Source organism: Astyanax mexicanus, chromosome 5 (genome assembly GCF_023375975.1).
Source record: "Astyanax mexicanus isolate ESR-SI-001 chromosome 5, AstMex3_surface, whole genome shotgun sequence".
NCBI classification, from domain to species: Eukaryota; Metazoa; Chordata; class Actinopteri; order Characiformes; family Acestrorhamphidae; genus Astyanax; species Astyanax mexicanus.
Window position 1 is genome coordinate 53,320,962 of NC_064412.1, and position 67,455 is coordinate 53,388,416.

A 67,455-nucleotide genomic window follows, 5' to 3' on the forward strand; every position below is an offset into this window, starting at 1 on the left:
GACCCTGATAATAATTACTCAGCTTTTAATTAGGCTTGTGTTGTGTTCGCTTTATTAATTTTCCAAATCTCAGAGCATGAATTATTTAATAAACAGAATCAAGGGTATTCAAATTTAATGGTTACACGGGATCAGTGTTTTAAAGGCTTGTTAACAAGCCGTTATTATATTATTATTATTATTATTATTATTATTATTATTATTATTATTATTATTATTATTATTATTATTAGTAGTAGTAGTAGTAGTAGTAGTAGTAGTAGTAGTGTTGCATATTTCACAATGGGTTTTATACAACTGAGTTATATAGTGTTATATGAGTCAGAACGGAGTTAGGTTTTGGTTCATATTAATAACAACTATCTATCTATCTATTTATCTATCTATCTATCTATCTATCTATCTATCTATCTATCTATCTATCTATCTATCTATAATGCTTAATGTAAACTGGTAAAATAAATAATATAAATTGAAAAAACGAGTTATTCTGCAGAATTACAGATGTGTTTAAAAAGATTTAATGCACCACAGTATAACAGATTTTTTTTAAAATACAAATAATGCAGCACTTGGGCTCAACATGTCTCGCTATGTATTAATAATAATAATAATAATAATAATAATAATAAGAAGAAGAAGAAGAAGAAGAAGAAGAAGAAGAAGAAGAAGAAGAAGAAGAAGAAAAGCTTTAGAGTTTGAGGTATCTGTATAACAGGGTGGCGGTAACAGGGTTGTTATAACAGGGTGGTAATAAACAGCAGTAATAAATCTAAGAGCAGTCGTGTGGTGTGTTTTTTCTGCTTTATTAGAAGACCCCAGGCTGTGTCCGCTGGGTTTGGCTTACAGAACAGAGAAGGAAGATGGACAGAGGGACACACACAGGGAGGAAGTGCGCATGCGCGCAGGTGAGACAGACTCCGAGCCGGACAGGTGCACAGGTACGAGTGACGTCACACGATGCACGCGGCGGCTGCATGTAAACATACGTGTGCACAAAATAAATGACTACTTACACAACATCGTTTTTGTAGGATTTTTTTCGTTGTTTTTTTCCGAACAGTAACACGACAAACAGCGCAGTGGGTGAGTGAGTGTGTGCGTGCGTGAGTGAGTGAGTTTGTGTGCGCGTGTGTGATTGTGTGATAGTGGGGTTTAGTAGTGCTCCTCATTGAATGCATAGTGTTTGCACTGCAAACCAAAAAGTACAGAAAAGACGTAAATCTCCGTATAAATCTCTCCGCTCCATTTCTCCTTTCAGACGTTTGATGATCGACGCATGCGCGCTAAAACTCTTGTATATAAACCCAATAACACATTCAATCCTGATTTGCAAAATAACTGGGATTAAATCGATTTATGCACGGTGAGAGCAAAAATGTCATTCGTACTGATATATACATACAAAAGCATTTCAATATATCTAAACAACCTAAATGATAATAATAATAATAATAATAATAATAATAATAATAATAATAATAATAATAATAATAACAGACTTTGAAAAAATTAGATTATTTGTATGGTATAATTGTAACAGACAAACAAATAAATAAAATAAAATATAATAACAATATTAAATAATAGATTTCAGTGCAATTTTAAATCATTTAATCAAATACAGGAGGTGGCTGCCACCTTTAAAATTCTGACTGAAAACAAACGCATTCTCTCTCTCGTTCTCTCTCAAAATTTCACATTCTCTCTCTCTTTCGTTCTCTCTCTCTCTCTCTCTCTCTGTCGTTCTCGCTCTCGCTCGCTGATAAAAACGTTTAAAACACTGCATGAGAACATTTGGTCAGTTCAGACGCTGATGGATGCGATCTGCGCGTGACAGATCAATGAAATCCCCATTACAGACGAAACAAATACACAAATGAATCAATCGAATGCCATAGGTCGATTAATGACGAGGGAGAACAAGACAGGAGAGTTTTAAAGCATGAGGTAATCCTTCAATGGCTATTTCATCACTTCAAAAGGAAAACACAAAAAAAATGTCGTCGGGGAGAAAATTAAATACATAAATAAATAAATAAATAAAATTAAATAAATAAATAATTTCAACCCAACCCTGCATCTGTTCGATTGGGTTTGGAATAAAAGGCATTGCTGAGATGTGAAGGACAGTTTTTTGTATGTTTTTCTTTCTGTCTGTTTTAAGTTCGTTCAGTTAAAGTTCTCCTCCTCCTCGCATCACCTGTAGTGAGTTTACCTGCGGTGGATTTGCATACGTCACATTCACCAGCAAGAGGGGACGTGAAGGACAAAAAAAATCGTCCAGTTCAAAACGCCCTGCGTCCTCCTTTTGGTCCCCAATCAAACTCAGGCAGGCAGGAAGGAAGGATGTGTGTTTTTGTTTTGTGTGTGTTCATGTGTTTACACTGACATAAAGTGAAGTCATTGAACTGACATAATTCAAATGTGTACATCCACGTGTTTCATCCATGTGAAAAGAACAGCTCCTGTATGCAAAGGTGAGCAGATGTGTAGTGGAAGTAAAAATGCCAGCTACACTGAAGAGTGGATTTCAACGAACTTCAAATAATATATTATAATAATGACATATTAATAATAACAGTAAAAACATATTGTAACTAATAATAAAGGTGCAATGAACTGATATATTAAGGCAAAGAGTGTATTTAATTCAAGTGGTAATGGAGTACTCATTTAAATCAACTCAGTTCAAAGCATCACTTCACTCTGTGTTTATTTATGTGTGTTAATGTGAGTGAATGTCAGTGTGTGTGTTTATGTGTGTGTGTGTGTGTGTGTGTTTTGTTCAGTTCATCAGTGAGCAGCTGAAAATTTCAGCCTCTTTTGTTTCTGTCTTTGGTTGCAAAACCAAACCCTCACCACATTCTTTTTCAAGTCTAGCTTTTCTGCAATGGCCGCTATTTTCTCGGATGACGGCCTTGGCTGGACTGCAAAGTACGCCTCCAGTGACCGTTTCTCAGGAGCTGCTATGGACGTCCTCTTCCGTTTTTTCTCCCCACCATTGAAAATCTCAGGTTTGCTCATTTTTTCTCGCTGTGCTCCCTCCGCCTCCTCCAGCCAGGCCTGCAGGATGGGCTTGAGGGCGATCATGTTGTTGTGGGATAGAGTGAGGGACTCAAACCTGCAGATGGTACTCTGGCTCAGTGAGCCCACGCCTGGTATCTTGAGGTTGGCGAGGGCACCTCCCACATCAGCCTGAGTTACCCCTAGCTTGATCCGCCGCTGTTTGAAGCGTTCTGCAAAGGCCTCCAGTTCTCTGGGGTCAGTGTCTGAGTCGGTTATGGTAGGAAGGCCACTGCCAGGAAGTCCAGGGCCACCCTGTGGCACTCCGGTGCCCGCCGAGCCCACAGGGTGATGCCCAGGCAGAAGGCCATGATGCCCAAGAGGTGAGGTCATGCCCATGGCGGCCTGGTGCGAGAGGTGGCTCAGGCCGTGCATGTGGGAGTGCGGGTGAGCCGGAGTAGAAATCAAACTGGCACCTCCTCCACCCCCGCCACCGCCTCCCCCGCCACTACCTGCTCCTTCGTGCCCACTGGGCATCAGGGTCAAACCTGGGGAACCAATGTGCTCCATGAGGTCCGGTGGGTCTAAGCTCTGCGCGTGAGGAAGATGGTGGTGATGGTGGTGGTGGTGATGATGGTGCCCGAGAGGCACGGTGGACGCAGACGAGCATGGCACGCTGTTCATGGTGTGGTATGTGGCGTCCGGCTTGAAGGGGCCATGGGACTTGCCCTGCGACACAGCAATGTCCACTGCGGCCAGGGCCTCGGCACGGGCCAGTAACGTCTCATCTAGACTGGCGAAGATGTTACTCTGCAACTGACCAGATAAAAACACCATAGATAAGAAAAATGCCAAATAAAGTAAAATACTGACTATATAAAAGCATGCACTTACACAAGAGAGAAACAGAGAGAGTGTGATCAATGCTTTTTAAAGCATGTGTACAAAAGGCAACAAGAAAACAAGAAAGAAAAAGAGAAAGACAAGAAGGAAAAATTCTGCTGTTTAGAGGCATACATAAAATGACTGATCTGACAAAAACAGAAGAAAAAATAGGGAGAGAAGAAATTAAGAAATAGGGAGAGGGAAGGAGCAAAAGAGAGAGGCAAAGAACTTGACAGTTTTGAAATTTATCAAGACAAATACATTGGAAATAAAATGGAAATAGTGAAAAATTAAAATATTGTTAAAAAAAGAGAGATTTGGAGCTTAAAAACATGCATAGATAAAAATTTAAAGATGAAGAGAAATAGACTTTGATGCACATCAAAGCTTTAGATTTACTGATACTGATATAAAGAAAGAAGTAAAAAGAAAATTGAGATGGGCAATCAATTAAAATACTTTAAAAAGAGAAAGCTAGAGAAAGAGGGTGACAGATTATGCTGTTTAGTAATGTTTTGAAGGGTAAATACACAGGAAATATATGGGGAAAAGGAAATAAAGAAATAAACTAGAAAAGAGTTTTCCAGTTTACAAACGTGCATGTATAAAATTAAAAATGATTAGATTAAGTAAATACAGTAGAATAGAGAGAGCATGCATAAAATTAAAAGTAAAGAGAAAAAGAGAGAGAAAGAGAGAGAGATGTGTTTCGCAATTAATTATTTAAGATAAATTCACAGAGAAAAAAACGGAAAACAGAAAGGAAAATGAGTTTTACAAACATGCAATCAAAAAATAAATGTAAAAATTCGAAATAAATTTTTAGGCGGCGCCTGCACTCATAGAAATTGAATTAAATTGAATTGGAGAAAAAAAAATAAAGTTGTAGATGCGCGCGTGCGGCCTCGCGCTCGGAAAAGATCACAAGCATGCAGATAAGGATAAGTATGATGGAAAGATGGAGAAAAACATGAAAAAAAAACATTAAAGGAAGAGAGCGCGGTCGCTCGCACGCACGCGCGCACGCTCGAGCGTGAATACAAACGCACTCAGACACATGCGCGCATCCACACACGCGTACACACACGCTCAGCCACGCGCGCTTGGTTACCTGTGGAGTCTGCAGGCACGCTCTCCGGATGGCCTCCGAGCTCGAGTGCAGGGTGGTGTACTTGTGCTCGGGCAGGCTCGCGTGCATGAAGTGCTGCTTACTGTTCATGGACATCATGTTTGCAGTGTGTATGTGTAAATGTGTGTGTGTGTGTGTATGTGTGGTGTGTGTGAGCGCGTGTGTCCCGCTCGAGGATGAGGAATAAAGTGCAGCAGTAGAAGAGCGCGAGGAAAAAAAGAGCGCGAGGAGAAGAAACGGAGCGCGCGCTGTGTGAAGTGGAGCTGCAGCGGCGCGCGCGGACCAGTCCCAGTGCTGCTGCTGCTGCTGCGCTGAGCGCGCGAGACACTCACAGAAACACCTGAACACACAGAGAGAGGGGGAGGAGCCACCGCCTCATCATATCGCGAGAGGAAGAGGAGGAGAGAGAGAGAGAGAGAGAGAGAGAGAGAGAGAGAGAGAGAGAGAGAGAGAGAGAGAGAGAGAGAGAGAGCGCTGGTGTGTGTGTGTGAGTGAGAGAGAGAGAGCAAGAGATAATGGGAGAGCTACAGAAAAAAGAGAGAGAGAATGGGAGGAGAGAACAGACTAAGAGAAAGTGAGAGAGAGAGATAGAAAATAAAGGGGGGAACGAAAATAGATAAAAGGCAGAGAGAGACATACAGAGAGAGAGAGAGAAATGGATAGAGGGAAAGAGATCACACACCCTTCTCGCGAGATTTTAAGCACTGCTTCAGTAATATAAAAAAGAAAAAATATATATGAAGATAGTTATAATAATATATAGTGAATTACTATATATTATAGTGTTATGAATCTGATACAATTTCCCTTTTTTTAATCATTATTAAAAACTGTGCCAAAAAAAAAACTTTTTTTAAATAGTTCTAAACCGTGCAATAGAAAAGTATAGTAATAAAAACACATTGTTTCTTACATATACTGTACCATATAAGAACATTTAAGTACATTTTCTGCATTGCAGATTAATACTAGCCATCCAAGTCTTCAAAACTATGAAGAAAAAAACATGGAATAATTTAGTAAACAAAACAGTGTTATGTTTTATATTTTAGATTCTATTTATATTTTAGATAGCACCTCTTGCTTAGATGACAGTTTTGTACAACTTGGCTTTATTTTCTCAGTCAGCTTTATGAGGTAGAGTCACCTGGAATTCAAGCTTTCAGTTAACAGCTGTGCTGAACTCATCAAGGGTTCAAGAGGGTCCTAATCCTATTGGAAATTCTTCTTTACATGGACTAGACAATTTGTGTGTTTGTATTTGAACATCTCTGTCAGAAATATGTGCAACTTAATAGTAGCTGGATGCATTTATTGGAATAGGAGTCCACAAACATAGTGACGGGTTGGTTTTACAGACAGAGGCAAAATGCTTTGCAAGTTCAAGACTAGGCTTAATCCCCGTGTGTGAAACTGTCCCATATTAAAGTATATTTTCTACTAAATCAAATATAAATCCACATAGAATCATCAGATCATCAAAACATTTTTGTTCTACTTCTGTTCTATCTCTACTTTAGGTTATTTTACCTCCAAGAATCAAACCTCTCTATACCCATGCTTGAAATACTAATAGTAAACATTAGACTTTATGGTTATTATATATGTTAAATAACTATTAATCTACTCAAGCATCCTGTGTACAGAAAGTAAAAACAAAAGCTGGCATGTTCCCCAATGTGCTTCTTTATTTGGTGCAGTTTTACACTTGCAACATAATGTATACATATAATCTGCAAATGAGTAATCACACCAATACAATAAAAAAAAAACATTTAAAAAGTACAAATCTGTCAGTATAAACTAGTTACTAGTTAACTAGTCATGACATAACCCATCATGTCCACAGCTGCCTTTATTATGTACAGAAAAAAAAAAAACTGTCCTACAATTCTAAAAGCTCCAAGAAATGTAAAAATAAAAAATCACTGGATAAAAAACAGGCAAAACAAATTAGGTGTGCTATAAAAGTGAGCATCAAGTTTAATTTAAGTTTGATTTAAAATATCTGCAACAAATTTGGTCATATTTTGAGCTGCATAATTCACTTCCCCAGGCAAACTGAACTGATCAAAAAGGTGTCTGCTATTTAGACTTGGAGAGTTTAAAAAACAAAAAGTAGTAATGTATAAATATTATATAATATTATAATATTATTATATAATACTGGAAACAATTTATCTATATCCCAAATACACTTTTCAGCACAAACCTGCAAGACTCCTGAGTGTTTGTGCGTATGCTAAAAAATATTTTATATTATTTTGCTTTATTAAAAAAGTTTAGCAAAATATTAAAAACATGTAAAGTTTGGAAATGTTTAATTGTAACAGTCATAAACATCATCTGAACATCATTCAATCATGTTTTCTCAAGCCAAACTGAATCATCCAATCATGTGAGAGGAGAAAATTGACATGATTAGACATAAAAATGCACGATAGCTGTGAATAAGGGTTTATGGGTTAATGAGTTAATAAATACTATGAATTGGCCAAATGCAACCACAAGAAGCGGCTGCAGTGTCAAAAGTAAAAAAAAAAATTAAAAAAAACATAAAAAAATTAACTTAATAGAAAAAGGGTTGGCTGTCTGACAGTCAGTTCTAAGGAAATCTCAGTCATAAGCTCAGCTGCAGCCTGAACTTATTCAAAGCTCTTGAGATTCAGACCAGGGTGAAACCGAAAGTTTACGTGAAGCACTGTTTTTCTGTGCATGTGAATCTGTTGAACTATGCAAACTGTTCAAAGGAATGTCAGACATAGATCACATTAAAAAAAATACAAACTGTAAACAGCCAAAAATAAATATCAGATTTGGCCAGAAATTAGGATTTGTGTCACTTCCACCTTCTGCATCACCATGGCCTAGGAAATTTCTGTTTTTTATTTTTATTTTATTTAATCTTGGAGAGTTTGGAAGGACTAGAGGTCACTAAACCAGCAGGACACTTGCGCTTGGAGGATTCTCCAGAACTTTCCGGCAGACTTTTGCTGCTTCCCTGAGCTGATGATGTGCTCTGCCGCACATTTGGCGGAGCCAAATCAGACTCCAGCTTTGGTATCGGTGGGACGTTAAACTCTGGTGCGTGCGATAGCATCGGCGAAAGCTGAGAAGGTTCACCTTCGGCCATCATGGAGTCTAATTCAGAGATCTTGTCGAGGTATGCCAAGTCCATGCTAGCTTCACTAGCTTCAGCTTCTTCTTCAGTTGAGGAAGATGCATCCATACTTATTTTCAGCTTGAAGCTTGCAGGCTTGGCTTTAGCCACTTTAGCATCTTGCCAGCCACTCCATAACACTCCTGTATCAGAATTCAGCATAATTCTGGAATTAAACGATTCATCTTTGTCGATTTGGTTAGCTTTAGAGGTTTGATCAACGGAGGCTGAGGCACTAAAAGTGCTAGAGCTGCTACAGTCATCAAAACTGAGCCTCCTCAGGTACGTGAGGCGCTTAAAGCCTTGTTTTCTCTCAGAACACACAGCTGGACTCTTGAGGCTCAAGGAGCTGAAGACCGAGGATGGTGTGGATGGAGTGGACGGCATAGGCATGGTAATATTTGGGAGTAAATCTTTCTGTGGGCTTGAAGCTTCATCCAAAAATCCAATGCCGTGGCACGTATCAGATGTGGTAAGCAAGAAGCCGTGGTTGTTAGGGAGATTTATGGACTTCCTGTCCAAATCTGTGCAAACAGAAGCCTCCTCCATTTCACTCAGGCTCCTCCGCATCGTAGCTATCCGGCTGCTGTTCACTGTAGCCACTCCCGCAACTGTAGATGAAACACAAAAGTGTGATTATACGGTCATGTGTTATCATTCTCGTTTTTTCTGCTTTCAAAACACCTGATTTAACCAAACATATAGTATCATTAATGTGTAAATTTTATTAAATATTATTTGGGGAAAAATCATATGGCCATCATGTTATTATAATTGCAGCCGCTGGCGAAAATCAATCACATAATTCCTAAGTGTATCTCCACCTTCTTATAATATTGCAGAATAAGGTTTTAAAACTTTAAAATTTCAGGAGGAAAACAAAAAAAATGTGGCCTAACTAGCACAGGAAAATCCAACTGTTGGCAACAGACACTGGAGATGGAAAGACAGTTTAGATTAGATTAGAAATTAGATGTTTCACTCTACAATAAGCCAGAAGAAGTAGTAGACCTGTGGCTGCTTCACTTTGTTACTGGAACAGGTAATAAATTGTTCAGTCCTACCTCCAGCCTGCGTTTCTCCAGAGACGCTGCCGCTGGACTGTGGATCTTCTGAGTTTTTGTCACCCCCCTTCTGGCTTTTTGACGCTTGGGCCTCCAGTTCCTCTATGTATTTGTCGCTGCGCTCCAGGGCCTTCTTCAGCTGAGTCATTTCCCGCTCGTGCTGAACGATCTTCGCCTCTAGAGCGGCGACAGTGTACCTGCCAAACCTGAGTTTAAAAAGTTATACACAGTCATAAACAGCTTGATGTACGTACACAAACTCACGCCCACACATCATTCTACCTAAGAACACCTGAGCATCCACCTAAAATACCACAGCAATCATTCTAGCAACCACACACCAACCGAGTAGCAAATGCCTGCAACTGAAAACCACATAAGCTGTGCAACATCCTGTGATTACTTCTCAAAACGCACGTTTCTAACACTAGTTAAACATTACTAAAATGTATTGTTTAAGAACATTGTAAATAAATATGAATTGAGAAAATAGTAATATCATACAAATTTAGATTTTGTTTTTGTAAGATAACTAAATATCATTGAAACCATTCATTATGTATGTTTTGCTATTTACTGTAATTACTTTTAATTGATTTATAGCAGTTTAAATGCACACATTAAATATGGTGCACTTTATTTTTGTGGTAGCTTTTTGTTGTCAAATTACTTTATTTTTGTAACTTTTTTTTTATTACATTTGAACTACTGAATGTATGAAACTAATTTTTAGACTAAATAAAACGAAGATATTGTTGCAGTAGTATATTCTTGAAATTAATTTTAAAAAATGTCATATTGCCTAGAATATTGTTTTTGCAGAAATACCCTGAAATAACATATTATTTTTAGGGCCATATTGCCCACCCTTAATTGAGACATTTTTTTTTTAAATGTAGGTGGGCAACATATGTTTTAAAGTTTGGTATATTTTGTTATAGTGATGTACAGCATACATATATATATTTATATTTCAGGTTGCATTTTCTAAATATTGCGTATTTCTTGAAATACTGTGATACAATATTTTTACCATATTGCTCCTACCATTGTAATTTTTTTTTTGTTATTAATATTTTTGTAATAATTAAATTAATAATAAAAATAATCTGTCATGGAACTGACACCTTCAACCTGATACTGCTTTTCACACCCCACATATGTAGTTGCTCTGTTCAGGAATAATGAAGGGGGGGAAAGAGTGACGGTAACTGTAATGCTGGAGGATTTGTTAAAAAAAAAAAAAAAAAAAAAAAAAAAAAAAAAAGGAAACACACACAGACGCACACACAGTTATCAGTGCACAATGGTGAAGTTGTGCTTACTTTTGAGGAGACCTGCTCTCCACTTCAGCCTTCAAGCGCATGTTTTCCTGGATTAGGTCGACATTCTGGGACCTCAGGGTCTTGTTAGCCTGAAGGGAGAGAATGCAAGTTTGCCTTCAGACCACCAGCCTTTTGATTAAGTAACTCAGCGGCTCAAAGTCAATAGAACCCGCCGAGGCCGTCATGTAAAAGCAGGCGTTTTCCGCAGAGACAGGGTCAGGAAAAGTTCATACATTGTGAAGAAAAGCCCGCTTGACCAGGACTACACACCGGTACAAGTAGCAGGACATTTCATTACAGCAGGCAGCTGAATAATATAACAGCCAAACACTGAGTTATGAGCTTTCCTGATCTACAGCCTGGCAGGAACAGCGCTCTGGCCAGTGCCAGTTCAATAGAATTTTTAACACATTTGCATTTCAAAAATTACATTTTTAATTTTTAGAAAACGAGTTTTATGATGAATGGACCAACGGAGATGTTCTGAAAGGTCTCGGAAAAAAGGAGGAGTTTGGATTGTTCTTCTACAAATTGGTACAAAGAATTGTTCTGACAGCAACAATACATAGATTAGCCATAACATTAAAAGCACCCCCTTTTGTTTCTATATTCACTGCCTAATTCATCAGCTGCACACTGTAGCTGTATAATTACAGACTGCTGCGACAGTGGAATGATGGTGGTATATGAGGTGTTAGTGCGGGTTGTGCTGGTATGAGAGGCTCAGACACAGCAGTGCTGCTGGAGTTTGTAGACACTGTGTCTGGTTGGTATAACATTCTCAGGGATGTTTAAAAACTCCAGCAGCACTGCTGTGTCTGAGCCTCTCATTCCAGCAGTTCTGAGACTCACCCACCACCCAAATAATAGCTGCTCTCTGGCATTACAGAGCAGGTACAACACAAACTCTTTAGACTCAAATAACATGTGTGTATGGTCATAATGTTTTGGATCCGTGCATCAGCATATTATATGAGCTGTGAAATTCTGGATTCTTCTACACTGAAATAGAGCACTTTGTCCACAGGGGATTTATTGTACACGTGGATAAATCCCAAACGGCTATCTGTTAGACACATTATGCACTGTTTGGGTGCAGAAGCAGTTATTTTAGACCGGTGTAGTAAGGAATAAGGAGCCATCTGAGATTCAGGCTCAGTGTGTGGGGGGAAAAGAATGTACAACCTAGTCAGCTTTGTGTTGAAATAATACAGGGAACCACAGAGATATAAGTGACAATTTGTCGTGTTTGGCAAGAAAAACTGTTCACATGTGCTTGCACCTGTAAATCATTGCATTTTATGTTATACAAAAATTTTGTTTATAAAGGCCAGCATGGCTACAGGTTTTTAAATGTGCTACTGCCATGATAGAATGAAAACCTGCAGTCACAATGGCTCTTTGTGGATAAGAGTGAGGACCCCTTCTCCTTCAGCTGGGCGAGTGGTGTTAAACCAGTCCACATTGGGATGCTGTGTGGCTGCATGTTTTAATTTCAGCCTAGAAGAAGCACAAGTCATCAGCTGGCACACTTAATAAACAGCTGTTTAGAATAAACTGGTTATTTCGAAAGAAATCAAGCAGCATTTTTTTTTTACAATTTAGAAAGAAAAAAAAAAGTATAATTTGGGTATCAGTACCGAATTCAAAGTATTGTATCAATACCTGTATCAATAATTTTAAAATTACACCCAGCACTACCTAAGCTAGGCAATTAATTTAAATCTAATCTAAATGTAAGTACCATTTTCCTTACTAGAAGCATTGTAAAAAAATACATCTTGATAATGCATTTTGCGCAAACAAACAGTCCTTCAAACTTTCTTTGTGCCAAAGAAAAAACTAAAAACTTGTGACATTACAATTAATGTTTAAATAATCAATTAAAATAACTGTTCATTAAAACACTTTTCTAATAATATAATTGTTCATAAATCCTAATTAAGGTAAAATGTTCACTTTGCTCACTTTGCTTTGTAAAGCTTTGCTAACAAAAAGTTTTTAGCAGTGTTACATTGCCAAAATTTCTTGAGGCTTTTTACTTTAATATACCTCTTAATTATTGATTTACACAGCATCAATCTCCGGTCAGTTAAAGACGCTTAAATTGTGTTGTGCTTGTATGGAAACTATATGTTATGTTTTATTTATTTATTTTCTCAAACTGAAGTGAAAAATTTCTTTCCACTGGCACTTCCACATACTTCCAGATTCCCTGACATCACTCCAAAAACCGCTTTCTGAAACCTTTAGGAATGCTTGGCTTTTCTGTATAGCGAATATTAAAACATTAACATCTTACTTCTTTCAGCTTGTCCACATCCTGTCTGACTTTCTGATAGAGCTCATTGGCAGCTTTGAGTTTATTGGCCGATTCCTCCAGAACTCTCGGGTCAACGGCTTCAGTCTCACTTTGAGAAGAGAAGCAGGTGCTGGGTTCCAGAGCAGTCTTCAGTTGCGTCTCGAGGCTCAGGTTTTTGCTCTTCAGCTCCTCGTTCTCTTTCAGTAGGGTTTCAATTTCATCCTGAAAGTTAGACCAGTGATCCAGTGAATCAGACTGGGTGCCTTACATAAGAAACACTTAGCTGGTGTTAAACAGCTAAAAGAAGAACTAAACTCTATGCAGATCAGTATTTAATAACCATTTCAATCAGCAGATCAGAAACTTTCTATAGCTCTTTTGAAGGACAAATAAACACAGAAATAATCAACTATTAAAAAATATATAGCCGATTATGAGACATTTACTTATAAGTATGTAAAATTATACAAATTAAACTGAAGTACCAGGTGCATAAAAAAGCAAAGCATAACTTTCAAACCTCGTATTCTTGCAGTATTAATTCCCCACGGGTTTTTCTGAGATGCTTCTTAACTGAGTGGCTTTCGTTTGATTCGCTGTCATCATTTGTTGCTCCTATTATCACATAAAAAAATAGATAAATAAGACAGTTTCAATGCAGTGGCAATGTAGAGTAAATAAATGTTCAATAAACATAATGTGTATACTCTGGTGTAACTGATGCACAGTAGCATTAGCATGCATGTAGAACTATTTGAATGATGGGATTGCTTAATAATACTGCCATAATACTGAAGATCCACTTATGTAAAGGAGAACAATGCTTACAAAACAAAAACATACAGGGTTCTGAACATATTTAATTTACCATAAAACTTGATTTAATTTAAATTTTTTGCCACTAAAAAGAGCAGGAACTACAAACAGGACTAGACATGGCAGGACTTCAGTGGACTTCCACAGCTTGTTACCTATGATTTCTTTGCATGGGTTTTCAGGGGTGATGGCCACTCTGCAGGTGGGACACTGGCTACATTTCTGAAGCCAGACGTCAATGCAGGTCGAGCAGAACACATGATTGTTGGAGCAAATCTTGGGTTTGCGAACCTGTTGAGAGAAGACAACTGTGTGAGTCCAATAATAGTAGTTATTTAAATTACTTATTCTATTATAAACATACATACATACATACATACATACATACATACATACATACATACATACATACATACGAGAAAAGACACTGCAGCTGGGCAATATAGCCAAAATCACAATTCTTAGATAGCATTTCTATATAATCTGTGATCAGACAACTCTGTGGCTGTTTTAGTATATTAAACCACATTTTATTTCTTATAACTGGTATCAACAGGAACAAAAATAATATAATATTGTTAATAATATTGACTTTATTTTAGAGTACAGGTTAAGTAAACTAGCTAGTGAGCTAAGGTTTTCATATGTTGCTTTTTCGTACACTAAACCATATTAAGTCTTATATATTCCTTTTATATTGGAAATATGTATTTATTTCCAATTAGACCAAAGTTCAACCTTACAGCAGTAGAGAGCAGCAGTGAAGGATACTTACAAGAGCAATAAATAAGTAAGCTAGTTAGCTAAGTCAGGTTTTCCTATGCTACTGTTTTGTACAAATACTAAGTCTTTCCTTTTATATTGGTAATATTTAATAATAATTAGGTTTATCCTGTAATATAGAGCAGCAGTAGAGGAGTGTACTTACTTAAAGTAATAAATAAGTTGGGTTTACTGACTGTTTTAACTATTAAGTTCATTAAGCTAAAGTACTTTAGTAGGTTAAACTGTTTTCAGGTCAGGTATTAGCCTCTCCGCACCACACTAAAATATACACAGAGCATCAGAGCAAGAGGTTTAAAGCACTAGCCAAACTAACCAACGAATAAAAGCAGAAACTAAATATAAAACATGAAAACACTTTAACAGTTTAATAGTATGTTAGTTATCTGTTATCTCTTTTTTTTCCGGAGTTCAGTATATGAGTCTGGGTAAGTGAGGTGAGGTGAAAGCAGGCAGAACAAAAGCAGCTCCTGCTTCATTAATTCAGTAATCTCACTGCATTAGTTACCTTCCCCAGGCAGATCTGGCAGGAGATGGGCAGAGTTAAAGACAGGGTAACGCTCTGGCAGGTCTGCGCCATGTTTCAGTCTCTAAAACAAACACATGCAGATTAAAACCCTGTAAACTCCGCGCGTTAGGAGAAAACACACACTCAAAACAGCGCCGGTAACCGCGCTACGGCGAGCCGGAGGAACCAAACGCGATTCAAAATCTCCACAGGAAGAGAGAAGCCTGAGCTGAGCAGCGCTGGGAAATAAACACACACCCTGCTACGGACTTTTGGGTAAAAAATTAAATGAAAATAATATTAAATATATATATATATATATATATATATATATATATATATATATATATATATATATATATATATATATATATACATATATATAAATATTTTAAACAATTGTGCATAAATATTTATATTTGTATATACACAACAGGCATATAAAATGTTTAGAGAAAACATTGGAAGCTAGATAGCTAACTAACAAATTAGCTAGTGGTTAGCTTAGCAAACAAATATTAAGAACATTTTCAGACGTTCCTTCTATTTTTGTTATGTCAAATATATGTAACTTATATAAAGAGAATTAAGACCTTAAAATTTAGGTTGCTAAGTTGCTAAACTCATAAAAATAAATAATATTAAAAAATAACTAAAATAACCTGTAACCTGAAAGTCATTTCTCACAGAGTCACTCTCACAGTTAAAAGCAAAGCTAACCCAGCTACTGTAGCCAATGCTAGCTAGCTACTTCAGCTAACTCCCAAACACCAGCTAATCACTCAAGGCTAAAAGCTAACCCGGCTACAGCTTGTTAACAGCACTATCCACTAAAAGGACACAGGGAAAGGACAACAAGACTTTCTGGTAAGACTTGGGAATAATTAAACTGTATTTTTGTTACAGTGTGAAGACCAAATGCAGGATTTTTGAGTTATCAAAATAGTGTGAACCAGTCAATATAAGCTAAGCATACACAGTACCAGTACCATTATTTAAAAAAAATCAGCATTTTAAATTAAAATCATTCAAACTATGAGAAAGAAATTTAAAAAACAAAAAAATAATAAACCAACCAGATTTTGTTTTATATTTTAAATACTTTAAAGTAGCACCTCTTGCTTAGATATCTTGGCGTTATGAGGTAGTCACCAAGCTTTCATGGCTTTCAGTTAACAGCTGTGCCCCATCAAGGGTTAATTAGGGTTAGGTTTTCTGGATGTGCTTAGAATATTTTTGTGTTATTGTATTTATTTTTAGTTTTGAGTATTGTTACATTTAACATTTCCATAGCATTAGTGTTCATCTAACTAGAAACGTTATGTGAGAAATAATTTAATAACATTGTGCTGCAGATATTATTATGTTACATTCTCATAACATTCCTGGAACTTTTAAGGTTTAAGGTTCAACAACCTTGCTAAACATTCTTATAGAGCGCTTTTCCACCAAAAGAACTCTGGTTCTTGAACCAGTTCCGTTTGGGCTTGTAAAAACCATTAGGTCTGTTCGGTTCTGAAATTTATTTTGTTGGTGGAAACGTGGCAAACAGTTCAAAATTAGGTTTGGGAACCAGAGTGGTGTCAGTTTTACATCGATGGAAATGCGTTAATATGTTCTTTCTTAGCTGGGAATATCCTGCCTTTTTTAGTCCACCACTGGTGATGTTACAGTCTGTGATTCCACTGTGTTCTTTATCCACCATAATGAATGTGTTCCAACATGGAAAGTTTAGCTGAGTACAAAATTAGTGTTATTAAGCACAGGTGTTTCCAACCCTTATATCAGGAGCCCTGGAGGGCACACCTGATTCAACTCACCTGTTAATTGGAAAGTTTAGCTGGTGTGTAGAGTGAGGAAACCAAACTGAGCTGGACCCCAGCCCTCAGTTCTCTACCCATGTTCAGTACGGTCCCTGTGTCCTAAAAAGCTGTCTGGCTTGTATCCTTATTATACTATGTTCTGCAGCCCACACTAGTGTTTCTTCCTCTCACTCATAGAAAGTCTTGGTACTTCTCAGCGTTTCTTCCTGATTCTCACCGGCAGTTTCTTTCCCTCTCTCCCTCGGCGATGCTCATTAGAAAAGCCACTTTGGGCTTTTGTGTCCTACAAATAAAACTGAGCTGAATTGAATTGAAAAACTCATTGCCAAATGGCAGAAACATGCTGTGGCTTCATTGTCTTGTAGTTTAATGGCAGTGCATCTTAGAGCCCTTGTGACCTAACCTGATTAGAATTGAACCACAGGGAAACTGTGTTGTACATTGATTGCAGCATAACGTTGATGCTGGAACTGCATTACTGCCATTTATTGCAAGTGTTTCATTTCAACACACCATCCACTACTGTCTAACCATAAAACATTGTGTGGTGTATGTCCTACAGACAAGTCTATGTCCAAGCAGATCACTATAGGGCAACCGCAGGACGCCAGTGGCTTTTCTAATGATATTGGCTCGGCTTGCTTTGTTAATAACATGAACTGGACTTGCATTGAAAGGTTGGAGTTTTAATGGTAGTACTGTATACCAAAGTATTAAAACATTTTAACGGATCTCCAAATGAAGATAGTATTTCATACATATTCCATATTCATAAATGTCTCTGTGTCTTTATTAAAAGGCCAATATAGCTTTTTTTCATTTATCTGCTTTTAAGATGACCATAGGATGGGTGCGCCCTCTGCATGACAAGAGTGTCCAAATGTATGCATCTGTCTAATTTGCTTGTTCATCTGCTATATGATACATTTAACCAAAATTGCTGACCCAAACAACCAGTGATTTATAAAGGAAAATCATGAAAATGATAAGGGGTGCCCACACTTTTTCGTACCACTGTAACACCCACAGTATGAGTCTTCTGTGCAAGTGAAAACATGTCAACAGTAACTTCAGACACAAGAAAACTGCACAGAATGTGTCCTCTCTGCTTCAGAAACCCAAACTACACCAGTATATAGTTGTCGTTTTAAAAATGCATGCAGGACATTCAGCAAGATATGAAATAATGTAAACTTGAGCATGAAGAAATTCCTGACCTGTGTTGAGTCAGTATTTCTGCTCTTGAGTGAGTCAGCATTGTGTATAATGCATGAGGATACTCTACTAAATTCCCTGAAATAAGTCATATGCCATTACATATACCTAGGGGTGTAACAGTACACAAAGGTCACAATTTAGTTCACACCATGGTTTGGACTTTACGGTTCGGTACAGGTACAGTACAATGGAAAAAAAAAACATAAAAAAGACAAGACTAACAGAGGATTCTTTGGATTTATTAATATAATTTTAAGAGACAGTTTTGCAAGTTACAGTTTGTTCCATCTTGTGCCATATGCTGCTGCTTATGACACTACTACCGTAGTTACTGTAAACATGGTGGTATCAGAATGACAAACTCAGTTTTCATCTGCTCAATCACACAAAATTTGAATTGAAGAGAGCTGGCAACATAAAAAAGACTTAATAATTTCCATCATGCTCTTTGCAATTACACATTCTCACCAAAACGTATGAACTGTTGTTTAACGCAGTGTAACAATGTAAATATTAGCCTCGACCAATCCACCATGATTTCATTAGTGTAAATAAGACATTAAAGCCGGAATATCAATGAAAAAAGCTAACCAAAAAGCTAACAACAAAATCGACTAATAAATTATGATTGTACATTGCATAGACTTACTTTTTTTATTTTATTCTTATTTGGTCAGACATCATGTCCCACACTTTTCAAAAGTGGTGGTCTTGTTACGGATTAGCAGAACTATGGAAGTCATTTAAGAAAAGCCTCAAACATGCAGTATCTCTGTGTTGTGCTGTTAGTGACATCACAGTAATGGGAATGCACACATGCACACTCATGACAGACACCTAAAAGCATGATGTTCTCGTAATGCCTCAGAACTTTAAAGCAGCAGTGATTTCATACTTTACAGGAACTATGATTCATCCCAGTGAATCATCACCTCAGATGATGCCATGTCTCAGTTGTCTCAGTGTTTAAAAGGAATATTCCGCTGTGTCCTGCCTGACCTCGCCACCTTTAATGGTGATGTTTTGCACTATACTTTACTTTGGACATCCCTCTAGAAATGAGACCATACAAACAACCCATGCACCTTTTTGGAATTAACAAATTTGCATATATTACACTTATTACAAATTTAAAAAATAATGAACGTGGCAATTTTATATCTTGCATAAAATTGTTTACTATCTGAATATTGATATATACTTTACATTGCCCAGACCTAGTTGGAGTATAAAAGTAAGTGTTTCTTTAATAATTTCTGTAATCTTGTGTTTACTTTCGTTACAAAAACCTTATGAACATATTTTTATGTTAAAGTTCTTTACATAAATTCCTTGCACATGTTGGACAAAAAAACTAATTAAAAAAAATTCTAAAAACCTCTAGTGTCTAAATAAAGAATAGTCAACGTTCAAAATATTCCACAATCTTTCCTAAGATCATATTTCACCCCCTACATGCCTCAGTCCAGTGGTTTGTAATCGTTCGCTCATTAATTGGTGACAGTCAATTAATCACAGCTGGTCGAGACTCCAGCGTCTATTGATTTCGTCCTGGGCCTTATTTTTCATCCCCTAAATGACACAGATCGGCAGATTTAGCTTGGCCGGGGTAATGGAGGGTGACCCGAGCGTCCGGCCTGAGCCCCCATTCCACGCGTGCTCTCACACACACACGGCGAAATGGCATCTTTACCATTTAGGCTGGAAAGGTTTAGACTGCCTTAGAGCAGAGCATCGGGGAGAAGCCCGGTTCCACCGCTAGCCTGACCTTTTCTGTTTAAAGCTTAATCACTGACAAATGCTTACATTAATTAGCCTTCTATCCCTCCTTCCTTCCCTCTGTCCTGCCCCCCACCTGTTTCCCTGCACACACACACACACACAGATACACACAGATAGGGACACGCTCCGCTACCTCTAGTCTGGTATGTTTTTCAGTGACTCTGGCTGAACAGGATTAGCTTAGCATGCCGTGGCTGAACTCTTGTGGTGATTTAGACATTTTGCCCCCACCCCCTGCAGGAGGAATGTATTGATTAGTGATGCCCCTGATGGAGATAGCTGTGGAGATGGAGGAGAGTGCCATGGCGACTCGCTGTAGCAGTGGGACGCTCACCTAAGCTCCATCACCTCTCTGCAGGGTAGAGTTCAGGAGAACAGCAGCTGCTGCCCCCCATTATCCTGAGGATCAGCACACTTATCCCTTAGTTATTAACTAAGACTAACTTTTGTGCCAATAAAATTACTTATTTAATCTAATAAAATAGGCAAAAGCTTTAATCTCTTTTAAACAATGCAACCTACACTTAAAAAATAAACAGTTAAACAATTATATAGAACTGGCAGCAGTAAATATAATCAAATTTTTTATTCGGTTTGTAAATGAAAATAATTACTTTTACAGTAAAGTATGAATTAAGAAAAAATGCATTGAAGCAACTTATTTTATTGTTATATCAGAATAAACAGCTTTTGAGGATGGATGCCTCATGGTGAGTGCTTCAGTCCTGCCTTTGCTGTGGAGCGACTAACTGCCCCAAATGCTGATGGGATGGTCTAAGGAGCCATTGTATACGATAATCAGTCACCCCTAGTAGAAATACTATAAGGAACACTAACAGCCAAGTGATGTGTACAGGACATCCTGGGGTCATATTTTTCAGCAGGATAATGCTCACCCACACACAGTAAGGGTTTCACCGGAATGGCTCTGCTAGATTGTAACACTGCCTTGTCCTGCTTGTTTACCAGATTTATTACCAATCAAGCTTTTATAGAAACAGCTTGGGTGCCAGATTCTGCAGCCTACAAGTGTGCGGGACCTGCAGGCCCAACAGCAAGTAATGCTAATGCTGCTCCAGCTGTGCTAACCGGAGTTAGCGGCAGGTTACAGTCCAATATACTCACCTTTGAACGGCAAAAGAGCTAGCGCTTAGTGCAGTTAATGCTCGGCTAATGCTAATACTGCTCCAGCTTCGGTGCTGGAGAAACTTCACTGAAACTTCTGTATAACAATGCTTTACTGCTCCTTACAACCTCAATGGTAGAATTCATAAATTAGGCGAACTGGATTTTAAGAACGCTTACAGTACGAAAAATAATGCGAAAAAAACTTGAAATGGAAGTGAAATAAAAAAATAACTTATCAAAGCAATTTTTGAGCATTTCTATTGACCCATGCATCATGACAATTGAACACAATGTAAAGAATAACATCTAGGTTCCTATTAGGCCAAAAAAAAATTACATTTGTAAAAATAGACAGTAAAAGTAATGTTAGTAAAGTGTTACCATATTTTTGCTTCCTAAAATTAGAATTAAAAGTTAAATCTCTCTCTCTCTCTCTCTCTCTCCCTTTTCTCTCCCTCCCTCCACTCTCTCTATCTCTTTCTCTCTGTTATATATATTCCTCTCTGCAGTAGTGCTGTTGAAGCTGCTGGTTTTATTGCATGGCCTGCAGGCGGGCTCAGACGAGTGAATGCCCCACGCACTCTGTGCCCCTTTACGGAACAGCTGATGCCCTGTGAGTGGATCCAATGCACACAGACACACACACACATACACACACACACGCCTCAGTGTCAGAGGGCCCCTGGGAGCGCAGGGTGGATTATTATGGAAATGCTGTCGTCCACTGGCCCCGTCCTTCCACAGCTGGGGAGAAGCATCATTACAAGTATTGTAGCAATCTGTTCTGGTAAGGGCAGCGAGTGAGAGGGTGTGTAAGAGTGTAAGAGCACAAAGCGGCATGCATAGATCACATAAAACATGATTAAAATGTGTCCAAGAGAGCAGGAATAAAATAAAAAAATAACTTCCTATGAACGCATTATATCATATTGCCAATATGAGGCCTAAGCATAAATCCCCAATTTCACTCCTTTTTTATTAAGGATGACTCATGCTGGCGTAGTCGTTTCATATGAAAGGGACGGGGTACCTGTAAATATGACTATAAATACACTTTCATCTGTATGGTTTCATACCCACACTATTGTCCCTTACACTAGAAGCACAGGAACAAGAACTGTATTTTGATTCAATATTGTGGAGGAGATGAATATCTGTATCTAATTGTGGTTAAATATAATTTAAATTTTATCTTCATGTTTTAAAAAGGTTTACAAAATATGCATTTATTTCCACCCAAAATATATATATATAGATTCAAAAAGTGTCAAAAAGTAAAAAGGGCCATATATATATATATATATATATATATATATATATATATATATATGGCCCTTTTTACTTTTTGACACTTTTTGAATCTGGCAGATCTATAGTTTACACAAATCTTATGAATGAAAATGACTTAAAATTCAATATTTATAAACAGACTTCATTTCAAAGTTAAGATTTTTTTTCCTCCTGTAAACAACAGTATGTGCCACAAAAACATTGTGCACTAAAGCTTTCCCTAATCGATTAGAATCAATTATATTCAACTCATCTGATATGTCAAAAGTATCAGCCAGGAACTAGTATCTAGTGTCCCATGACTTTTGCCATATCCCATGGAAGCTAAAGAACACTGTACTGTCCTGTGTGATGTGTTTGTGGGGTCTCCTGCATTGAATGTGGATGTGATTTCTTTTAGAGTTGTTTGTCTTTTTACATTGACAATTCTAGACAGATGCCACCGTTCACAATCATTACGCTGTCCACTGTGGGTGGTAATGACTTTGAGGAATGGTAAATGCCCTCACAACTTCAGAAACACAATGTACCATCCATTTGCACCCACGATCAAATCTCCAACAGGCCTTGCCATGAACACACTGCCCAGTGTTTACCCTCACTCACAAGATAACACCTCACAACTCACATACAGATCTAACTGAATCAATTGGTCACATTTGGTATCAGTATCTGTACTTGGTGTCGGCAGATAATCTAACATTAGCATCAGTATCAGAAGGGCAGAATGGTATTGGTTCATCCTTAGCTTCTGTGTAACAAGCAGATTTGCATATTCCATCCCAAACAGCTTTTTCTAATCAGATTTCAGTATCTCTGTTGGAGACACATTCTGTAAATTCTGCAAGTGTAAATGCATGAGGTTAAAATCATATAATGGTACTATTCAGATCAAATACTAGTCACATGTCTTCCGCTGTGGAAGGAAAGAAGCCATTGAACATAATACATCAATAGCAGCACCATCATTACAAGAAACACATCAACATCCAAAAGGCATTAAAATAACTCTCCTTTAAAGAGCATGTAAATGTGTGTGTGTTTTTGTGTCTGTGTGCATGTGTGTGTGTGTGTGTGTGTGTGTGTGTGTGTGTCCAAGTATCAATCATAGCTGCTTGGCCCGACGGACCGCGTCCAGTCGTTTGTAAGATATTTCAGCCAGACTTGTTATCAGATTAGCTCTCCCACTGAGGATTATCAGTCACTGCCCAATAAAACCACTGAGGACCATCCGTCAAATTACTGCCCTCCGTTTTTCCCATACGTCTTCCCTGTCTGTGAAGGAAGTGGTCAGAGGGAGTGCATTTCGCACTGCTTGTACTCTTCTGTTTGTTTTGAAACAAACAAATTGTGAACGTTAATGATACAATCATATGCCTGTTCTTGTTTTTTACTGTTGTCATCTGTTTCCTTCATCAGGCCAACCCTCTTTATATGTTAATTGCAGGTTAAATAGTTTTGTGTGACTTAATACATTATTAATTCATTATTATGAATTAAAAAATAACTTTGGATTATTTAACGGTAACAAATACCTTTGCCCTCTTTTTCCACATCCATGTAATGAGTGCAACACGTGGTTTTACATTGTCTTTTTGAAAAATACATGAAAGTCACTGGAAATTATGTCATCTTGAGGGCAGCATATCAGTCTCTAAGATCTTAATTCACTGATCTGTACTAACACACATCTATATCATGAGGAGCCCTGGCTTTTGGATGGCATGGTGTCAATTTTTCTCAGGAACGAGTACAGTAGAGAAGTGGGCGGGGCTTCTGCACATGGTGAACATAAGGCTTGTGTTGTGCACTTTAGAGTTGTAAGTGTTATTGGTAAATATACTGTAGTAACTCTGTATTGTAATAGAGAAGTGGGCAGAGCTTCTGGACATGGTGAACATAAGGATTGTGTTACAGTAAAATCTGAGAAACACTTAGTCTTTTTATTATTTGAAAAACATTGTTTTAATCATTTTCTTATGCTTTGCTCTTAAACCAACTGCTTTTGTACCAAATCATGATTATACTCACCTGTTGACATGACTTGGAATGTGCTGCAGGCCTGAACTGCAGGGATAGATGTTCATATTGACAAATTAAATAGATCAAGTAGACAAAGCAGCCAAAACATGAATTGTGTTACATTCATTCTGTCTGCAATCAAATAAAAATCTAAATAAATGCAACAAAAAAGTGCATTCCATATCATCTCAACTTTTTTTGTTTTGGGGTTGTATTTCCTTCATCAGTTTAACAACGTCCTCAGCAAACGAGAGGATCGATGTGGCTGGGCTGTAGAGACTATAGTGTTCACCACAAATTCCTATTAAAAATGCATCATAGCTCATTAACTCCTGACTCGGCCTACTCTTTTTCTTTTTCTTTTGTCCCTGTTCCCTTTTTAGGCCAGTAAGAGTGATATGCATTGCTAATTAACGGCTCTATATATAGAGGGTAATAGAGCATGGCCAGTTCAGTTCAGTATATTAGGGTCGAGGGAAGTATTCATAAGTCTTCATAAGACGACACGATTTTCATGTTTTATACAAAAGTTTTGAATTTTTTATTATGGCGCTGTTTGTTTTTTTATATTTTTCAATTATGAAACACACAAACACACACATATGCACATATACACACATATATTAGCATCCCACTTGTATCCAAACACTCACACACACACATTAGTTACTCTCTGTCTATATCTCTCTCTCTCTCTCTGTGTCTATCTCTCTCTCTTTCTCACACACCATAAGGGCTTATTAATTATTTGTGGCCACTTGACTTCATATTGTGCTGCCGGTGGCCTGGTCAAAGATTATAATTACCACTTTGCTGTTTGTATCGTATTCATCTCCCCTTGCTTTTAGTACCGTATTACCCTCTCCTTCTCTATCTCTCTCTCTCCCTCTCTCTCTCTTTCCCCTCTCTCCCTCTCTCTCTCCCCCTCTCTTGCCCGTACACAAGACCAAAAGTGCAGGCACATCATTTATTGATAAGACAAAAAGAATGTAATGAAATTATCAATGTTCTTGAATTAATTATGAACATGATTAAGAAAGCTAAAATCTCAGGAGCCTGGATCCCATTACCCTTTCAGTCTCAGGGATTGCTTTCATTCAGACACAAGCCGAAGGAGCCACACGCGCTCCTCTTTCCTCCTTTTCTCCCCGCCATGGAGCACTTCTATCCTCCTTCTCTTCCCTCTCTTCTCACTCCCTCCCTCGCTCCGGCCTCCACACCGAGCCGAGAGATCTGTGATCTGCCTTCTCTCTCCGAGGGGTCCTGACCCCCACCACACACACGGACCAAACGCCAAACCGGAGGTAAGGATCAGCAATCAGCCTTTATATTAGCACAGATAGTGCAGTGCATGCTTATCCGCTCTGTTTACAGCTGCTTTTACTGTGCACTAGACACTAGCATTGCATTTGTTACATTTACACTCACCGTGTACTATATGGTTATTGAACTAAAGCTTGTAAATGATCACACACAACCAGTGCAAACCAGTGCATGCTAATCCGGTCTGAATTGAACTACCAGAACACAGAATACACACTGGTTGCTTTAGGATATTTTCACCATGTGTTTTTTTTTTACAATTTAATTAAAATAAAAAAGGCAATGCATGCTAATTCAGTTTGTGTAGATTTTACATGCACTTTTCTAAATTCTCCTGAAGATTTCCCTTTACTGTGTCACACTGTAAAGCTCTACGCCTATAAATTAACAACACAGCCGACACAGCTAAAGCATGCTGACCTGCTCCATTCACAGCTGCATTTACTATTTACTGCACAATAGCATCATACACTGTCAATGCAATTATTTATACCGTATGTGATACAAAGAAAGGTTTTTAAATGTTTGTTTTGTTAATTGTGTTAATCGTAACTGTCATAAACTATGTATAACAAAGTTGTTAAACTTGGTTTGATTCGTATAATTGAATAGGTAAAGGGTTTAAATGATTCCAAACAATAGAAGATTTCAGGCCATGCTAAGGTACATACTTAGTTGTAATAAAAATGATTACTGCTGTATTTCATTTTTTTTATGCAAATTTTATAAAATTGTTTATATATATATATATATATATATATATATATATATATATATATAGAGAGAGAGAGAGAGAGAGAGAGAGAGAGAGAGAGAAAATGTAATTACTTGACAAGCTTACATTATATGTATATATATATTATATACACAGACATATAGCTTGGATATATATAATAATTGCTGTGCACTGCGCTGAGTTAGTCAGTGTGTAGTATAAAACAGTGGGAGTGTGTGTGACAGTTACTACTCGCAATTACTCCTGGTGTCTGGCCACATGGGAACATGTGCACCATTCCCTTTTTTCTCCCCAAAGGCATGGAAGTTCTCTCTCTCTCTCTCTCTTTCTCTCTCTCTGTTTCACTCTTGTATTTTTTCACCCTGTACTCACTCTCTTGCATCCTGCTCACACCAGCAATCTGCACACACAAACACACACACACACACACACACAAACACACACACTTATATATACACACGCACAATCTGCATTGCAAACCAAATCCAGAGGGACGCAGTAGCTGTGTACAGTAAGACACAACTTTTCATTGAAGAGATCATGACATTATGTCCTCCGCCAGCATTCAATTATACAGCTCTGTCCTCTGAATTATAATACACTGAATTTACAGCTCTTACCACCTTCTGCACAGCAACGCACCACAGTCAGTATAGCCCTTAGAAGTTGAGAATTATTACTGCTGTGTTTCAGTAGTTTTTAATACTGTTTAAGTCATTTTATACACTACTATAGTCTAAAAATATTGGAAAACTTAAATAGACAAAAGCCATTTGTCTATGCTGTGGGGGTTTGTTTGCAAAGTCATGAGAATAAATTGTTTCTATGTACTCATCAGTTTTCATTTCTTATCGTATCAGTCCTTCGTTAAAGTAAGTCAAATTGTGCATTTTAGCTTTGACAAGATGTATTTTTATTTATACAGACTATTGTGATTTTTGCATATAATGAGTAGCATTTACCCATTCACAGTAAACATACTTTATCAACAGGTCTGGGTCTATACAGCTAAACGTTATCTAATTTGTTAAAAAATATATTATCGATATTTATAGTAAGTAAAAACTTGGTCATGGTTTGCTTTTTTACAGTTTGCTTCACACACAAAAACGAATAAATAAATAAATGTTAGTTTCAGGCTCGATTCTATATATTCACACCATTTGCAACCTTAATTTTCACTACTTCCTCAAACTGACTAAAAAAATGTTTCTGGAACAGTAAAATGCCATAAACACTCTAATTATACAATTGCTAATTAATAATTAACTTAGTATTTAATAATACAATATATTTTTATTCATATTTCAACAAACACCTTAATTTTTGTATTAATTTTTATCATTCCAATAGAGCAGCACACATTATAAATAACTTCATTAATAAGATTTTTATTATCCGTGTAGAACATGCTGTTCCTGTACTAGACAGTATTTTGTTTAGCCTTGGCATTAAACAAAAAAAACATATACTACAGTATATTATAGTATATTTCTTAATACTTGTTATAAATATTGAGATTTCTTATAATATATAAAGATTTCATGCTTTAAAAATAATTACAAATATGTTTCATTATTTTTGAACAAATTTGAAACTGGTCAGTGTAAACAATAATATTAAAAACAAAATATAAAAGAAGTTAATATGTATTTACACTCTCTATATATGCAACATATTTATTGTTTAGTTTATATGTATTTTATATTAGTTCATTAGTATTTTTAAATAATATAAAAACAGTGTTTATTACAGTTGTTCTCTCTAAAAAGAGAACATTTTAATAAAAGCATTTCATCTGCATTGGGTTGACAGTATTTATATAGATCTGTGTGGTATACTGCTCTACACTTATTAACCTGTAATTAACTTGTAAGGATTAATAAATGTATTTCAACAAAGCTAAGGCAGGTTACTCAGCAACATTACACTCTTAGAAAAAAAAAAGTACCCAACAGTCACTGGGGTGGTCCCCTAAAAATGTGCTTTCAGTACCTTACATAGACATAATTGTAGCACACTGCATTGCAGTTGTGGTTGTTTTTCCTTTACATTTAATGCAGACAATAAAATCTTAATCAGATCATGTTGTACCTTTGTGGGAATACTGTTTGTGCATTTTTGCAGCAAAAATGTATCTGCCCTATATATTTTTTGCGACAGTGTTCAGTTCTATGTAAGTAAAGATCTTCCACGTAAGGACTAAAGCTCTGTTTATTTCTTAGTTGCACTTAAATAGAATGCTTTTAATATCTAAAACCATACAAATTCTGCACAGTTCAGTATTTGCGTCTATTCCTGTTGTCCCTAGCCTTGAGAAAAAAGGCATCAGAGTGTCTCTGTAAGGGTTAATGAGAGGGCTGTGGGCCCAGGGATTGATCCATGTATTGGATCTCACGCGAGGCTGCTGTTACTGGATATTAGCCTGCGCTATCGGCCAGCCGAGATGGCCCCGTGATAACAGCCGCTTTGCAGAGAGGATGCTCCTCCAGGGCAGATACGATTTCCCAGCCCCCACGGGACGCCGGCTAGCACATGCTGCTGAGCTCAGGAACTTTTTACCTCATCGAGTAAATTCAGGCCCTTATCAAGTTACCGGCCAGTCTTCTTCCAATCGCGCAAATATTTTAGGCCGTTGTCATTGGGCCGCTCTCTAAAAGGCAATGGAGGAGAGGCATTAAAAGGCACCTGCTCTTCATTGATAACAGGAAGGATTTGGGTGGAGATGGCTTTTGTTATCGAGAAGGTTATGTGCTCCAGAGATGGGTGGAAAAACTGTGGAGGATCAGCATTAAATGGTTCTTAACGGAGAGCGAGCCAGAGATAATAAAGCTTTAAGAGGGATAAGTGCTACCTCAGGACGTCTGAGCGAGACTCATTCATCTGGCCATTAAGATGACACCGGCCAGCCGCGCTGGATAAAACAGAGCCTGATGAATTAGCCGGCCTGAATTCACACAGCGGTTTTAATTAGCAAAAGTTGGAAAATGCCAGTAGTCTAGCTGATGTTGCATTTGGTACTTCAGAAGAAGCAGAAGTACCCTGTAATGAAGTCGTCTGAACATAATGGCTCCCCTTCTCCTCTTTCAGAGGGGTTTCCAGTTTCCTCCAGCAGTGTCTGAAGCCCAGCGGAGAGGGAACGTAGCGCTAGCTGCAGAAACTGCTTTAGCTACGGTGCCCACGCTGCAGCGGGACTAGCCAGGTGGCATCTGGTGCCCGCTGCTTGCCAGCAGTACACAGCCCAGATGGCGCGTTAAGCAGGCTAATTATTTAGACACAAAACTCTGAAATTGGGGGCCGCCAGGGTGCGGTTCCCCCTTTTTGAATTTTACTCACTGGGCTTTGTTGCAGAACTTCTTGCGCTGTGGACGAGTGTTTAGTTGCTATTGCCCTTCAGGCTCCTGTGGACCAGCATTTACCTGCAGTACTTCTCTAGGCTTCTGCCTTTCAGGCTCCTCAAACAACCAATTATTTGCTCTTGTCTTATGGGCTTTCAGACTTGTGCAAACTGTCTATGGACTCCTATTGGCTTGTAAGCTTCCATAGACAAGGAGTGAGCTGCAAATGCTTACTGCCTGCTGCATACTGAGCCCTAGTGGTGTAATTATTTTAACCACTGTGTATTTTTGTATGTATGAAGCATCATTAACATACTAATTTTACCTATTCATACCTTTTGTAGACAGGAGTGTTGACAAAAAAAAAAAACTAAAAATAGGGCTATCAAGAAGAGGTCATCCTGCTTTTTTTTGTTGGAGTTACTGTTTCTTCTTTCAAAGAAAGGCTTTACTTTTTTAGCTTTTGGAGCATTGCTTTGAGGACATGATTATATTCTACCTGCAAGAGCATTAGTAAGGACAGGATGCTGGCCATGGATGATGAGTAACATCACACCTCATCCCTAAACACCCCAACTCATCCCACACTTGGATAGTGTACAATAATTACACTTTTTGTAAACTTCTTGAGGGCCTGGGATTAAGTATGGTGCCAATAGGTTCATGTTTATCAGCTACAGAGAGTCATATTCTATTGCATATTGGCAGTACTTACCTATAGAGTCTAGACAAGCTCTGTGTATGTGTGCATTTACACAACTGGGTCATTAATGGTTGTTATATTGTGTACACGTAGTCTGGTAATTTCGGTTACACTTTACTGCAACCTGTCCTGATCAACTCAATAGGCTGCATCTCCCTATAGTTGACATTGATTGGTTTGTAGAAGGATGTTCTTTAGACATCTACTTATTGTAGCTGGCTTTCGAACAGTGGAACAGATTATCAGATTATCGTCTTTGTATTACTGTTTATAAATAAGGGTTAATCTACAGTTACAGTAGATGCAGCAGAATCACCAGCCTAATTGTTTTAATCATACGGAGGATTTGGCTTTTAGCACAACACCGGTTCTTTTTCTTTGTCTTTGTTTAATAGATGATAATAGCCTGCCTCTTCTTCCTGTAGTTAGAAAGTCAGAATAAAAAAAAGAAGAAATCACACTGCAAACAACAAAAATTAAATCCTGGTTGCTTGATCCAGATTAAGACCACCTCTTTGGCTGGACCAAATTTTTGAGAAGACTACAGCACACAGAATATTTTACATTAGCTATAAGTAGCTATAAAAAATCCAGAAGGTTCAAACAAACAGACGAACAAGGTAGGTGACAAAATGCCCTATGGCTAGTTCACTAGAATGTGGGCTACCTTTTTTTTTTTTTTTTACATAGAAACTCACATGCTGTAAAGGCCATCTGAAGAAAGTGTAACCTAGCTATAGGCACATCAAGAGCAATCTGAAAGGTTTGCTGACCCCTGTTTTCATGGTCAGAAACATTTGAGCAAATAAAAACACAGTCTTTGCAGTTAATGTTCGCCATTCCTCCCTTTAGTGGCCTGCCAGTTATAGTGTCCAGCGATATGGCCACTGAATAATGAACCAATAAAGCCCTGGTCATTGCGGGAAAAGCTGCGTATCAGTGGCTGCAATAAGACTTCAGTCCCTCTCAACCTCCCTCCTGAGGCCGCAGAGCCTGCCGCCTTGCCTAAGCCGCATTACGCCTCATAATCAGGGTCAGTTATGGAGTCAGGGCTAACTGCTCATTCAGGACGGAAGCATGTGTTCTGCATGGCCACTGGACCTTACCTTGACGCCAAACAGTCAGTTATGGTCAAAATAAGCCCTACATTGTTATTGTAGCTTCTGCGGTAGGCGTGGGCTTATTGCCCTGTTCTATGAGTGTTTGGTGATGAGGTGGTGAGATGTGAGGTGTATGTCTTCTGAATGAGGCTCTTTGTCTGCTTTATGATGCCCTTGTTGATAACTGAGCTTAGATTTCTCTATGAACATTATTTTCTTTTTCTTTAACTCCTTTTTGAAACACTATATTTATCAGATTCTTTACTTGTTATTATCATATTCCAATTCATATGGTTACCCACCATACAAGGTGTAAAATACAGGGTGCTCTGGGAGTTCATGACACATTTAAAGGTGCCAAAGAATGCATTCAGTGGGTATATTAGTTAGTTGGTCAGGGAGAAAATGCTCAGATGTCATTTAACAAGGCTATTAACTATGGAGTCAAATTATTATCACCTTTTGTGTGCATGCAAGACTTGAAGCTACATTCTCGAGTCATACAGGTACAAAAATACCCTCCTGATGATGTGTACTTGAGCTCCAGTTTGGTTCAGCTGAGGTAGTCCAGTTTTCTACAGTTGATGTACACTAGAATATCCAATCATATTTCATGTAATAATAATATCATATTTGCATTTGCACACACACTGTTGATATACAGCTCTGGAAAAAATAAGAGACCACTTAAAAAAGAAGAGTTTCTTTGATTTTTACCAAATTGAAAATATAAATGAAAATATAATCAAGAGGAAGAAGGAGTAAAGGCATAAAATTATCCAAAAGCAGTGTGTAAGACTGGTGGAGGAGAGCATGCCAAGATGCATGAAAACTGTGATTGTAAACCAGGGTTATTCCACCAAACATTGATTGTGAATTCTTAAAACTTAAATATGAATATGAACATGTTTTATTTGCATTATTTGAGGTCTGAAAGCTCTGCATCTTTTTTGTTATTTCAGCCATTTCCCATTTTCTGCAAATAGATGCATTAAATGACAATATATTTTTTATATTTGGAATTTGGGAGGAATGTTGTCTGTAGTTTATAGAATAAAACAACAATGTTCATTTTACTCAAACATAAACCTATAAATAGCAAAATCGGATAAACTGATTTAGAAACGGAAGTGGTCTCTTAATTTTTCTAGAGCTGTATATATCAACACTCTTTTCACTGTTTCTTCGAGAAGTGCAGCTGTAATGGACTTTAGATTACACTATAATGTTCATACTGGGATAGAGAATAATTCACATATATTACTAAAAAACATTTGAGAACAGTGTTAATGGTTCCTTAAAAGAACCAGTATATTCTGTTGGGAACTGACAGGAAGCCCAAATACTTCTGTGTTTCATCATTAGGGCTCTAGGAATGCTACTGTATGTGAAACTCCTGTAGAGGAACTGACAGGCCAGCAGTAAGCAGTGGTTTTGTCAATCATGGAATATTTCCAGATGAAAAGTCCATCTCCATCCAGCACCCTGTCAATCAAACCTGCCGCACATCAAAGAGAAAGTGACCTGAAATAGCTCTTTACCCCAGGGTGGACAGCCCCGCCCTTTTTTATACAGCTATAGTGGGAAAGGGGGCTGTTTCAAGCTAACAGTTGCAGCACTACAGAGTGATAAAGGAGTAATTCAGTAATTCAGACACAGATAATAACAGACTTCTGAAGACACTCCCTTTTTATGGTTGCCAATCGCAAACATACAATTTATATTATTGTCTTTATTCTTATTTTTCTGATTTTGAGATTCAGAGTTCAGACATCCCAAGTTGCAAACGTTGATTTCAGGGAGGTTACCCCCCGCCAAAAAAAAAAAAAAAAAAACTAACAAAAAAACTTGCACACACATCAAAGGATAACGCAACTTTACTTTTATTTTAGTTTATTTTACATTTTTAATTAAAATGAGAGTATTCAGAGGTGAAATGAGTTTTATATTTTTTCTTTTTGGAAGGCCCTGCCTCTGCTTTCCCTGCCTCCGCCATGATCTGCTTTCTCTCACTCGCTGAACAAATCCCATCCGGGAGGGGGAAAAAACACTGCCCACCCACACTAAAAACTGATTGGCTGACTCTTTGTAGAGAACAGGCCAATCAGAACCCTCTCTGTTTTCTCTCTCTCCTTCCCACACGCGATTAGAGAAAAAAAGTCTGTGGCCTGTGTGCGCGTTTGGGGCACTCATTCTGAATTCCGGGAGATTATATGTGACTCGCAGGCATCAGGGAGCCACTACCGAAATGCGGGAGACTCCCGCAGCTTCAGGGAGACTTGGTTTGTCTGAGAGTTTGAGATATCATAACTATTCCATCTCCAGATTTGCTTTTTTTTAAATGCATTATTAATTATTAATTACCATGTAGCAATTTTTCCATATAAAAGTTTTTGCCGCCCTTCTTATGTCAAGACGATACAAATAAAGTAGATGCACCCAAACAACTACATGAGGTATCACAGCAGCCACTCAACTTCCACAAGAAATTCCATAGCAACTGCATAGCAACCAAAAAACAACACCATAGCAACTGTGTAAAATACCATGGCAATTACCCTGCAACACCATAGCAACCAGAAAGCAACACCTTAGCAGCATCATTATAACCACCTGGAATACAATTGCAACCACATGGCAACATCTGTGAGATTATGAAATTAGCATGGTAAGTAATAGATGTACAATAGATGTATATCAAATTAACATATCAAAATCTTATTTACTCAATTGCCACCCAATCAAAACCACAGTACTGTAAATCTGCCCCATAACAACTGCATGAAAATTCAATGGCAATGACCTTGCAACACCATAGCCACCAAAGAGCAACACCAAAGTACCCATCTACTTATACAATAAGCTACTTATAGTTAGGTATAAGTGTAATAAGTATACAAAGCCCCCAACACATGGATTTCTTTGGAATTATAAAGCTCCATTTAATACTTTTAGGATTGGTTAAAGTGCCATCAACATGTAATCCAGAACTAATTTTCTAACATCTATACTTGACCTCATTAATGCTCTCAGATGGTGCAATCAACTGATCACAGCAATGTTACAACATCTACTATACAGCCTTTTGAAAATCAGAAGTTACTTTGTTTTTGTATTGCTGTAATATTATTTACAACCGGCCTCCGCAAAGTACTATTCTGCATAGCATGAGCTGAAGCACATTTGGTGTATATGAGTCCCATTCCCCATTAATAAAGTGCAGAGTGCCATTAAACTTCGGACACACGCTGTGGCCGGCGTTAATCATTATCAGAAACGCTCGTTGTTTGGCCTTACATCTGGACAGTGGCCTGCTGCCCTGCGAGCTAGAAGCAATAAAGCTATAAAACTCTGGTCATTTGTAATTCACCGTGTCTTCTCCATGCTCTATCATTCCGTCCCTCCCTCCCTCCATCACTCGCTCCCTAAAGAGTGCTCCATCTGCTTTGGGGACCGCTGGGTGCCGCCATGCAGCAGGAGCAGGATAAACGCACCGTTTCCCTGTCAATACATTTCTATTAGCCTCCTTGGAGAAGGAGAGAGAGAGAAAGAAGGAGGGAGAGAGAGACAAAGACAGAAAGACTAAACTAAGAGAACAGATAAACAGAAAAATATTATAAGGTGCACTATCAATGATTGTTTATTTTCTGGTCTATTTTCATACATAAGGCACACTTTAAGTGATTTAATCTACACAGATTTCTCTCCTAAAAAACAGTTTTTTTGGGTGAGTAAAGTGTTTCTATTTATTTACAGTAAGCTTAGATTTCCAATATTTTAGCACGGTTAGCCGCGGTTAGCAGTTGGCAGCAGTGCTAGCCACGGCTAGTGCTAATAAATGCCACCCAACAGCGCTATACCAAGAAACCCTAAGGTAAGCCATGGCACTATTAGCTAGCAGTTTGTCCCACATAGCTTGTTTTAACATGGTAAACACGCAAACTACAGTCCGATATATTCACTTCTGACAGGCAAAGACCAAGTGCTGTGATTAGCAGCTAATGCTAATACTGCTCCAGCCTCAGTGCTGGAGAAACTTCACTGAAACTCCTTTATAACGCTGTACTTCAATGGTGTGGCTTTACTGCTCCTTACAACCTGACTGGTAGAATCCATACATAAGCACATCAGATTATAAACTGAACTGTCGATTTTTGGGAGAATTAAAAGATTCATTTTTGACTCCACAATTTATTCCATCATTCCAGAAAACACAGTTTCAACACTCCACAAAACAATGCTGTCAGGCTTTATACATGGCATGGTGCCAATAGGTTTATGTTTATCTTAAACAAAACAAGACAACCAGTGAGGACGCATGCCCAGAGTGGTGGGCAGCCATCGCTGTAGACCCGGAGAGCAGCTTGTCGAAACTGGGCATCAAACCCATAACCCTGTTGTTAAAAACTAGCGCTGTAACCTCTATAGTGTAAGAAAGAGTAAAGGACAAAGAGAGTGAGATCTGTGAGACAAGGGCCTATAGACAGTTAAAAGAAATGAACACAAAAAGAGCCAACAAAAAGAAAGGATAGAGAGAAAAATTGTAAGACTAAAGGGGAGAGTCCCAATTTTGAGCAGTGTTTAGGTGTTTAGGGTCGTTGTCTTGTTGAAGTATCCAGTTGAAGCAACTTCAACTTTCTCACTGATTCCTGAACATTGTTCTCAATAATCTGCTGATTTTGATTGAAATCCATGCAACTCTCAACTTTAACAAGATTCCCAGTACCTGCCCTGATCACACAGCCCCACAGCATGATGGAACCACCACCAAATTTTACTGTGGGCAGCAGGAAAGTGTTTGTGTTTGAATGATGTGTACTTTTTCCCGCCATGCATACAAATAACTGCCCTCCAAATAACTCAATTTTAGATTCATCAGTCCACAACACCTTATTCCAAAATGAAGCTGGCTTTGCCAAATGTGATTTAGGATACCTAAAGCGACTCACTTCTTTAAATAAATGATCTTGCCTAATTAAGTTTAGTAAATAATAAACTAACCTAAGTAAGAGGAAAACCTGAGCACCATTAGCAGCTCATTTTTAAAGGCATTGAGTGTCTTCAGTATTCATTCCTAACCCTGTTTAGCGAGACTAAGCCACAGGCGGTCAGCTCACTAAACTGACCCGAATCAAACCTGAGCTATTGATGTACCCAGAGGTCGTGACCTGGAAATGATGTCTCTGACTGGTCTGTAACCTTAGCTCATTGGAAAGCTGCTTAGTTCAGAGTGACACAGCAAAAACAAAGACGGTTATTGAGATGTAAATGACGATTGGCGTTAATGCCCCATTTAAACACAATGAAGGCCCAGTGACAGGGTGAGATTACTTATTGATTGCTTGTTAACTCTATGAAGCATGGAATCTGTCACAGTGCAATGGGTTAAGGACATAAAAAAAAAATCAGTGTGGAGATACTTCACCATTTTGGCCTAATTCTCACCAACAGAAATGACTGTACATGCACGGCTGAGCATGGTGAGTTGGTGCAGGATCTGCAGCTTGATGATGCCAAACTCCAGCAGTGTTTCTTCCCTGTCTCTAGTAGGAACAAATATCTTGGAACCAATTCAGATGCACTGTTTCACACTGGCAGACATAACCCTGAAACACCCACAGTGTAATCCTGGATTTAAAAGTGTAATTTACTAAAATCATTTGGAAAAAAAAACAGTTCACTAATGGTTTACTAAAAAATCAAGTTCATTAAATGCAAAGCTTGTCTTTATATCAGTTTCTTGGCAGAATAATTCTACTTTAATTTTACTACCACTAAAAGTACTAATTTGAAATGTTCACAGAAATTTAAAATCTTTTTTGTTGATTGTTTTATTACATTTCAGTTCAGAAGTAAAACTTTTATGTTACGGAAACATTAAATGTCATTAAATGATCCAGAATATCTAAATCTAGTTTTATTCTTTAACAGAATAATATTTAATAAGCAGTAAATAAATACGAACAGCATATTTTAGATTTTAGCTTGCTTTTATAGCCTATGACATAGAGGACACATTTACCTAAGGTAGCCTGGAGATAGAAAAACTACACACTGGTCTCGGCAGCCAATAGAAAAAAGTGCCAATGCAAATGGCAGTAGCAAAATGCAAATATTTTTGTTGATTAAATTTAGCTTAGCTTATTAAGTTGATTAAATTTAGAAGATGCTGTTGAATGTATATATCTCAAAACATTAGAGTAATTTTGGGGAATATTCTGTTTTACATAAAACAGACTTAATTTATTTAATTTATTTTATTTACTTGGTTTTTGTTGGTTATAACTATGTTACTTAACTACTTGATCTGAATAAAGTTAAACTTTGCTCACTTTTGTTCTTTCCTTTTGTATTCACTGCCCACTATAAATATACTTTAAATATTGTGACCTATGAATAGTGTAGCATATTCAAAATATACATGTTATATTATATAATGTGCAATATGTCGCTGTATAATATGCAATTAGTATATAAGTTTATACTCAATAATAAATGAAATTATTTATTTAACATCAGTGAATAATACCATTTTGGATTTTATTAAAGCAATATTTTAGTTTACTAACTTATAGTATAGCAGAATATGCCCTGGGAGGATTAGCACATTTATCTAGTATTTGTTTAAAAATGAAAGTAGACTATGAATAAATAGATGGTAAAGAGGTTTATGGGTAGGTGTGATGAAGTTGTAGTATATTAAAGCGGGGAGGAAAACTAATGGATAAAGAAAGAAAAAGTAAAATGTGGCACTCATGTTGCTTGAAGGCTCAGATATAAAGTATCAGTTTCAATTCTTTTCAAACCAAAATGTTACACTCATTGGTGCCACACACACACACACACACACACACACATTTGTTAACACAAAGTCCCTGAATTGGAGAGACAGACCATATGGCTGCTATCTGCATGAGTCTTTACCCAGGGCCACTCTCTCCAGCTGCTTCCAAACACAGAGAAAAACATGTAATTCTCTCTCTCTCTCTCTCTCTCTCTCTCTCTCTCTCTCACACTCTCTCTCTGTCTCTCTCTCTCTCTGTCTCTGCCTCTGGCAGGTGTGTGTTAGGTGTTGACTGTTAAGTACCTGATAATCAGTGTTGCCTCTGAGCAATGGGCAGCAGTATGTGTGTGTGTGACGGAGCTGAGGGTGTAGGTCAGCCACATTTCTTAAGTGTTTAAACCGTTTACTGCGGAGCAATATTATGTATTTATATAACGACTTTTATAATATTCTCAATCATTGCTAGTTCAGGCTTGACACACTGACAACTGCACTATGTAGTGACGTGTCTGTATCTCTCAGCTTGTCCAAAAATGCATGTGTAAAGCGTGTCCTTTGGTGGTGACTCAAAGTGTGAATTACACTTCCTGATTGTAGGGGGAGCCCAGGAGCAAGAAATATAGATTCTTCATGATGCTGCTCTCAATTCCTAAATGTGACATAAAAAATTCCACATTTAAACATTAAAATATTTTATTTAGTTTTTTTACCTTATGTATTTTCTTATATAGAGAGTTAAGAGGTGGGGTGTCAAAATTATTAATATCATGAGGTGTCACAATATTATGTTTTGCAATATTGTAGCAATTCTCAAAAACATATTTTGTTTTATTATTATTTAAGAACAGTATTAATATTTAATTGTAAAGATTGGTATGCTGTGGAAATACTGAACATTAGAAAGCAATGTTGTACATTCGATCCCATCATTCTAACTTTTTTTACTTAGATTTTATGTATATTATGTTTTTTTATGTACTATAATAGTTCGCCACAAGAAAATCTCAATAGATTGACTTGCTTACAGTATTGCAATGTACTGTCTATATGTGTATGTGTGTGTGTGTGTGTGTGTTCCCAGGCACTTTAACAACTGCAAATATAATGTTTGCATAATCATATAGGCCCTTTAAAGCCTCAGTCATCTTCATCATCATATTTACCACCATCACACACACATGCTGCACTGTTTATAACTTATTTATTATCTTTGGCTGATGCTGCTCATCCTCAGAGAACAACAGCAACATCTGTCTGTCCTGCTTTGCCTTTTTTCAGCTATTACTTTTTCTCCTTGCTGTTTCCAGCAGAAATCGGTTTGTTCTAAGCGACCATCTCTCTTTCCCTGTTATTGATCGGATGGCCAGCGACGGGGTCCTTGAGATGTGTATCTCTGTGGTAAAGGGCAGTGTGTGTATGTGTGTTCACCGTGCACAGATACACACTGTCCTGAATGCTGACCTTGTGCGGCTACACTAATGATTTCAGAGCAACAAAACTCATCTGATTCACACACAAATACAGTGCTTTTAGGATTTAGTAGCACCTAGATGCATCAATTTATTTATTAATTTATTCAGATTTGAGAGACACTTTTATTAAGCCAAAGTGTGATAGTGATAGAGAAACAGGGTAAGTACATGGGACAGCAGTATGGCTTGGTAATACACACACCTGTATATGTTGTCAGGTGTTATCTTGTGTTGAGTGCAGCGGAACACTGGCCAATTTATATTTTTGGCAGTGTGGGCAATGTGCCAAGTCCTGCTGGAAAATGAAATCTGCATCTTCGTAAAAGTTGTCAGCAGAGAGAAGCATGAATTGCTGTAATTCTGTGGGAAAACAAAACTGCACTGACTTTAGACTTGATAATAAAACACAGTGGATCAACACCAGCAGATGACAGACATGTCTCTCCAAACCATCACTGATTGTAGAAACTTCACACTAGACCTCAAGCAGCTTGGACTATACACACAACAATGCTCCAGAACCTAGTAGAACGTCTTCTCTGCACAGTAGAGACAGTTACTCTAAAAAAGCAGGATATACTGTGTTTAATATCCTTCATTTCAAAAGTCTAGTTAGCATAGAAGTGTATGTGATAATGAAAGGCCTTTACATCTCATGCTTTCTATAAATGTATTAGTGTTTATTTGATGCTTATCTGTGCTCATGTTGCACCACTACATCTAATTATTATTCAGAGAGCTTTTAATATGGTTGTTATAGATGTGTAAAATCAAAATCATGGTGTGCCTCTATTCCAAACAAGCCTGATGCTAATGCAGCCGTGGCTTTGGTTCATGTTATAAATTAAAACACGACATTACGGCAAACAGAAATAATCATAAAATTCTGACACGAGTGTGTTTATGAACAATCACTCTGTCTGTGAATATGCCCCCTTGCCCCACTTCCCGCTAGCGAGCACACGAGTGTTAGCACGGCTCCCTTTGACTAGCCTACTGTACATCAATATTTCATCAGCAGCGCTGGAGATTAGCGTAGTAGTAATAATAATACGCGCCTGCTAGTTTTCATCTCGAAGGCGTTCATTTCCCAGTCCAGCACAATTAGATCCACTGCTCCTTTGGCAGACTCTATTTTCTATTTCAAATGTTCACACTATCAAAAGGCCTCAGACACATTCATTAAGCCGCTCCTTTGTTCTGAGAGATTCCATTATCGCCAGCGAAATCCATCGCCCATCATTTTCATCTCTTAACTCCACAGCAGTAATTAAACATCAGTATTCTAACCCTGCTTCCAGTCTTGACAATTCCAGAGCAGACAAATCGAGGCCTTGCTTTCTTTTTCAGATGAAAAATAATAAAACGTGACTTCGCTCCTTGTTTAATAAGATCAATCTATCTGAAGTGAAATCACTTCAATGTTCCCACTCAAGAAAGTTGGGAACTCTTTGTTTTTGCACTTTTAAACAGCTTGAGCTTCATGAAAAAAAATAAAAATAATAATAGTAATAATAGTAAAACAGCACATCTTGTGATACTCTACTCTAACTGGGGCCCATTACACATATCCGGAAGGGTAATAAAAAAAAAAACATTTTTTTACATTTAAGCTCTTATTCACATAAAATTGACATTTTTGGTCAATGAAAATGCAGCTTCAAGGTAGAATTTTTTTGAAAGCTCTGAAAATGGAGCTTTGTGAAAACGACGATGCCACAAGACAGCCACATGTTTCTGGCTAAATCTCAAATGCCTCTTTTGGCCCTTTATAGTGAACTACTTAAGTTATAAAAAGTATCATCTGTATGCTAATAGTTGAATATGGCACCATGGTCTTATTTAAGAGCCCTTACCAAACTCCACTTTAGGTACAATGTGTACTCACATGCACTGTAAAAATAAAAAAGTTAAGAAAACTCAAAATATTAAGGCAACTTGCTGCACTATATTTTTGAGTTTGGAGACCAACTCAGTCTTTTAAGTTTTGGAAAAAAAAAAAAAAACATGCAGTTGTGCCAACCAGAAATCTTTAGCCCAGATCATATGTATTAAAACTTTAAATATTAAATCTCACCAACTTTAAAATGTAATTTGTGTCTTTTGTTGGCCTGATTTAAATTCTACAAAACGTGTATTGCAAGTTTTGCTGACCATCCTTTAGGACCAACTAAAAAAATAAGTTGCGCCAATAAAATGTTTTACATGAATCAAAATCATTTAGTGGGTGCAACGCTATACTTTTGTTAATTTAACATAGCAACTGGGTAATTGGAATTTATGACTATCACATATCCACCTTATTGTCAGTTATGTAAAACTATTGCAATTAATGCAAATGTAACCAGACTGACTTGGCAACACAGAATATAGTAACCTGCTCTTACGAGCTTCAACACTGAGGCCAGGCTGTTACTATTATATAACAAGAAACTTAATAAAGTAAGTTGGGGTGATTAGTTTTCTATATTTTAGGGTGCAATTCAATATTTCTCATTCAGCTGACTTAAAAATCACATCAAGCAAAACATTTTTTAGTTTTGTTTTTTACAGTGTGGCTGAGAAGAAGATATTGAGGTGTAAGTTTGGATGCATTTGTTTATTTATGTAGCGCGTTGTTCAGAAACTTTCTGAGGACAGTGCTGTTGAGTGTGCAGATGGCTGTATTATATTGTAGTAAATTAAGCAGCACTCTGACCTCAGATTGTCTCTGGGCTGGAACTCTCAGACTGCTGTGTTGACACTATGAGTTATGAAATATTTCTCTCGCTCCTTTTGGCAGCCCATTCTGCGCTGGGCTAAGTGCTGGGGCTAATCTCGTCCAGACGCCGGACTGTCAGGGCACATGAGAGAGAGATGGCTGGAGGAATCATCCAGAGCATGACTGATGATATCACTCTAGAGGAGCAGAAGTCTGTCGTTCTTTCACTTGTTAGTTCATGGAACATAGAATGTATAAAACACCACAGCTAAACAGCACACTAGCTACAGTTAGCCAGATTAATATTACAAACCGTCTGTTTTTTTTTTTTTTTTCAGGCCCAGGTGTGCTTTCCCTGTGGGTCTGGTGCATTTAGTCAAGTGTGAAAGCTGCTTTCAAACCCAGGAGCGGTCTGAAGTACCGATTGGAGGGCCTCCTGAAATTGGTGGACTGATGTTTGCGTCAAGTAGACTCGAGCGCAGAATGCGCTTTTAATACTCTCTTAATATATTTTTGATTTGGGGTTGTAGAGCATGAGAAATACCCAGATCCACTAATGCTAGCTTCACCCCACACGATTTTAGCCCAGTTTTTCAGTCGCTGACAGTTTTTCAAAAACTGTACTCGGAGGCAAATCAGAGATCACTGGACGTTTCTTCAGTGTTGTAGTGTAAGCTACTTGAAAGCTTGATATGCTGCCAAGTGATCGCCGACGAGTCGCAGAAGATCTGCAAATATTTGCCATGCTAAATATCTGACCCAGTCAGCAACTGGGAGTCAGGAGCAGCAGCTTCATACTGCCAATGGAATTATGGAGAAAGAGAGAAGAATCACAGATCCAAAACACATCTTCTGCAGGACCAGAGCTGTTTATAGAGAGTCTGACCACTTTCTGTTTACTTTTTGTATCAGTAAAATACTGTTAAATGCTAGAGGGGGCTCGCATATATGTCCATGGGGGTGAATGGAGCTAAAAGCTAAAAACTTTTTACATTAAAAATAGTAACTAGTTAATTGTTGTATTTTGTTTTTAATTTTAAAAAGTATAATGATGCATTTTACTAAAAAAAGCAACAAAAAACACAAAAAAGAGTGCCTCTATTTTCCATTTTTCTATAGCAAACAGGTTTTACACTTTAAAGATGCTGCATCTCTGCTACTGTGAGCTTATTGGTTAGCAAAGTTTTGAATAGTTTTTGAATTATGTCTGTGTTTCTAAAACATTTGATATAGTTCTGTTTTGAGGACATATGTATATATTTTATATATATATATATATATATATATATATATCTGTGTGGTTTTAGTGTTCTTTCTAGTGTTCTGGTGTGTTCTTGTGACAAAATGTGTTTCTGGAGAGAGCCTGATTAATTCTAAATGTGTAATTTGTGACCCTGTGACGCCGATCGGTCATGTAGTGTGAAAGTCTCAACAACTGAAGAACTCTCACAACCAGTCGTGCAGTATTAACATCACAACGACTGACAAAAAGTCACGTATTCTGAAAATGGCACAAGTAGTTTGTGCGGTACAGTATATTTACTGCATACATTTTGTTCATCCACGCAACAAACTATGACTTCTAAGGTTTAATATGATGTGTGGACAGGTCTGTTCAGTTACAGTACTGCCTGCTTCTACATTATTTGACAGCCCTCAACATCACCCCTCATGCTCCACAGCTACTGCAAGGATTTTCAGCAAAAAAAACCCTCTCTTCTGCCTCAGCATCCATCATTCTTCACCATAACCTGATCAGTGTGTGTATTACAGTGTCGTCCCCATAGCCGCCTATTAATCTGAGCCATTACTCTCCTCCACTGAGGCCCATCCGTCCTCCTCCTGAGCTAAATCTGATTACGCCGCTGAGGAGGTGCTGCCTGAGGCTCAGAGCCGTGCAGTCTGGTCCCGAGGTGTTCCCCCACGGCCACTGTGGAAGGTTATTAATTAAAAACACATGGACATCCTGAAGCCGTGGATTCATTTTAACCCCTTCATCTCCATGCGTGGAATCCATACACTGTTAATATTAAAAAAATATATAAAAATATATAAAAAATATATAAATATAAATATATAAAGAATTTCTCCCAAGCAGTATTAAACTGTTCCTGATCTGTTCCTGAAACTAAACATAAGGAGACATTACCCCTACCATCTAGTGGTCACATGACACCATTACACTCAACTGATTGAAAACAAGATGACGAGAATCCCAGTCAGAAGTTTCTACCGCCAGTCCTGACAGAAACATCGGTCAGGTAAAAATTACTTTATTTACTTACTGTACAAAGTAAAATTTAGTTTTTGCACTAATTGGGTCCTTCTGATGGCAAGGACATGATTTTATATGTTAATTTTATATGTTAAAATAAACTATTACCATATGAGGTCAATATTTTTTGCTAAAATGACTTCCAGTACAAAGACAAAGTTTAGTTTTTACACTTGTTAGGTCCTACTAATCCCAAATAGCTGGGAGAAATTAAAAATGCACACCAAGCAAGTCCAGGTCTCTGGAGGTTGAACCCTGTGGTGAAGTCACTTTGTATGTGTGTGTCTGTGTGTGTTTGAGAGTCTCTGTGTGTGTGTGTGTGTGTGTGTGTAGTAGCAATAGACCTTGCGGGGGGTGCACACATTTGCTACTATGAATAAAAAGCCCACCCTACACCCTAAAATAATAGCTATATAAGATATTACATTCAATACATTAAATTGTTATTGCAATATCTGGTTCATATTCATATATAACGGGTTTTACACTAAAAAGTATAACTCCCATAACAGACTCTAACTATACAGTACCACTTTAGAATAAGACTACCTTTATAAAGGGTTTATACATGGTTTACAATTAGTTTATTAATGGTTACTAATTAGGTTGTAAATGCCTTAAAAACCATTAATAACCAGTTATAACACATACGCAGAAAGGGCAACAATATAGATGGCTGTGGGTTCACTATTTGACACACAACAGGTCATTGTTGACCTTTCTGAGTATGTGTTATAACTGATTATTAAAATTTTTAAGGCATTTACAACCTAATTATTAACCATTAATAAACGAATTAAAAACCATTTATAAACTCTTTATAAAGGTAGTCTTATTTTGAAGTGGTACCAACTAAACTCTTTAATTTACCTTCTGAGTACTCTCCTCAGTACTGCCGATTGACGTCAATTAATATCACCTTGAAGACACCAGATGACACTCTAAACACCACTGGGAACTGCATTAGAAGGGCCAATACCAGAAAAATAATTTTCAATTTTTCTCAATACTGTAACAAGTTGTAACACAGGTATACCCTCTCTGTTACTCATGTTGTAGATGTGTGAAGATGAGGATTTACTTGTGACCCAGATACTGTAGATGCAGATGCTGTGCTGGTTGTTGTGAGTGCGTCTCCAAACCTTCACTCACTCTAGCAGTTCCCCTGTCACCACTGAAAATGATATCTAGAACATTAGCTCAATAATTAACCAAGCAGCAGTCTCTCCTGCTGTAGCTTCGTTCTCCATGCAGCTCCATCTGTAGCTTTCCCTCCGCTTCACTCACACACTGTCAGCTCAGCTCAGCGTTAAAGACGGCATCAGACTGCCCATAACTTTTTACAGCGAGCTGTTACACACCTCACGCTGCCAAACTGGAACTCTAACTGCTCCCTTGAATAAGACTGGAACAGGCCTGGAAAGTTCTTCAGCTAATACTGAAGAAGTTTAAATTGGCCATAGTTGAATAATAAGATTTCATTATGTGACTGTAGCATACTGTCCAATAGAATTTCAAGTAAAGCAGTATTTCTGGTAGGTTCTGAGGCATTGCTTTGAGGATTTGATTGCATTCAGAAACAAGAACCTTATCTCCAACTGCACTGCTCCACAGCTCAGTGCTAGAGGCCTTATATCCTTTTAGTCCACACCTGGCATTAGTTACGGTGCACATCTGTGTTTAAGTGTTCTATGATGTTGCATTGGGTGTTTTAGCATCAGTTTGGTTACTATGGTGTCCATAGGTGGTAACAGTTGTATCCCAGGTGGCTGCTAAGTACAAGGTTTAGCTAGATGGGTGCTAAACTGTTCAGGTAGTTGGATTGGTATTATTTAATGGTTGCTATGGCGTTGCTAGGTGGTTGCTTACCAGTTGTAGTAGTATTCCAAGTGATTGCTGTGCTATTCCATGTGTTTGACTGGGTGTAACTAGTGTATTTGTATTATTGTGGCAAAAGGAAGATGCACACATTTCCAATCATCAGAAAAGTAGTCAGCAAACATATGTTTCTAAGAGACATACAATGCATACCTTTACAAAATTGTATATAATACCACAACCAGACCAAACAAAAGTTGGAACGGTGCCAGTTTCTTTACAGAAATATAGGATAAGGTACATATATAGCAGAAAAAAATAATACTCAAAAAATGTAAAACAATCTTAAAAAGTAGGAAAGCCAATTGATCGTGTAGTGTTACCTCAGGGAATGGCATGGCAACTCCCATTCTTTAAGTGTAAGTTGTGAGGTGTTATCTTGTAAGGGAGGTTGAACACTGGGTCAGCATGCTCATGGTAAGCTGACATGAATTATGGGAATTGGAGTGAGCTGCAATAGTGGGTACATATGGATGGGGATGATCCATTTTTGAAGTTTTGAAGGAATTTATCATTCTAAGAACTACATTTCCATGTATATAATTTGTATAATATATAATATTTTATGAAAAGGCATTAGTACCCACAGTGGACAGTGCAGTGTGTGGTATTGATTGTGAGCAGCGGCTTCTGGATAGAATTGTTCATTCAAACAGACAAGCAACTCTGAAAAAAAAAAAATAAGAATAATAATAACCTTTATCTTCTGTAGGTCATGGCAAAAGTCATGGGACATGATACTAGTGGGTAAAAGTGGGTAAAAGATTGTACCTGTCTTTGGATTCCCCTGTTATTCTCTCTGTTATTCTCTGCAGTGGACTACAGTAACCCAGTGTATTAATTTCGCTGATATTAAACACCCGGTAATTTGCTTGAATGATGCCAAGACTTTTGACTGGTGTGTGTATGTGTGTGTGTGGAGGTTTGGATCTGCTGCTTCCTCTGTGTGTGTATATGTGTGTGTGGCAGTGGTAGTGATGTAAGCGCTCCTTATTTAGCCCCTTTATCTGCGAGCGGTCTGCAGTAACACAGGGAGGATTCATTTCCCTCAGCGGAGGGTGTGGGGGGGATACAGTTTCAGTGCAGTATACAGCCTGCAGAGGACAGATTGCTTTACTTAGCAGCTAATTGATTGAGGGAAGAGTGGATGGAGAAATGGTGGGGTGGTGGGGGAGTGGTGGGGGAGGGGTGGGGTGGGGGGTCGGCCCCTAAAAGGGTGGGTCACTGTACCCCTGCCACCCACCCACCAATCTATTGACCAGGTAATGGTACAACGCACAACCCTTAACCTATTTACCTGATTTGGAAATCAAATATATCGGTGGCGGATTCTGTACTGTTTCCAGCAGAAAGTCTTTAGGATGTCACATAATGGGTGGATTTTTAATTGTTAGGCCCTTGCTACTTATTATAAAGGAAATTAAATTTTACAAAAGTTTAATTGACTATTTTTATCAAGCTAATAACATGGCATTATTGGATTATATTAGAATTTCCTTTTAAAAGCAGAATATGACATACAGTATATATATATCCACTATATGTTTGTGGATTTAGCATTCTTCTGATGATTGATATAGTCTGCTACTTTAATTTGAACCTATTGCTGACACAGATGTGCAAATGTCTATTGGTGAATTCAATCAAAACCTTACAGGAATGTTCCAAATCCCAGTAGAAAGCCTTCATTAAAAAATAGAACATTACACAGGATAAACTATTTTTAGGAATGCTTACATTTGCATTTACAATTATAGAATTTAGCTGACGCTCTTATCCAAAGCAACTTACAAGGTTATATTCCAGTTCTATTGCAGAATTGGACCAATGTGGTGTTAGGAGTCTTGCCCAAGGACTCTTATTGGTGTAGCCCAGCATAGTCACCCAGACTGGAAATTAAACCCCAGTCTCCCACATGATGTCGTAGTTCACAAGCAGGCGATGGTGTTATCCACTGCGCCACACCAACCATACACTAACAATACTATCCCAAATATATAAAAATGGATAGTTAAAATTTTTGATAAAGCAAAAGTATAACCCAATATTTCTTCTTTTTTTTTTGGACGACAGCCTAATTAAATTAAATTTTCTAATATACACCCATTCCATGCATTTCAGAAATCCTTAAAGTCTTAAGGTGAGCAACAGTACAGGTTGTCAGGTTGAGGTTGTCACATTTTCGTGTCTAAGCTAAAGTCAAAACTGCAGGCGGACCAGACCAGTACCTGGGCCTTTACCCTTTTTCCTCCACAGCCTTTGTAATGTGTGCAGCGTGTGCTTTTGTATTGTCTTGTTGAAAAATGCACGGAAAGATCACTGGAAAAGATCTTGTCATCTTGTCTTAAGAGCTCAGTGTAAATTTCTGCATTATTGCTGCTTAACAGAAGTGACAAACCCTGTACCATGACAGAATTTGGCTTTTGGACAGTCTGGTGGTCTTAAATATCTTTAGTCCAGTGCACAAAGCATTCATTTTCTTTTATAAAAGAAGGGAAGGGTCGCTGCCACTATGATCAGGATATCGCTGGTTCAAATCCTGGTCATGCAGCTTGCCATCAGCTGCCAGAGCCCTGAGAGAGCACAGTTGGCCTTGCTCTTGTGTAACATGTAAAGTATATTGGTGAGTTTATGTATATAAGATGTCAAAAAGCTTCTTAACTTGGTATGAAATAGCATTTCTATTGGTTTATTCATCCAAATTTTTTACAAGGTGTCTATTGCAGCTGCAGATTTGAAACAATAAAGAACCCTAAAAACACATAATGGTAAATTGAGATACATGTTTTTCATTTATACTACAGAGATCTACGTAGTGTTGAAGATGAATAATCCCAAAGCATTAGCCGAATTGCTGTTTCTGATCAAACTTAATAAAAAATGAGTTCAGAAGAAGGTGAGGTGTTTTTTTAAGTGTTTTTTATATATGTGTTTGTCTCTGTCTTTCATTTCATTACCTCTGTCTGTCTCTTCTTCTTGCACTGCTGTGGGTTTGGGACGGCCTTTCTGTCTGTAAAATAAAACCCAGGTTACACCGACCGACCAGACTGAGGAGACACTCTGTTTGTCTGTGTGTGTGTGAGTGTGTGTGTATGCGTGTGTGCGCATGCGTGCGCGGGTGCACACTCGCTCGTGCCTACCTGTTTGTATTGAATAGACCCCATTAATAATTGAACGGCATGGCTGCTAGCTATTATTACAGAAAAATAGTGCACTGCGTTTGGACACATGCCTGCCGTTTGTAAGTCAATAGAGAACAGTTCACCCAGAGAGGCCAGCGAGAACACACAATCGTGTCCGAAACACACACACACACACACACACACACACACTCAGCATGAACAAGACTGATCCCTCTGTGCTCAAACACTGTTCTTTTCTACATTGAAGTATTTGACAGAATAGTTTATCCAATAAAAAAATCATATTGAGTGATTGAAGTGTGTTTCTTTAAGTTTTTCACTGGAGCTAAAGGTTAATTTAGCTAAGAAGCAATGGCAGCCAATAGCCACCAGTTTAGCATTGTAGCTACTTTCGGCTACTTTATGTTGAACCCATTGCTAACACAGATACACATAAACATACACATGCACACTCTCTATTGTCTAGTCCCTGTAGGGAAGTACTGCCAATAGAATAGGATTCTCTGGAGCAGATATATGACCATGAACAGTTTGGGCCCCAGTATTTAGTCATGGAGTAGTGGAACTGTATTCTCTGATATGAAGGAGCTCCATCCATTGGGTGATGATCAGCAAACGTCCTGGCTTATTGCTAATGCTATAGTTGCTGACTGCAGTCAAATTTTAACAGCAGCATTCTACAATGTCATAGAAAGCCTTCCCTAGACAGTATAGACTGTTACTCCAACAAAAACATGATAACAGTTGATAATAAATCATCATCAGGAAAAAAAATAGTGTATTATTTAATTTAATGCAATAATCATACATTTAGTTTACAGTTTATTTTGGGGTAAAATGTATGAAATTTAAATTTTCTAATAGGAATTTAGAAAATCCAACATACCATTCCAAAAAACTCAGCATTATATTGTATCCAACAAATCTGTTTAAGCCTTCTCACCACCAGTTTTGGATTACATGAATTTGCTTCTACATCATCCTATAGTGCAACTACTTCTCACCACAGCCAGCTGACCGCAGCCTGAAAATACTTAAAAATATACTGGATTAAAAAAAAAATTATGTAACAGAGTAATACAAGTCAAGTTTGTTTCAAGACATATACGTTTAAATGAATGGAGATGATTTAGCAATATCGTTATTACCTAACCCTAGGTTATTTAAGCTATTTATTGCTTGCAAAACGTCAAAAAGTAAGATGAGAGAGGAGTAAAAAAATACTAAATAAGGTCAGTAATGAAATAAACAAAAAACTGGGCAAGGCAAAAAAAGATAGTCGGTAATACATAAACAGGTCAATAACAAAAAGGCAAATACAAAGAAAATGCATTGTAGAGCTAAGAAACTAGATTCAATACTCAGCAACAAACTCAGGGTTTATAAGGACAGGTGGAAACAATCAGTAGCTCGGAGAGCAGGAACGACATATCATCACATGATCAGTGGAGTGATGGAATCTGGAGCAGGCAGAACTGACAGAGTAAATATTTATGTACTAATGCTCATAACATAATATAGTTGCCTCCTATACTTATTATATATTACATTAAATATAAATATAGTAGTTTTCTTACAATTTAGGCTCACTTGATCCTCTACAGCCATAACATCTAAATAGACTGTGACAGACTCACGTTTGCCCACTGTCCTCAGTTTTGAACACCTTAAATTATGACCTTATGAACGTATGAAAGAAGAGTAGTGTGAAACAGTCATTAGGGCTGTTAGAAGGATGCGTGCCAATGAAGATGCACACATCCTGTCATCATGTCAAATTGTCCTGTGTATCTGTGGTCATATGTGATCAAAACAAACATTGATTTAGACTTCCAGTATGTATTTATTCAGAGGATTGATGTGAGACAGTAGAGATTTCTTCAGTAAAAATACAGAAGTCACAAATTGGCGTTTGAGTGGCAGAGCAGCTGCTGTGTGCTGTGTGAAGTGTTTGAGTGGTCTACCCTCTTCTTACTCTGCTTACATCTGTCTTTTTCTTTTTTTTTTCTTCTTTCTACATCATTTTATTCTCTCTTCACAGAGAAAAGGAGAAATCCATGTCTGTCTATAGTCTGCCAAGCCATGGATGGAGCAGTGTGTGCTGGTCACAAGGTGAGGGTTTCAAATTGGGGTTAGAGTTTGGTTAGCAATGTGTATTTGTGTGTGTCTGTGTATGTGTGTGTGTGTGTTTGCCCGATGTCAATATCATGCTGGGCCTGATTGCGGATGAATAGTGGTTTGATGATGTCACTGTCAGTGACCTGCGGAGAAATTGACCCTTCGTCTTCCGCGAATTCCGCTAAAATGCCAACCCGAACAATTACGGCCTGCGGGTCCCACTGGAGCTCCGAGGTTTTTGTTTTATATCCTTTTGAGACGCACACACACACACACACACACACACACATAGACACACTCATTGGTTCTCTGTATTATGGGAATAAACTGTCAGTACCTGCTTCTCTTATCAAATGCCATATCCTCCACTACCTGTCAAAAATCTGGTGACATTTGAAATTTGGATTGTCTCCCTGAGAATGAGATTTAGATAACTGTCATTGAAATCATTCAGAAAAATGGTTTATTGTAGAGAAACTTTTCTTCACCATCCAAAAACATAAAAATAATATATATTTCTCATGCATCATGACATAACTTGTTACCACCTCAAGTAGAAACCAACAGTGAGTAAGCTTTTAAAAACATTTTTTTCTTTAATTAAGAATTAGTTACCAGGTCAATTCCTGCTCAAAATGTTTCATTGTAAGGTAGGGGAGTATAGACAGTATAGGGTTGTATAGGGGAGTATGGGGAGTGTAGGATAATATAGGGTAGTATAGGGAGTATAAGATATTATATGGTAGTATGGGGTAGTAAAGGATGTATAAGGGAGTATAAGGAGTGTAGGATACTATAGGAGGTGTAGAGGAGTATAGGAAGTGTAGGGTAATATAGGGTAGTATAGGGAGTATAAGATATTATATGGTAGTATAGGGTAGTAAAGGATGTGTAAGGGAGTATAAGGAGTGTAGGATACTATAGGAGGTGTAGAGGAGTATAGGAAGTGTAGGGTAATATAGGGTAGTATAGGGAGTATAAGATATTATATGGTAGTATAGGGTAGTAAAGGAAGTATAAGGGAGTATAAGGAGTGAAGGGTACTATAGGAGGTGTAGAGGAGTATAGGAAGTGTAGGGTAATATAGGGTAGTATAGGGAGTATAGGGTAGTGTAGGGTAGTATAGAATAGTATATGGTAGCACATGACGTACATATAGGATAGTTTAGGGAAAATATTGTTGTATAGGTAGTATAGGGAGAATAGGGTAGTATGGGACTATAGGGTAGTATAGTGAGTGACAAATGTGACAGCAGTTTATTGTTGTGTATAAGCAGTATGTTCTGTAATAAGACTGAAATGAATGGAACAGAGATATTATAAAGCTTTGGGAAATATATCTTAACCCTTACATGAAGCAAAACCTCCATGATTAAAAACCTGAGTGACATAAAACTTTTGATGGAAAGTGTACACACATTCATACAACACACAAAGGGAAAAAAGCTTGTGCCTGTTTCTAATAGGCCAGTTTTCCCAGTTTGGGTTTGATTCGGTGACCTGCATCTGCGCACAGTCTGTCAACAAAATGGGGCGGGTTACTATGACGATGAAATTTCAAACGCATCATTTATTCATTAAGGGTAAGACCGGCTCGCGTCTCTTTACACACGCTGTTTTCGGGATTTAGTGGCGTATTTTGCTGCTTTTATTTCTGTTAATGTGAAGCTTTTACAGGCCTGTTTAGACAGAAATATGCAGTTGCTTTGGAGTGAGGCATTTTTTTTTCTTTAACGATTCGTAAAAAGACATTTCACACCAAATCTCAGAGCGGCTACACGCGTCAGTAAATGCTTACAGCACTTACAAATCTAATATGATCTCAGAACTGGAGGAACATTCCCGACAGTGTGCTTTTGCTTGTTTGTTTTTTTGTTTTTTGATTTTTTTGTATTTTTGAAGGAGGGGGGGTGAATGCATTTTAGTGCATTTCTCTTCTACACAACAGCCCAAATAGGCCTATAGCCCATCTATTTGTGTCATCTTGCTATTGTTGTTGATTTTTTCTCTCCCCCTCGTTGTCCTTTAAAACAGAGAGACGGAAGAGCGAGCGGAAAGAGTGAATCCTCCAGAGGGGCATCTATAATTCATGCTTTAGCTTAGTGGCTGGGAAAGTGCACCATGCTGGAGTTCTGGGCTTTATTTGCTGATTCCTGTTTTTTTTTTTCCTCACACGCACTCACGCACACACTCTTCCACTGCATTAGGCCCGCCTTGACTTTACACTGGTTACGAGTTCAGGCAGCTTATACTGAAAACCCAGAGGCCTTGTAATTGACCATCACTCTGACCTTTCACTGAAACTGATCTCATAGATCTTTAGTGTCCTATACTGAGCATTAAAGGCAGTATTACGAAAAGCTACATTTATAAAACTGTTAAAAAATATTTGAACAGTCCATGCTATCTTTGTAAACTACTCTTTAGCTCTAACAGTTGAGCTGTAAAAGCAGTAAAGCCCCTCCCATTCACTGTACAGTGGTCTAGCTCCACCCATTCTACCCGTCTACAGCAGTTTAGCCCCACCCAATCAGTCTACAGGAATATGGCCCTTCCTTTCAGTTTACCACAGTTTATGCCCATTCAGTCTACAACAGTTTAGATCCACCATTCAACCTACAGGAATATGGTCCACCCTTTAAGTCTACAACAGTTTAGCACCACCCATTCAATCTACAGCAGTTAAACCCATTCAGTCCACCTATTTCAGTCTACAGCAGTTTAGCACCACCTATTCAGCCTACAGAAATATGGTCCACCCTTTCAGTCTACAACAGTTTAGCACCACCCATTCAGTCTACAGCAGTTTAACTCCACCCATTCAGTCCACCCTTTTCAGTCTACAGCAGTTTAGCACCACCCTTTCAGTCTACAGCAGTTTAGCTTCACTGCTTCAGCCTACATCAGTTTAACTCCTTCCTTTCAGTCTACAGCAGTTTAGCACCATTCAATCAGCCTACAGCAGTTTAGCCACACCCAATCAGCCTACAGCAGTTTATACCCAAATCATTTAGTCTACATCAGTCTAGCACCACCCATTCAGTCTACTGCATTTTAGCTCCACCCATTCAGCCTATAGTAGTTTAGCACCACCTATTCAGTGTACAACAGTTTAGAGCAAACTTAAAAGCCAAAACAACAAACTATTATTGATTAGGAGATTTTAGAAAATCACAATGTTATAATTAATAAATGCAAAAAGAATAGTAATAATAATTAAGTCATAATTCCTATCATGGTTATAGTTGCTGAGAATATCAAGATTAAATGTAGCATTTAATTATTTTAAAGGAGTTATTAAAGACATACAGTACAGACAGACAGACAGACAGGCAGACAGACACAGAACAGAGGTTTAAAGTTAGTAGTATCCCACGGTGCTCCAGTCCTTCCTGTTGGACACTGCTCTGTCCTGTGGTCATTAATAATGGACGGCGGATTCCTGCGCATTTGTTTCGGCATTGTTCTCAGTTTGTGTCACATCAGTGCATGTTTAACTAAGCAAAACAAAAGCTTTTCAATATTTCAGTGTGTTAGGGACTCGCGCAGCTAACAGAGCCATGGCAGCCAGACTGATTACACACACACACACCCATCACACATAACCACACACACACAGAAACTGTGAAGTTCTACTGGTTTCCTCAGTCTGTGTAAGAAATAGTAACTGGTGAATGTGTTTATGAATAATGAGAGAATGTAATCATCAACGTAACTCTCTCACATGCGTCATAATGCATCATAAAGTATATTGACTTTCATATTGATTTCTCATGTCTGATTCTCTTTTTTTTCTATATTTGGATTTAGTCTTCTGATTCTAAATTTTATTCTTAATTTTCTCTCTAAAATCTGATTCCGATTCAAACTGTTTGTTTCTTTCTGAATTCAGTTTTAGATTCTTATTCTTCATCCTTATTTTAATTTCTATGCTGATTCTAAAATCATGCTATGAATTCTGACAGACTGAAATTTAAATGTGATTAAAACTTTTTTTTTTTTCAATTCTGAAATTCTCAGTTTGTTTTCTAGATTCTGATTCTAGATATGATTCTGATTATTATTTAGCCTCTGAAATCTGAATCTGATTTGAACTTATCAATTTGACCTGAATTTACCTTTTAAGTTCTGAATGTAAATTTACATCTGATGTTGAATCTAAAACTTAATCTGAATTATTATCATACTATTGATTATAAAATTGTTATTCATTCTAACTCACGTTTTTTTATTCTGGCTCTGACGTCAATTCTGATCCACAAAAAGGTGTTTTAAATTATTATCAAAAATGTATAGCAACGTTGAACCTGAATAACTGATCATGATAATACACATTTAATTTATTAATTCATGTATTAATTAGCGTTTAAACGTGAGGGGGGGAAAAATCAAATTCAGTTTAAATAATCAAGCATTAAAATCCAACCCTCATTTAATTCATGCATATCTTTATGCACCAGACTCTATGTCTCTCTTTTCTCTTATATGGATGGTTTTATGTCTTTATACATGTAAGAAAACATAGCTAAATGTTTATGAGTTTTATCACAGCTACAGCTCTGTGTATTAGTTCAAGTTTGGCATTTCCTTTTACAGCCCACTTAACACACTCAGACTCAAAGGGGGTCGCTAATTACTCTGAGCTTAATTAGCTCTGACATGATGAGCTTTAAATCATACTCAACCAGCCTGAACTACACACTCGCCTTATTACTCAACTCAGTTCAGTTCAGCCCAGTTCAGCCCAACTCAGCTCAGCTCAGCCCAGTTTAGTCCAGTTCAGCCCAGTTCAAACACAGGCTTCAGGCACTCCTCCAAGAGACCTGGAGTATAAAGGTCCATACATACAGAATTAAAAGAAAAATCATTATCAGCATCTAACTTTGACTGAAATGAGCTGAATATCATGAGTAGATTAGATTCCTCTGAGAGTCGTCTGAACTACAGACTACAGACTAAAAATTAATAATAAAAATTACACAAACATTTGATTAAATCTGGAATATGGTCTCAGAAATCATGTTGAATTTTTTTTTTCAAGAACTGAGCATTAGCTAATTATAAACAGATATAAAATGTTACAAATCAACACAAATATGTATAGTTTCATATATTTTTGACAGTAATGTTGAAAATACTGAAAATAATTATTTATTAATAATGTGACTAGAAAAAGCAAAATTTTACAAAGAGGTCTGATAAGTACATTCAATCCTCTTGAGAGTCATCTAGTAAACAATGAACAAATTAAACAAATCAAATACTTATAGAACAATGCTTGAATCTGGAATAATGTCTCATAAATAGTGCTGAATAGTAAAATACTGTTATAAATAATAAAAATCTAACAATATAAATCTGCAAATCGTTACTGTCAAGAAAAAAAAATTATCTCAGTTTTTGCTGATTTTTTGTTTTTGAGTTATAATGTTCTTTACATTGTTTTTTACTGTGTCAAAATGTCGACATGAATGGACCAATAGGAATGCTCAAAAAATAAATATTTTACAAACTCTTAAAGGAATATTTTATCATTTAAAAAAATGAATATACTAGGGCTGACTGAAATATCAGTTATGTTAAGAAATATAATCTTCAACCTCCATTAGAATAAATATGTAAAGTACTGGATGTATCACAGACACAAGGCTGCTGAGTATTATTAAGTACTGTTTTCACTGTCCCAGAAGCAATTTACTTTTATTATATATAACTATATAAAGATACTTATGATAAAAAAATATATATTTTTTAAGTAATTATTTGGTGTAAAACATATTTTTCTTTTTTTTTTTTATAGGCATGCAGATCACTGATCAACTTTAAAGCCAGAATATCTCAGCTGCAGTCGTCGTCCACTGGAGTGACCGGGTCAGTGAGATATTCCTATAATAGCTCCTTAAAGAGCTCAGTCCAGCAAAGCTGACCACACTCAATCAATGTATGGATCCTGCCACCTACTGTCAATACTGAAAATGACATTTAAAAGCCATTAAGTGAAAAGCAATGCATGTGATTTATCAGCACTAACAGTGCTGTTCCTCTGCAGAGGCAGTTACAGATTAGAAACACACTGAAATATGTTGATTAATTAAAATATAATAGAGCTAATCTGGGGAATTCACTAATTAGAGGTCTTGTTTGTGTTTAAATTAAAAGAGGCAAAAAACAGATTCTTGTTTTTTTTACCCACAGACAGAATCCATACATGTATTGTAGTGGGTGTGTTTCTAAATGCAAATACAATTTTACTACAATAAAACTTTTATAATGCTGCTTTTATGCTAAAACGTTTGTTTTTAAATAAATTATTGTCAGACAAGACAGTATTTATGTTTGTGCTAGTTTACAATTGATATGTAAATAATGTAATTGAATGTAATTATAATGTAAATGTGTCATAATGTGTTCAATTAATTCAATGATTTTAAATATGATTTAAAAAAAATATGGTATTTTACCCCATTATTCATATTGGCACCAAAACAGACAGGGTGGCCTCTACTGGACATTGGCTGCAATTACAGCTACAATATCATAATATACTGTACAGTGATTTTTTTCATTATAAATGTTATTAGTATCATATTAATGTGACTAAAATGAAACATCTGTATAAATATTTATCTGTATTATTTTGTCTTTATTTTGCTCCAATGACAAAAGTGTCTGAAGAAGAGATTACCCTGAGATCCCCTGAAAATCTGAAGATGAGCAAGACTTCTTGAATAAAGGTAAACACAGACACACACACACTCATACACATACATGCATACATTTGCTTGAATCATATATTTTTAAGGCCTATATGCTTTTAAGGACTCTTGCTCCCTCTCTCATGTGTTTATAATTATTGTCTACATTGTAGATTAATATTGAAGGAATCAATACTGAAACACAAAGGGAATAATGCAGTAAAAAAGGATTAAACCTCCACAATCACACAATCACAATCAGCATATTTGGTATTTCAACAGGGTCAGCATTAAATGAACTGTTTACTCCCACCATTTTAATTCATCACTAATACTATTAAATTTAACACTGTCAGAATTACTGTGCATCTAACCTAAACCCGGCTGAGATGATAGAAGGAGCCGAGAAGTGCTCAGCAGCTCTGGAATTCTTTAAAGACTGTTTGAGATCCATTCCTGGTGACCACCCTATCAAACAAAAGGTATAAAACACATTCTGACTGTTTAGCACAAGTGCAATATTGTTTGCTGCATTATTCTACTTGTTTCCATCATAGTTTCACAGTCTTTAATTAGTTTACAAAGTATAAATAAATAAAAATAAATAAAAAACATTGAATGTGAAGGATTGTGGCCAAACTTTAGTGCTGTATGAACAGTCTTGTTTGGGCACACTTGGTCAAATTACTCACTTGTGCATGGTCTAACACACAAACTCTATATATAACTGTATATACATTTAATAAGGCATGTGCACACATGGTGGCACATATTATTTTTTGCAATACCCATCCATCTTCTGATCTGCTTATTTCCGGACAGAGTCACTGTGGATCTGGAGCCCAGCAGAAGTCCGACAGGGCACAATGTTCATCACAGGGTACCACACACACCCATTCACTCATACTGAGTAAAACAGAAGAAATATATAAAAAAATTGAGATGAATATGCTTATATTACAAAAAATCTACCCATGGGGTTATCTCATTTTATATATGCTCACAGCCAGCACAGAGTTACTATAGCAGCTCAGAAATTATACTTGCTCTTACAGCCTACAACACAAAGACCAAGCAGTTAATCATAATATATGATCTACAAGTTCATTTATGATAGCCTGGGGAGAATGACTACACACTGGGAGACACACCCAGTATATGCAAATAGATTGTGCCAAAAGCCAATAGAAAAAAAGTTTATTTATTAAAACTCAGTTATTGTAAGTTGATTTCTGTTTAAATCTTTGAATGTGGCCACAAATGTTTTACTAAAAAATAGTTAAGTAATATTTGAAAGTATGCAATTTACATAAACATAAACACGTGGAACTGTGTTTTCAGCTCAATCCAGTACATTTGAGGTGAGGTGAGGTGAGGTGAGGTGGTAATCATTATGCAGCTCTTATCACTGAATACAACCAGATTCTCACAGCTATGCTCCAAATGCTTAATATAGTACAAAGCCTTCTCTGGACAGAAGAAACAGATACTCAAACAAAAACCCTTTGATTTCAGAGAAAACAATGAATAAGCAGGTGTCCCAGAACTTTTGTCCACATAGTGACGGTGTCAGGACCACACACGCACAGTATAGACACACAAAGTTCATTAGCAGCAGCACAGGCTGGCTGTTATTGATATTTTAGGGGAAATCATGGTAAATGGTACAGTGGGTTCAGGCTGCTGTACCTCAGGGTTAACCAGCGTTTTGATTTTTAAAATCTCAGTATTGCTCATGAAAGCATCGAGTGTATTTCTGATCAATGTATCTGATTCATTCTCACTGACAGAAGGCTTGTTAGCTAATTTGGATGGAGCACATTGGCAAGACGATCCAGAGGCAGTGTGTATTCACTCCCCAGATAAGTGTAAAGTGGATTTACTCACATGCACTTACACACACAGAAGCACACACACACACACAGACATATCTCTGACTAGGCTTTCTTCAATATGCACCGGGGAACCTTCTGAAACACTTAAGTTGCGCTAAGTCTCAGAATGAAGGGGAAGTCTTGCTATATCTCGCTGTAAATGGCAGCCTATCAGCACACAGCTGTGCGTTTATGTGGAGTTTAGTAATATAAGTAAATAAAGCTGAATCCACCGAGCCGCTCTCTTCTGATGCTTATGAGTCTCATATTACCCCTCATGGTGCTGTAAAAAAGCAGCTAGAATATGACTATTGTTTTTCCTCTTTAGCTGCTGGGCACATCCGTCACAGTTAGCATTACTTATTTACCACAATTACACACAAACACACACACAAATGTTCATTCATTCATATTGTTTTTTATACATATATACATTTCTTCAAGCACAAAAACTGTGCAGGCCTTCTGTATATATTTACCTTTTATAGCTGTATTTGATAGTGCAGTGGTGTTTTAAATATAGTATATCAATGTATTTATTTGCAGTAGTTACTGAATAATCCATAGTAGGTAGTCAATAATTTATTGTAGATACTAAATAATTTATAGCAGACATTGATTAAGTTATACTACACCCAAAATACTTTCTAGTAAATGCTGAATAATTTAGAGTGGAATTTAATAATTTAAAGTAATTTCTAAACTAATTATAGTAGTTAATGAATACTTACCAGTGTATTCTGAGTATTGAATAGTAAATAAAGTTATTAAATTAGTACTTAATAAATGATTAATATACTAAAAACATTATAGTAGCTTTGTATTATTTAAAAATCATAGTAGATTATTTAAAGTCATTAGTGATATTTTAATTCACAATATTTTATGATACATTTAAAAATATATAAAGCAAACAATAAAAAAAGATTAAATATAAAAAGCAAGATTGTAGAAACAAAATATTAAAATTCATATTTTAAAGATCAGATTAAATTCCAATATTGGCAAATCTTTTTAAGAGGTATGCTGAGTGTTTGCGAAAGTGTGTGTGTTTGTGTGTGTGTGTGTTCGTTCTGTGTATCAGTCTCCTCTGTGTGCACTAATTGCTGAACAAAAGGCCTTGGCGGGTCTCATTCAGGTCCTTGTAAACCCTTGTAAATGCAGGCTGTGTTCAGCTTGTTAAGCAGCTAATTACAGAAACAGCACAATAGAGGCCGTGTAGGAGGGCGGGGCTAAGGGCCCTGGAGAGTTATCACACACACACACACACACACACACACAGACACACGCACGCAGACTTACTGGCATGTTCAGAAGCGTACAGTCATGCTCCCATTCTCTAACATCAACACACACACACACACACACACACACACACACATGCACAGACACATGGTTACTTATATACTTTACACAGACAGTCACATGTTCACACTCACACAGTTCAACTATTTTTAAGTAAATGAACAAGAGTAGTAGCTCAACACAGAGTGACTGTAAAATTCATTTAGTTTAATATAAATTAAATTCAAGTTTTATATAATAGAATTCCCCCCATAAACTACCAAAAGCACAGAATAAACGGGAAAAAGGACAAGAGAAAAGGAGGAGAGAATGAGTGTAGCAAAGCAGAAAACAAGTAAAGTAAGAAAGGAGTAAAGTGTAGAGGAGAAAAGGAGGGAATACAGGAGTAAAGGAGGATAGAAGAGGGGAAGTGGACCAAGGGAGTAAAGGAGGGGAGGAGTTAAGAAGTAAGGATGGAGAGGAGGAAAGGAGGAAAAGATAAGAGGAGCAAGGAAAAACTAGTATATTAAGAAAGTAGTAAAGAGAAGAGAGAAGTGAACGGGACTAAATTAGAAAAGGAAGAGAGAAGTAAAGGAGGGGAGGAGTAAAGGAAGGAGAGGAGAAAAGGAGGGAAAAAAAAGAGCAAAAGAGGATAGAATGAGTAGAGCAAGGGATAAACAGAGCCATGAAGGAGATAAATAAAGAAGAAAGGCAGGAGAAAATTAGGAACGGATGAAGAGAAGAGGATTGATGGAAAAGTAAAGAATGCAACAGGAAAGGGAGATTAGGTTGAAAGGGAGGAGGAGGAGAGAATAGAAAAAGGGAAAAGGTGAGGATGAAGGAAATAGAATGAAAGATTAAGCAAAAAAAGAGATGGTATGAAAGTAGATGAAAAGAATGAAGGAAAAAATAAAATGTGAAGAATAAGAGAAGGCGATAATGTGGAAAAAATAAGGACAGGAAAAGAAAAGGGAGGAGGAAAAAAGTGAAGAAACAAACTGACTGGATGGATGAATAGAAAAAGAAGTTGGTAGGAAAGTAAAGGAAGAGAATGAAGGAAAAATGGAAGAGGGGAAGAAGAGAGGTAAAGGCTCTGGTCTTGACAAACTCTGTAATTAGTGTGTGGGCCATTAAAGGGGAATATTCAGAGAGTGATGAATGGCTTTAATAAAGGAGGAGCCTTCCCCCTTAACAGAGACAAATCCCCCTCATCCCTCTGTCGCCCTGATAAAACACTACACACACACTCCACACACCCATGCTTCACACACTCCACACACCCATACTTCTTCTTCTACCTGCTCTTCTCTCCACGCCAGCACCATCCCTCACTCACATGCTATTTATGGCTAGAGAAGTGTGTGTGTGTGTGTAGGTGCATGTGTGTGTGTCTGTGTGTGTTTAGATTAACCATTTCACCTATTCTTAAAGAACCTTTAAGTGCCCATGCTGTTAAAATAGCGTCAGAGTTTAGGAATAAATCTACACTGATGGGTGTGGTGTTCTGAAAGTGAGGTGTGTAAAGGGAAATTTCTGCTGTGTTTCTATTTTGGTGGGGGAAAGCACAGGAGCTCCACTGACGCCAGAGTCCATTTCTATAGGTGCATCCACCGCTCGTTAAACACACTCAAAAACACACGGACACGCTGCAGAGCACAACCCGACTTTGAACTCAACAATAAACAGAATAGAGAAAAAAATATTGTTTCTGTTCCCTTAAATGAGCTGCTGGTGTATCTAAACAGCGCAAACGCACAGACCAGTATCCTCTGCTGAGACGCACAAAAGCTCTGCGCTGTTAAGATACGAACACGGCAAAGTCAGAGCTCACCTGCCTCTTAAAGGAATGGCAAGCGACACACTGATTGGTTTATTTCACGTTACGCCCAAAAAACACACTATTGATTAATTAAGAGAATTAGTTTGTGCCTTTTGTGCTTTAAATCCAGCTGCACGATCTGCAATTGATAGGTGCGCTATAGATCGCTAAAATAGGGCCCTTAATGTATTAACTAGTGTCAATTAATAATAAGTTGAGACATTCTATCAGCACTATTAGTTAAAAGAGAGGATGGGGAGAGCGGACACAAATGTGAGCAAATCATTAATTAAGAATGCAAAAATAAACAAAGAACTAAATAAACAAATAAACATAGAAACAAATAAACATAGAAACTGGAGAAACCAATGGAACACCCAACCTGAACTGACATATGTAAGACAATGTACAACAGGGGTGTCCAAACTACGGCCCGCAGGCCATTTGCGGCCCGTTTCCTTTTTTGGAGCGGACCGCGAGGTATTTTAGAAATAGAATGAAAGTTGGCCCGCTGTTAAGCAGGTTTTTATAATGTGAGATTCAAAGTTTGAACGCTAGGTGTCTAAAAGCGGAGAGGGTGCGCAATTCTAGCGCAGAAAAACGAGTCAAAGAGTCTAAAAGCATAGAGGGTGCGCAATTCTAGCGCAGAAAACGGGCCAAAGAGTCTAAAAGCGGAGAGGGTGCGCAATTCTAGCACAGAAAATGGGCCAAAGAGTCTAAAAGCGGAGAGAGTGCGCATTTCTAGCGCAGAAAAACGGGCCAAAGAGTCTAAAAGTTGCCGAGTTTAATATTAAGAGACATCATGAAATTAAACATCAATTTGAAAAATCTTAGATTACACAACACTGTCAAAGATAAAGATAGTAAGTCAAGTAAAATGGTGTTTAAATGAAATAATCAGGAAAATGTATTATTTAAAGTGGTATATTTCATTATTTGTTTTATTACAGAGTGTGGCCCGTGACTTCAAATATATTTCTCCTTCTGGCCCCCAACAAAAAAAGAACCGACAAAGGAGAGCAGAAACACACAAACTATAAATACACACAGACAAACAGGAAACACCCGAGACAGGTTAACAAGGGGGCGGGGCTACAAATGGTGGAACACAGGTGAAAATACTTAAGGCGGAGACACAGGATCACGTGGGGCATGACACAGGCACGGAGGAGGAAGGTAAACAAACACAGAGAGCAGTAAAAATACAGACATAGACAGGAGGCGACAGGGAACAGGGCAAGGACGTGACGTAATGAACACTAATGTACCCTTATGGAAAGCTTTTTTATTTCATACACAGCACACTTTGTGAAGCCCTAATTTGCTATATGTAAGACAATAATCAAATTTTTTAAAAATAAAAATACAATAAGTCTGTTGTTAACTGTGTAAAGCAGCACAGAAACTAAATCTAACTCGGTTTATGATGCTGTAGTGGAAGCTGGGCCTTTTCTGCTTTTCTGCTTTTCGGCATTCCGGCAGTGGTGTTTCATCAAAGTGAAGGCCTTTCGCCTGCAGAACCAAAAAACTCTCCGTTCTGCCTGACACACACTGACAGCTCACCCCAAACCCACCTCCAGGGCACGGCCTCACACACCCGGAGAGATCCAGCCAATTAAAAACTCATGAGACTCTAATGTGTGTGTGTGTGTGTGTGTGTCCCTTCTGTCTCGCTCTCCCTGTCCGTCTCTTTTCTCGCAGGTGTGTTTTGTGGAAGAGGCTCGTTCGCCCCGTGAGTGATTGACAGGGTCTCTCTCTCCACACAAAGAGAATAGAGGATATGGGTAAGATTTCCTCTGTAATGTTATGTATGTTCCCCTCATTAAACCATTTGTGAACCAAGAAATGGATCACGCCTCATTCTGCTGGGTCTACATCTGCCCTGCATAAACTACACACACGTGGCAGAGCCGCGTTTAGGTTTAGGACAAATAAGTCCTTATCAGAAACACCAGCTGTCTCCTTATACAATACATAACAATTCAATTCAAACCAAACCTAATCCTTAGACTGGAAACAGGAAATTATGCATATGTATTGTTTAGAAAAAAAAAATATACAGTACCAGTCTGAAGTTTGGACACACCTCTTCTCATTCAATGTGTTTCTTTCCTTTTATGATTTTTTACACTGTACATTTTGTATTGAAGACTATATTAAAGCTATACAGGAACACATGAAGAATTATTCTCAAACTAAAAAGTCTTAAAAAAAAAAAAAATATATATATATATATATATATGTTTTATACTTTAGATTCTTCTAAATAAGCAGCACATTTATCTTTGAGGACAGATCTGCAGACTCTTGGTATTTTATTTTAATCTCAGTGTCTTTATGAGGGAGAGTCACCTGGAATAGTTTTCTCAGCATCTTGAAAGAAGGAGTTCCTGGAGGTGCTGAACAGTAGTTGCTGCTCATTCCAATTAAATCACCTCAAATCACCATCTCAGCTCATCAGGTTTAGATCAGGAGATTAATGTGGAGGACATATGTGTCCCTTAATTGTTTTTATGTCTTCAATATACATGTATTTAATCTACAATGTAGAAAATAAATTAAATAAAGAAATAAAGAACAAGTTAAGTGGGATCAGCTAAGTGAATGGGATCATTGGCATAGCTAAATTGGGGAGAAAAGCAGAATAAAAAAAAGAAAAATACATAGTAGTGCTTTAGTAGTGTAACTGCACAGTGATGCAGGTGCAGTCACATTGGGGTAGGCCTTTACACAGGCTATAAGCATAGACTGTGCATTGATTCAACACAAAAGCATGAATTGACCTTTAATGCAACAGCAAACCAAATAAAAAACAGTTTTATTAGTTTTATTAGTTGTTCTAATTCACTTCAACCCACAGTTACTTAAGGAAATCTTTATTAGAGAGCAGCAGGCTATTTCTTCTGTTTTAACATGACATAATTAATCCAATCTCATCACTTATCTGTACAGCATCATGTTCAAACTCCTGCTAAAACTGCAACACACAGACGCAGAGAGAGACATCCGTTTAGCATGTGTTCCTGTGTATGTAATCTTCCTGTGCAATGAGAGCAGTAATTAACCTTGTTCATAGAAAGGTTGCCTGTTTGAGTTATTATGGTTTTGTTATTTTGCAAGAAAATCTCACTCTCTCTCTCTCTCTCTCTCTCTCTCTCTCTCTCTCTCTCTCTCTTTCTCTCTCTCTCTCTTTCTCTCTCTCTCTCTCTCTCTCTCTCTCTCTTTCTCCACGTCAGATGAAATATTGCCCGAGACATAATTTTTATTCGGAAGCAGCTTGGTGAGAGATATTATTTAAATTACCTCTCCTTGGGCTAAATCCTGCTGAAATATTTCCAGTTTGATTTATCTGGCAGTCATATTGAGAGAATGAAGCGTGTGAGGATTTTATTACAGAGAGGAAAATGTTCTGTCTCTTGCATAAAATGAGTCAGACTGGATGCTCCGGTCAGATTTGGGAGCAGATATGAAATCTGAAACACTGCAGCCTCCACATACCTCACAATTAGAGCGCTTTACTGACGGAGGTTTATGGACATCAGGCTCAAATAATACAATAAACAAACAAAACGCTCTGATTCTGTTCTAATTTCATAATTTGGTATGTGTGTATATGCCAAAATGAGTTTATGTATGCACATACACCAACCTGGACAGCAGTATGTAATGATCATGAAGTGTTAACTAAAGTGCTGATCAAGAGACTGCTGGTTAGAATCCCGGTTATGCAGCTTGCCATCAGCTGCCGGAGCCCTGAGAGGGCACAATTGGCCTTGCTCTCTCTGGGTGGGTAGATGGCGCTCTTTCCTCTCATCACTCCAAGGGTGATGTCGTTGATCAGCACAAGACGTCTGTGAGCTGATGTATCAGAACCATGTCACCACGTGTGCTTTTCCAAGATGCATGAAAACTGTGATGAAAAAATAGGGTTATTCCACCAAATATTGATTTCTGAACTCTTAAAACTTTAC

At 37.6% G+C, this 67,455-nt stretch overlaps 2 protein-coding genes and 1 long non-coding RNA gene across 4 annotated transcripts; 1 reads left to right on the plus strand and 2 right to left on the minus strand.

Annotated features, from left to right (window-relative positions):
* Positions 1-790: 790 nt before the first annotated feature.
* pou4f1 (POU class 4 homeobox 1) lies at positions 791-5,349 on the minus strand. Its single transcript, XM_007244121.4, has 2 exons — positions 5,003-5,349; positions 791-3,822 (listed from the first exon to the last, which is right to left on the minus strand). Exons 1-2 carry the CDS (start codon positions 5,117-5,119, stop codon positions 2,797-2,799), a joined length of 1,143 nt encoding a protein of 380 aa, XP_007244183.1. The 5' UTR covers positions 5,120-5,349; the 3' UTR covers positions 791-2,796.
* Positions 5,350-7,324: 1,975 nt separating this feature from the next.
* obi1 (ORC ubiquitin ligase 1) lies at positions 7,325-15,176 on the minus strand. Its single transcript, XM_007244370.4, has 7 exons — positions 14,979-15,176; positions 13,843-13,978; positions 13,392-13,486; positions 12,872-13,093; positions 10,570-10,658; positions 9,245-9,450; positions 7,325-8,791 (listed from the first exon to the last, which is right to left on the minus strand). The coding sequence occupies exons 1-7, from the start codon at positions 15,048-15,050 to the stop codon at positions 7,917-7,919; spliced, it is 1,695 nt and encodes a 564-aa protein (XP_007244432.3). The 5' UTR covers positions 15,051-15,176; the 3' UTR covers positions 7,325-7,916.
* A 6,267-nt stretch (positions 15,177-21,443) lies between these two features.
* Positions 21,444-59,755, plus strand: LOC103044299 (uncharacterized). Of its 2 annotated transcripts, none has more exons than XR_002650663.2 (6): positions 21,444-21,542; positions 51,736-51,806; positions 57,613-57,683; positions 58,479-58,546; positions 58,864-58,989; positions 59,330-59,755. It is a non-coding gene; the product is annotated as an uncharacterized LOC103044299 (long non-coding RNA). The 2 variants fall into 2 exon arrangements; XR_454333.3 differs by lacking the exon at positions 21,444-21,542 and adding an exon at positions 25,335-25,545.
* The last annotated feature ends 7,700 nt before the right edge of the window (positions 59,756-67,455 follow it).

Excerpts from the sequence above, each read along its gene's own strand:
- pou4f1 (XM_007244121.4), bottom strand. The coding sequence starts at position 5,119 with ATGATGTCCATGAACAGTAAGCAGCACTTCATGCACGCGAGCCTGCCC. Across the intron at positions 3,823-5,002 it reads CGTGCCTGCAGACTCCACAG|TTGCAGAGTAACATCTTCGC; the intron begins GTAACCAAGCGC and ends TTATCTGGTCAG.
- obi1 (XM_007244370.4), bottom strand. The coding sequence starts at position 15,050 with ATGGCGCAGACCTGCCAGAGCGTTACCCTGTCTTTAACTCTGCCCATC. Across the intron at positions 13,979-14,978 it reads GCCAGATCTGCCTGGGGAAG|GTTCGCAAACCCAAGATTTG; the intron begins GTAACTAATGCA and ends TTCTCTCAACAG. Across the intron at positions 10,659-12,871 it reads ATGTGGACAAGCTGAAAGAA|GCTAACAAGACCCTGAGGTC; the intron begins GTAAGATGTTAA and ends CTCTCCCTTCAG.